This window comes from Eutrigla gurnardus, assembly GCF_963514095.1.
Source record: "Eutrigla gurnardus genome assembly, chromosome: 16".
NCBI lineage: Eukaryota > Metazoa > Chordata > Actinopteri > Perciformes > Triglidae > Eutrigla > Eutrigla gurnardus.
The window spans coordinates 6,912,258-6,982,699 of NC_139927.1; the positions used below are offsets into that span (position 1 = coordinate 6,912,258).

Here is a 70,442-nt window from a genome sequence, read left to right on the forward strand (position 1 = left end):
TTAAAATGTACAATTAAATAGTATTAAAATTAATTATTAAAGGCATTTGTTTTTCTAGATTCTGCATTGGTGAGGGATGCTAATTGCTTGGAGTGATTGCATTATATGCACATCTGAAGTCAGGTCGGCTACAAGCAGAACTGTTTTTTTAAAGGTTCTTTCGTCCTTTTATAAAATAATATTACTTTTTTATAGATTCCAATCACCTGCAACAAGCAAGGATTTTTAGAGCAACCACTGCTTTTCAAACATTATTAGGTTTGAGTGTATTTCTTAACTGTTTTATTTACTGGGCCATTCGTTATTTGCTTTGTGGGGTTTTCATGTCGAGGAGGGGGAAGTAAAATAGAGTAGCCATCTTGCATGTGTGTTTTCGTAGTGTGGTTTAGTCCCATTAGCTTGCTGGGAATAGGTCAATTTGAGTGTTTTGGTGTGTAGTGGTGGGTTATTTTATACTTTACCTAACCTATGTTTGGTGACAACTTCCCTTATTAAGCACTAGCCTCCCTCACCGTGCAGTTTGGTTACTTTGGTTTACTTTCTTGATTTGTTTTCATTTTAACGGTTACTCAACCCATCCCATAGTCTTACTGTTTGCTGTGATCCCATAAATAAAATCTACATTTTTATATTCACAGTGTCTGCATCCAGTTTATCCTGGGTCTTATATTGAATAGCACCTGGTCACATAACACTGTAGCAAATTGCTGTAAAAATACAGAACCTTCTGTATGGTAATCAACCGACACTGAAGCTGTAGCTGCCTGTACTCTACTGTTAATTAACAGGGGCAACCTGAGCTTGCAGCTCCGCCCCACTGTGACCACAACCAATAAGAGCCTTCATTCAGAGTTCACATTGCACCATGTTTGCATATGTAAGTCTAAAGTTCACATTCAAACCACGATATAGACTGTAGAGGAATCCAAACCCAGCTGACATTGGGCGAAGGCAGCGTTAGTTACACATACAACCATCCACGTAATTAAACAAATGAGCTACATATCCTAATCCTGCATGTCTTTGGACTGTGAGCCAGAGTTAAGGACCCACGCTAAGGGAGAACACTGGGAGTCTGAATCCGGACTCACACCTGGGTCCTCTTGCTGTGAGGCGAGAGTAACCATGACACTGCGGTGTAGTCCGTTTCTAAGAATAATAATTTTTGCGAAAAAGTTTGAGTCTCACTGCGCTTCCTTTACTTTATTCCAACAATCTCATGTGTCACTTTCTCAAATAGAGCTCCAATTTATGGTAAAACCCCAAATCTGCTAATGACCAACAGGGGGCGCAAATAACTACCCCCCCTCCCCTCCCCACCACCAGCAGGCTGAGATCTCATTTGTTTGCGACCCTGTGTATACGAGCCCGTTCTGATACAGAAGAACAGGTGTAGTCCACGTAATGGATAAAAACACCAGGTGGCAGAAGAGCTTGACTAGAACTGGGAAAGACCCTCCGCTGAAGCTCTCCACCATGTGTGAACACCATTCAGAGAATTTGGCTACCACTGCAAAAAATACACATCGTAAGAAAGGATTTTTATTTCATTTATTTATTCTTGAAAGATGTTTTTTTTACTTTCTAAAACAAGCTTCAGTAGTATGATGGTCATGTCATTTTACAATTATGAAGCTACTCTTATGAAACCCATGATTTCATGACACCCTGTGATTTTCTTTTATTTTAATAGTTTTACCAAGAGACAAGTGCCTCCGATGCTCATTTCTTGCAGCGGACGCTCCGCCTTCTCGGCTGTCTCCGGCGCTGCGCTTTAAATAGCAGCTGTTTAAAAGCGCCTCACCATTCTCCTTTCTGCTGTGCAGCTCGCAGTCTCAGCACAGCACAGCGGCCCCCCCTCATCCATCCACACGCTTTTTCTTATACCAATATATACCCCCCGAAACACACCGCAATGTCGGCCGCCAGCACCGAGACAAGTGCCCCGCTGCCCACCGCCGGCAGCCGCGTCTTCTTCCAAGGTGCGCCCGGAGTCGGCTGCGTGGGGTCCGGCCCCATCACCGGCGGGGACGACCCGGTCCAGAAGAGACAGGGCAAAGTGACGGTCAAGTACGACAGGAAGGAGCTGCGGAAGAGACTGGTCCTGGAGGAGTGGATCATCGAGCAGCTCAGCGAGTTGTATGACTGCGAGGTGAGCGGAGCATACATCTTCAAAATCACCATATTTTAGGGAGACATGCGGACAGAATGACACACAAGGGGGGGAAAGGTCCCTGAATACCCGCTTCAACGTGATTTACCTTATATCAAATTAAGTCTCACCCAATCAATGTGAATCTGGATCATCTGTGATTTTATGTTCTAATCCGATCCTCTGCCTTTACCAAAGGCGTCGGGAAAATGCCCCCCCATGTTAACAGCGAACCCCAACACCCCCCCATCAATCAGTCGGTGTCTGTGGCTCTACCGGCGCCTCTTTGTCCTCTGCAACGTTGATACCTGCCGCTTTACGGCAGAGGCGACGACAGCAGAGTCCTGATTGATAATTGTTCTTGAACACAATGTATTGTCTCCCCTCTGTCGTCGAGAGAGAGAGAGAGAAAGAGAATGATTGTGAGAGAAACCGCACGGTTGCGCCTTTTACGCACCAGACGCATCGCTCTTTTCAGATTGTGTCCGTTTCCCCATCACGTTCAAATTGTAGATGGAGAACCAGCATTCTGAAATCGTTTTTTCTACCCAGTCGCATGGCATTCATTTCTAAATCGGGGTTGTCCTCGAGAGCAAAAGGCACGCTAAGAAGCCATGGTGTCTCAGTTTCCCTAAAGCGACGCTCTATGTGTTGGAATTAAATCCTTAGGCCGATTTCTGACCTTTTCAACCCAATTCGTTTCATTTCTGAGGGATGATCTGCCTCCAGACGATATCGATGGCTCCATTCTGTCCCTATTAAGTTCACAAGTCGCATTCTTTAACATTTCAAGAGGGGAGGGAGGGGGGGGGGGGGGGGGTTCTCTCAGTGCTAAGTGCAGGTGGGGGGTTGGGGAGGGTGAACTAGAGGAGAGGAAAGAAGGGCAGTGGGTTAAGGATATGCTGATGCCGTGACTCTCCCCCCGTCAGCCAATCACCTCCTCTGCCTCTGACCCCCTTCCATCGCAACAGAGGGGTCTGCACGGGCGCACGCATATGCACACATACACACTGCAGGCATACAGCGAGTCTGTCGCCTCAAGAGTCAGCCAATCAGGGATGAAACAGGCGGTGTGAGCGTGCGTCTTCACGTGCATGCAGGCACGAACCTGTCAGACTGCACTGTGGGGGATGTGTGGTTATTCATTTATGTGATACGATGCATCTGTGACTATTACTAAGATTGATTGCAGCGTGTGCGCATGTGCAAAAGGGAAATCACAGACGGGGAGTATTGCAATGCAAATATTTACTCCCCATACTGAAGGCAAATGTCTGCGTGTGTGCAAAGCCATTACGTCTCCCGCAGCTCCAAACGGCTTTCATCCATTTAAACATCACCACAAGTTTGTCTTTTTGGAGCCATCTATAACTCTGAGCTGCTGGGGTGTCTTTTTTTTTAATTTTATCTCTTTATAGTCCTGCTGTGGTTCTCACTCGAGTTAGAAACGAGCTGCATAGCCCGTCGGAGTGTGGACTGGTTTACATTTCAAAGCTGGATGAGCTCACGGCTGCATGTCAGTCTGCCGTCAGCAGGTGTGCTTGATCTGCAAGTCGTACGACGACGCTGCTCCACGCACATCGACTGATCTATTTGATGCTTCCATGAGGGCTGGAGTGCACCGGCTCGGGCGTGCATCTCCAACGGATGCCAGCCTACGATATGTTTAATGCAAAAGCAATGTAGAGCTCAATATAAAAAAAAAAGAAATTCCAGTGTTAGTGTGTTTGCTGTGATGTCTGGATGGAAATCTTTTAATCCACTGTTACTGGTGAAAAAGACTCTCTTTTCTGCACATCCGTTTCCTCCCTCTGACTTCAATCCTGATTTCAGTGTAGATAGTCTCGTCTCCTTATATGATGTCTTCCACACAGCAAATGGGATAATATCAAATGATAATCCCCTGGCTCTCGGGCATTGTTGCCAGTCCGATATCACGCTGGCCGCTGCGAGAAGTGCGCCGGTAGTAGAAAGGCATAGAAGCTGGCTGCATTTCAGAGGACAGATGGTAATGAAATCAGTACATCATTATTTTGACACGCTGTCACTGTGCGCGCATTGTTCAGGCTTACTTTCAAATGTTCGACCACGAATAGACGCATGACAGCATGGGTTCGAGCAGGTGGGCTGATGGCGTTTGGTCACACGACTGTAAACAGGAAGTAACACTCCTCTCACGCCTGTTAACACCTCCGGGCCCAGACCTAAGATAGACGGAGGTGTATTTGTTTTGTTTCGTGTTGTGTGTGTGTGAGATAGAGAGAAGGAGAGACTGCTGATTTGGCGCTGCTGGTCTGGCTTAAAGGTCAGCCTCTGTATCAGTATCATGAGAAAACCTGATAGGAGAGCATCTCAGAGTGCGTTTGCGTGGGGGAGGCGGCGGCGTGCCGACACTGAAGGTGATGGAGTGCAGAAAGGGTTAACTCGGACGGAATTGGAAGAGGATTTTCTGTTACCAGCTTGTCCTGTTCAAAATGTTTTCATGTCTTAAAAAGGAATATTATATATTCTCCTTGCGTGCCAAATATGAAGCCACAGTCCGTAGCCGTTAGCTTAGCTTAGCATAAAGACCAACAAAGGGACAGGCAGTGTGGCTTTTTCCAAAGGTAACATAATCTGCTTGACAATCGAACTCAACAAAAGTACATTTCTTTGCGATGCTTCATCAGGCAAATGCTTTCGTAACAATGAGAAGTCATTAAATAGGGAGTGGCTGCAAGTATGCAATTAATCACACATTTCATACCTCAGATGTCACAGGAAGGCATACATACCAAACATCCATTTACTCTTTGGCAATCAGCGTTATTATAGATCGAGCTAGAAAACACGGGAAGGGAAAATCACAAACGTGCCCCAAAAAAGCTCAGATTAAAGGGGTAGATTCCTCTAACAATTTTAAATCTGTATCAATAAATAAATAAATAGAAATCTCCATAATAAATTATATAAAACTTGATTTAACATATAGAAAAAGTAAATAATAACAAATGTATGCCTACTTGCATCTCATAATTTCACTAGCCCCCTGCTGCTTCGGAGCTAGCATGTTGCCCACACATTCACGAACCCCACTCGCTGAATAAATCTTTTTGTAAAAGACAAAAAAAGAGCGATTCCAGAGAGAATCAGCAGACAGACGGGTTTGAAGGATATCTCCAGGAAGTCAAACAGTGAAAACATTTTAAAAAGACAAAGATAAAAGCCGACGCCTACAGATCACAGGCTGAAAGTGAACCACCACATCCCCTTTTGATCGTTATGCTACGCTAAGCTAACCCTCTTCTAGATGTATGACAGGCATGAGAGTGATATCGATCTTCTCATCAAAATCTCGAATCTCCCAAAATGTCAAACTTCTTCTCCAACCTTGAAACAAAGAAGACATTTACTGAAACAAATAACCCAATTTGATAACAACAGATTTTTTTTTGCGCCAACTCTGGTTTTAATTTGCCTGGAGCCTCCGTCTCTTTCCTCCTCTCCGTTTCTCTGGGCGATCGGATAACAGAAGGTGAGTTCTGTCAGAGATGGATTCCCTCTGCTCTCCTGGGACTCCCTGCTTCTGTTCATTTTGCCGTTCAAAAGGACGGAGAGGAGAGAGTACTCCGAGTACAGCCCTTAATACAGTGGAGCCCTGAACCATAGCATCGTATTCTCTCCGTTTTTCACAGTCGGGGTCTGATGAAGCCATTGCTCACAATTGCAGTACCCTTAAATAAGGTGCTGCAGTGTTTTCTTGCTCCAAGTCCTATACGGCCAGTACTTCACCTCACTTGTTTTCCCACGATTTAGAATTTAGAGAAATAATCAGCAATACTTTTGCATAAATAAAAATAAAACCATCCACTATTTATTTAAAACAACAGTCAATCAATCATTATCTTGATTAGGGCAGATTGTTTTCAGGTTTGTAAGGAAAACACATACACACACTTAAATTCTTCTTAAGGGGATGTTATAATTGCCCATTGTCCAACAAACAGTCAAAAATTATCACCACAGAAAGAAAAGCAGCAAATCTTCTTATGTAACAAGCTAGAATTGAAGAATTGGCATTTTTGTTTAAAGTTAGAAATCACTTTAAACCAATTGTTTCAGCTTTTATCTGGATTTCATATTGAAGTTAAAATGTATATTATAAACGCTTCATATCCTAAAGGGTCATTTATCAAGAGATATGCCCTGTAAAAATTCTAGTAAAAAGATACACTTGTTAATAGGACAAATCCAAAATATTAGGTCTCTACTGTCAACAGTTTTCTCAAGAAACATCATTGAATGAAGGTTAGTTTAGACGATGTTTTGGCATCATGCTCTGAAAAGCCATTTTTAAACTGCATTATCTGGAAAACTATCTCACCTGTGGCCTTCAAAATTTCTACAGTGTATATGTGTTACGAACAGCCTCCAGACATGGAATATCAGGGGTGTAGCTCAAGTATAACCTAGTATGGTAGGTACTTACTAAACTGATGAAGGATGTGTCACTTCCATGGGTTACTCCACATTTCTTCATCCGTCTACACAACCTCTGGAAAAGACACATACTAGCCCACTCAGTCATTCAGTCGCCCACCGTGTGAGACTAGAACGGACTGCATTGGAGTGCAGATGAACGCTGAGGTGAAGTCGAGGTGATTAGAAGACAGGTGGGTCAGCTTGAGAGCACCTTGACACCGTTGATGGAGGTTGTCGTGAAAAAGACTCAACTCTGAGTGCGTTTCAGAATAACTGAGCGACAGAGATTGATAGAGCGGCACAGCTGACCCTGCAGTTTCCTGTGTGTGTGTTGTTGGGGTTCATGCTGCAGAAGAAGGGGAGAGGGACTCTGTAATGCCCTACTTTCTCATGGCTCTGCTTCAACAGAGCCCCACTCGATGAAGCTTACTCATGTGTAGGAGCACAGACATCGCTGACGTGCAGCGCACTGCCCCTCGGGCCTCCGTGTGTGTGTGTGTGTGTGTGTTTGTCAATGTGCGTAATAGAAGCCTTACATGATGTTTTTTGGTTGATGATATTCTGCTGCTCTTTGGGGTGGCAAGCGGTCAGGGGTACTTTGGATGAGCATTAGCCAACTCAATTGTAACACACACACACACACACACACACACACACACAAGGTCAATGTGCATATTTGGACCAAATGGAGCAAGAGGAACTAAGAGACGGAGCATCTTCTCTTGGACAATAACTCTTATGTCTGCTCCTCTATTTCTCTCTGGATCATCGCCACAATAAGGTGGGTCGGTTAATTGTGTAGGAGGACTGTCTCAAGGCGGTGTGTGTGCGTGTGTGTGTGTGTGTGTGTGCACTGTGGACAAAGGAATGTGTGTTTGTTTTGTTGCCGACATCAACACTGACTTCTAGGTTGAAAACCCCCTCAAACCTCTTCATCTCTGTCTGTCTGTATCATTACCCCCTCCCCCTCCTCCTCCCCCTCCTGCCTTTCCTGTGACCTTGTCAATAACGCCCTTTGATCGCCCTCATGTTTTCCTCGCTGGGAAGGAGAGCGGCCGTGTATCATGTGAACCTCATTGGCAGCAGAGGAGGAGTAAATAATGCAATTCAAGCCAAGTCATTAGCAATATTCAATAGGTTTAGGAATACCAAGCCGGGGATAAACACACACATATTGACAGACACGGCGGCGTTGTGTTACCATGAAGGTTACCGGGTAAACAATATGTATTGCGGTGCATTTGCAAGCAGATCATATTTTATGATCTCGGCTACAGTTGTGCTCCAGGTATATATTCTTTCCCCCTTTAGTGGCCCATTGAATTGTGCATCCATCACTTCTGACAGTTGATGGATGCGGTTCCATTCAGTGATCAATTGATTATATCTCACTCTGATGACAGGAACTACCTTGATTACCTCATCATTTAAAAAAAAAATGAATCCCTGTTACAGTCAATCTGCCGAAATTGTAAAAAAAAAAAAAGAAGAAGAGAAAGGGAAAAAGAGGAAAACAACTAATGGATACACTCGTAATTTGGATCCAGAATGGCAGCCATTAATTTAATCACAGCCAGGTTGACAGATGTCAACTGGATGCTTGCTTTAATGGGTGACCCCCGCTGTGTTTATGGATCTGGCGGAGGAAGGTCATTGTCGTGGTTGTTATCTGCGCTTGGGAGGGCCGACATTAATCTCCCCCCAGCCATTAAAATTGCACGGACAAAAATAGACGCTCGCCCGGCGTCCGAGCACGTGTCGACACATTTCACATCGCACCTGCAGACACGTCGCGTCGGCTGCTAAACAAATCAGCGGTGTTGACAAGAAGGCCTTTTAGTGAGCCGATAGCCACCAGCTGTTGAAGCGGTTATAAACAGCAGTAAAGGTGTCAAATATCCATTACAAAGGTTACAATGTGTTTGTTCCCCCTTTCTTCATACGTGCTTCATCCTGCCGTCATTCTCTTCACTTTTTTCCTCCTCTCTCTCGTCTCAACTTCCGACCCACCGGGACGCCCGCCCACCTAGCTTTTTTTTCTTCTCTTTTATCCTCCCCCGCCTTCTCCTCTCAGCGATTCTCCCTGGAGGTTTTTACTCTGCTGTCAACCCTGTGGCTTTCACATACATGTAGATGTGCCATTCAAGCCTGTAGTTGACACTGTTAATCACATTTGCCTTCCGAGGGAACAAAAAGGTTAAATCGCTACTCCGATGTTATACCATTTGCCAAGAATGATTCAGAGCTGAACATCACCCCAGAAATGTAGGAAACTTATGGTAAAATGTTGGAATGAGCAAGTTTTCATCGTGTCCTGGTATCCCACTCTCTTGACCCTGTATGTTTATGTTTCTGGGCTTAGCTGTGACGTTAAAGTGAGTCAAAGTAAACCCATGTTTGTCTGCCTGCTGCATAGAAGTGAAAATAAAGATGGATAGGGTGAAATAAAAAGGATCCGGAAGGAACAAAATGTCTTCAGGTTATTATTAACTTGGAATTGTAGGTCTTGCAAGACATAGTGGTATGTAGGAGGGAAAAAAGATGGCAATGAGTGACATGCCACGTGCAATATGTGCATCCGTGGAAAAATGGTAAAGCCTCTGGGACTAAGAAAAGGTAAGAGATGTGGAATTTTCACACTCGCACACAGACTTTCTTGTCCTGCCATGACATCCCCTCCCATCCCAAGTTGATCCAGTTAATCACTGGTTTCATTGTCAGCAGGCCGACACATTTTATAAACTGGCTGTGTTCAAACACTGACTCACTCTCTGTGGTTGGCACCGCGAGAGAAAAAAAAGATGCAAACAACGTCGTCATTCACACACGTGTCTGCGAGAGGGAGACTGAGGGAAAGACGGAAAGAAGGAAGATTATTGTTTTGACTTTCAAAGTCGGTGGGATGTTTTCATATGGGTGTGTGGTTTTTACTTGTACGTCTGTCTTTGCCTGGGCTGAATGACTGTGCATATTTGGCATCGATGGATCCGAGCAATAAGGCAGCACCATTATATGTTAAATGTGCACAAACTAAATTATTCTTATCCTTTTCTATATCCGCTGAATTTGAATAAATCCAATAATTTGACTGGCCGACAGTGTATGACCCTGCTGCTATTGACCTCTTGAGTCCAGTTTGGCTGGAAGCTTTTCTTTTCACCGAGAGAGGGAAAAAATGGGCCCCAGTTGTCAATACATCTGCCTCAGGGAGGAACTGTACGTCTGGTAAACAATGTAAAACCAATCATTAGTGCCGCTAAATCACAAAACTGTGAAATAGAGTCACAAGACAGATGCTTGGCAGCGTCATGGTTGAAGCCACAATAATACTTTGTCTTGGCTATGAATCAGGATTTTGACTAAAAGGGGGGTGGGGGGTGATTTAAGCCATTATGACCTACAGCAGTAGCTTAACACAGCATGCTGTTTGTCAAACCTGAAAGAAATGTGTTAATAACCACCAGAATGATTAAAAGGTGTATAAAATAAGGTTTCAAAAGCAAGTTTTCAAAGACGAAGTAATAAGCTGTATTCCCTGCTCTGATATATGTATAATAATGAATAATACGCATTATTTAAGGGCGCCTTTCTGAGCACTCAAGGTCACCTGACAGTTTAAAACAAGCAAGTACAGTTAAGACAGGAAATGCAGTTAAAACAAGCAAAAAAAAGGTATATCTGTGAGTTTGAAAAAGAAAGTGGAGTTTGGGATACGCCAGTCTGAAGTTGTGAAGGAAAATTACATCATACAACACACTGCAACCCTAGAAGCACCCACCACAACGAGCAGCAACAAGAAAAGATATTTACATCATGATTAGCTTCCAAAATTCCGCATGCAGATGCATTGTTATTGGTATTTTTGGCTGGGATTCTCCTCTCAGGATTAATTTCTCCCTTCTGACCCTCTTTTTTCCCTACCGGTTCCCCTCTCTGATACACAATGTCCTCTAGAGTTCAGCTGAATCAGCGTGGGAAAGAGCTTTTGCTGCAGCAGCTAACTTTACCCGGTGAAGTCACCATCATCCCTGCTGTATGGTTTCAGCAAAGTGGACGGGTCGAGGGGGAGGAAGGAGGGGAAATAGCTGCACAGGAGAAAACTCTTCTTTCCACCATTATTACGCATTCGGTCGTTCCTGTTCGAAGTCTCTCCGTGATTTTAACTCGTCCTCGCCCTCCGTTCTCCGGCGTGCAGAAGTTTCTCCCTCCCTCAGCTCACACGCTCTCCGAAGATGAATTCTTCCCTTTGATGTGACGCAGCATGGCAGCGTAGAGAGGAAGAGAGCTGAGCTGTGAGGTTTTACAGTGTTGCACAATCCTTCCCTGCCTCATCATCAACCCTCCATCTACCCGCACCTTAATGTATCCTCTCATGTATTCTGATTACCGCTCTCAAACATAGCCGCCTTCCTTTGTTTTCACTTCCGTCGCTATTAAGGCTACTCTCATCTCTGCGTCATCTCCTAAATTTAACACACATCCCTTGATATTTCACTTATGAAATCACTCTTTTTTTTCTTTTGGGCCAGCTTCTTTTTAACGACTGCCTTATTTACATTATTATCTGAATATTTTAGCATCTCCTTACTATTAAAATTCACCTTAGCCTACTTTCCATCCCACCCCACCATTTTTCCAGCTCTTTTTGTTCTCTATTACTTTTATACAGAGCTGTGATTAACAAAGGGGTGAGCGTTGTTGTTGTTATTTAAAAGATTTTTTTCAGACTGTGTGTTTATTATGATCTAAGTGATGTATGGGATCTGTCGGCCACTTCTGTGGTTTAAATATACCATTACAGAGACTGAACGTTCCTGTGCTCTGTGCAACCCTGGAACAAAACTACACTGTCCGTCTGTCTGCTGCTCAGACACACACTAAAAAAAGACAACTGATAGACAGTGATGTAGACTTCTAAGCCTCCATTTCGAGCATCTGTACCTGACAGCTGCCATGATTGTCCTGACAAAGTCTTGTAGCTCCAGTAACGTCCCACACTGCAGCTGCCTGGGCTGATATGTGTTACTGCAGCTCTGTTTTTACCTCCGGTTTGGTTGTTCTTGCTAATTTTACACTTATTTTTCTTCCAAAATTGCACTTTTCTGTTAGGTCAAAAGGTCAAAAGTTGGTACATTTGCTTCCGCCAACCAGCGTTGAGGTGTGTATACTGAATTTATGAGGGAGGTTTCAGCATACTTTATCAGGAACAGTTGAGTTATGTGCTTTTTCTTTTGAACTTCTTGCAGTACAACTACACAGGCTAGCAAGGCCATCAAACAGACTTGATTTCTGAGGTGAAATACAGTTCTACTGTGGTATGTCAAACATAAGCTAGCTGTCCAGTCAGTCATCTATTAGATCTGTAGATTCAGCGCATAGCATACTTAAAATAAATAAATATATATATATATTGCACCCACTTAACATAATGTTTTTATATAACTGGCCTCAGCAATTATGTTTTCGGAAAGTCTTAGCCACCGTTCAATACAACCGGTCGTTCGAGTTCACGTAAGCGGGCTATGAATAGGAATAATCATGAATCACTTGGCCGAGTGAAGTGATTCCCTGTCGCAAGAAGTTTGGCTCTTTGTTCGCAGAGAGTGTTTGGATAGAGACTGAATAGAGTTTGTGGTGAGTCACGGGGTCGGGCCGCTTGCATTAGCTTTGATTCACCTCGTCACATACCAACCAGACTGAAAATGCTGCCGGCTGCTTCTGTTGGTGAAAACAAGACTGACACACATGCATACGCTTTCTCTGCAGAACAGAAACACACACATACTGGCTAGCCTGTCTCCCTCTCTCCCTTTCGCTTGCTGGCTCTCACTCAAAGTTGCCTTCAATACAACAAACACTCGCTCCTTGTTAACTCTCTTGCACACACTATCGTCTACACACAGGATACAGTCTTTTCCTGGTTTCATCACTATGTCTTCTGTATGCAAACACACACATTCGCCCTCATTGACAACAAACGGTGCCTCTCTTCTGTTATAGTTCACACTATCACACAGTTAACTTTACAATATTTTTACCAGTGCTCTTTATTGGTACTTAATACACAAGCGATCGCACATTTCTACTGACATAATGCAAAAAAAAGATTGTTTTTTTTATTCTCCATATTTTTTATTTTGTTTTCTACCAGTGAATATCCTCCTCATTAATGCCAGTTGTGTCTATCAACGCAAAACTCAAAAACAAATAAATTCTTCGCCATTATTTTCAAAAGGTATTATTCTCTTATGTGTTGTGTTTGTGTGTGGATGTCCAACATTCTCAAAACACAGGAAGATTTTGTACATAGTTTGTAAATGATTCTATATAGTTTATATGTTTGTGCTGCTTGGAATAATATCAAAGAAACAACAAAAACATAATGTGGGAATACCAAGCTATATCTCCTGTTAAATCTCTTTTTAGAATGAGGTGCTGTATGAGCTGTGTGAATGCTTATATGAAATATTTCCTCTGCACTATTTTTAATCTATTGCTCTGAGTGTGTGTGTGTGTGTGTGTGTGTGTGTGTCTTGCCCATCCCTTTATGTCTCCCGGCATTGTGGGCTGTCATTTTATCACCCTTCCACTGCTGGCGAGATGGAAAATCGTTTTCCCCGGAGGTACTGGGTGTGACCTTAAATATTTCCCACTCTCAATCACCAGCAGGACGGCCACAAGTTCGGAGTCACTCTGCATGTTAAGAGTGCGAGTTTTTCCCCCTGTTCTTGTCATTGCAAGCCGTGTATTTAAAACACTTAGGTTCTTATTCACAAGCTCCACAGTGTGCGTTACCATCATTGATGGTGTGTGTGTGTGTGTGTGTGTGTGTGCTTCCACGTCGTTGCGATTGCCTGCAGTCATGCTTCACACACACAGGCCATGCTTGCCCCCGTCATCACCAATCACATTGACAGAGGGCGACGGACTGCCTGCTGACAAGTGGAATAGTCAAGACACACACACACACACACACACACACACACACACACACACACACACACACACACACACACACACACACACACACACACACACACACACACCTACTATAGATAGACAGCTTCACTTACTCATCCCTACTATTAGGTTAGATCTGCTCTGTAGCTTATAGAAACTAGCTACTAACTAGTTTATTTTAAATATATCTCAAAATTGTTTTCTGGCCTGTTCACATTTCAGAACTGGCAGGTAGCTGCTGCCAGGTGTAAACTATAGCTGACCTTTGAAGAATGAGAGGACGGCCGCAATGATCCCATTCTTGACATTTTTGGGTCTCATCTTTCCTAAGGGAGTGAAACGTGCTTGACCATTTTGAGTTTTTCTAATAAAATCACCAAAATGAAAATCTGAGGCGCAAAACTCAAGCAGAATCTTCTGCTTTCTGATCCATTTTAAGGTCATGAGTTTGTGCAAGTGGTTAATCTTTATTTCAAGGTACCGATAGCTTAACCAAATCACATCACGTGTATCAGGTGTTACATTTCCTTTTCTCTATGATAATCCAAAGTTGGTACATTCTTATTTATGTGGTATAACAAACGCAGCTCGCTGCTCTAGCAAATTGTACGTTTCCTTCCAAAAATGTAACATTTGTATGGCATAATAATTATATATGGTCTCAATTTAGTTATCCCACTTTGGGTTCGTAGCAGAATATAGAGGACCACATCGGCATGAATATTAAAAACGCAAAACCTAGATCATTTTAAATGGCAACAGCGTCCATCAACGCATCTCTCTTCTCAGTTTGAAATAACTCCCCTGATGTTTTCACATTTGCATATAACCTCAGTCCTCTGAATCCACGCACCCACTTCTGTACTAATAGATGACAGGCTTTGATATGTTCCGCCACCTTCCCTCGTTTCTCCGCCTTCCCCTTTCTGCTTCCTTAACGAGGAGGGATTTCAGAGCGAGACCCCCTCGCTAAGACGCGGAGGGGGATTTCAGAAGAAGAGGTCGAAGGGGACTTTCAGCTGTGGAAAGACTGAGGTGCTTAAAATGCAGGTTGTGTAAATGCCTCAAACGGCTCAGGAGTGAGGATGAAGGTGGGGTAGCCTACTGTGCAAGTGTCTGTATGAGTGTGAGTGTGTGTGTGTGTGTGTACAAATGCAAATGAGATATGTGCAAACAAGGTGTGTGTGTGTGTGTGTGTGTGTGTCGCTGATGTCAAATTGAATTTTTCGAGATTAGGGAGCTGTGTTTATTGCTTCCCTGAGGCATGTATATATTTATTCCTGTTTCATTGTCTTCTATAAAATGGCATTCCCATACAACTAAACAGCACAATTTGAAACACATAGTTAACAAACAGACAAAAAAAGGCTACAAAGCTAGTGATTTTGTGATACATCAAGAGAAAACATGTTGAAATGTTATTCACGATGTAGTTTTGTGGAGTGGAAACATAATTTTTATGCGACAAGGCTGCCACAGTTAATGCTTTCTATACAAAACAACCCAGTAGCCAAAGGTAATTCATCTGCGGTCGTGCTTGGTTTCTTGTACCACACTTGCCACTTGTTTTGCCTTCGGTATATTAATTTCAAAAGGTATAATTGTGAGCTCATTCTATTCTGTGCACATCAACCCACCCACGCAGAACGTGAAATCACAGTGACTGAGCTTTAATGCTGAGAGCTAAAATCAAATCGTCCTTCCATCCTCCCCGTTCCTGAGTCTGAATACCAGTGCACGCTCCAGGCGAAAGCATAAAGAAGTCCTCTGAGAGCGCACACACACACACACACACACACACTCACACACACACATCATGATTTAAAACTGGAAGCAGTTTTAGTGCTGTAGCATCCTGGGCAAAGGGAACCAGGGATCATCCACCATGCATCAAAAAAGCTATTAAAGTCTTGTTCGCTGTCCAACAACCTTCAATCTAAAACATTTTTTGGTGTAGATTATAGCCAACCATTCTAGAGAACCACTGAACCGATTTTTGATCATCAAGGGCGTGAAAAACTTCCAAACACACTAACAGCAACAGGACCTTTTTATATACGATCGGCTTATCAACCCTGTTATTTACTTTGGCTCTTCGGTCCGTCAGCTGGTGTGAATTATTTCTGGAAACAGCCGACTGTGGTTTTATATGGGGGGGTTCATGGATCGGTGAGAACCATAATGATTCAAGCAAATTACCAAAATCGGTGAGCTGAAAGTGACAAATGCCCCAAATAGCTGGAGAGTGGGATAATCAAAAGTGCAAAAAAATGATACTAAATAGAGCTTGGACATGACTCCCTGTCGGAACGCGACTGCACTGATGGAAGATGATAGAAGGTTGTCATATTGTACTGGGATGCCTGATTCTTAATACAAAAAAACCCAGTATGTTCAGTATCAAAGCCCAATGCCAACATTATTGAAATGCTTGCTTGCTCTTGCAAGATACATTACTTAGGTAGGATTAAGGTCCGCCCACTAAAGCACTTAGTTAAGGTTCGGGAAAGATCGTGGTTAGGGGTAATAAGAAGACACGTGAACATAATTGCAGGTCTGACGCAAACAGCGGTCTAGGGCATGAAAGTCCCATTTGCTACATGCCCATTCATCCTAACTAACAAAGTATACTACTTCCTGCATTGACAATGAATAACAGCATTGGGCGTAAATTACGAGGTGAGGAATCATCTATGGATGTATTTCCTAGTGATATCGGGGTAGCAGAGTCCATTTTGGTGCAATAGTGCAGTATGTGACTACCGAGCAGTCGGTAAAGGGCCACCACTTGGACAAAGATGCTGCACTTTCAAATGGTTTCTTTGAATTTAAATCCCAGAAGGGAGCGTTTGGAAGATGCATCATGTGGTAGCTGGGAGGGGAAAAGGGTTGATCCTCCCCGCTTGCCTCTTTTGCACAAGGCTTCTGGTGAAATAAAACGAACCAGAGGAACACAGAGCCTTTTGAAGTGGTGTTGAGCAGAATACAGCCTCTAACCACAGAGCCACTAAACGGCCCAGCCCTGGCAGCGCCACACAGCACAATGGCATTTCCATATGATGTCTGCTGCTAATAGATGCATATATGTTTGAGCTGTTTGGAGCCTGGAGTGTAGAAACAGGGGGTTTGAATACAGAAGAAACAGGAAGGGAGAGTTAATGTAATCGGGGTCAGTTTTGGTGAGGGGTGTCTGTGTTTTTTGATCATCAATCCAACACAAAGATTCTTTAATGTGTTGACTCCTCTGCCCTTGTTGGTTTTCATGACATTGTCTTGTTTCAATAGCTCACTAAACCAAGAGTGTTTTTGTGTTTCAGGAAGAAGAGATGCCCGAGGTGGAGATAGACATAGACGACCTGTTGGAGGTCAACAGTGATGATGAGAGAGCCAGCAAACTACAGGTATGAGACTGTGTGTGTGTCTAACTTTGGATTTTTCGACCTGGACCCAATTTCCCCAAGTTGCTGTGTCTAAAGATCAATGACAACAGCTTTTGAAATTGGTCCAGCATCGAGGCAGCCACTTAACAGGCAATGCTATCACTCGGGGCAACTCTTGAACGTCAACTAAAAGCTTGTTTTTGCCACATTATTACTTACTTACATTACATCCCAGCCCATTTTGTGGCTTTTAACGTTCTCCCTGAATGCTGAACCAATTCAAAAAACGATTGACCCCATCAGCCACTTAGACACAGATGAGATAATAAATGGGGTGAAGCAAAATCTTCGCTTTACAGTCAAATTCGCCACATGACTGCTTTGCATGCTTTCAGGACAGAAATCGACACTGCTGCCTTTTCTACTGCATGGTTTGGATTTTTCCACCCTGTATGACCGAATGTGACTGCATTAACAAAGAATAGACTTAGAACTGTGAAGATAATGTCTGAAAACATCGATCTTATCCTTAAAACTCACCCTTTTCACTTGTTTACACAGGAATCATTAATAGACTGCTACAAACCAACAGAGGTGAGTATGTTTAGTGTGTCTCTCATGCACAATAACACTTTGTTATTTGTCCCCACGGGGCACACAGAGTAGTACAGAGATAGATTATTGATGCTCACATGTCGATCCGCTGTGTATAGAGTGTATTGAGTACTGTATGTCGAAGCATCGTGTCCCACATGTGTGTCATTAATTCATGTCTTGTGACTCACACAAACTAATTCCCTATTTCCGCTGTCATCCTGACCTTAATATGACAGGGTTAAAAGGACGTGTGACACACACACACAAAAGACACAATTACGCTGTTAAAATGACAATGTTGTTGTGGGTTTGTAGGTGTGTTAAGGTGTGTTAAGTGTTTGGACTGGAGTGAGGTGGGGTTAAGCTATTTTGGCGATTACAGGTAGCACAGACCAATCACATTAGCTCTCGTGGACTCCCCATCTGTCATCTGTGTGTGTGTGTGTATGGGTGTGTGTGTGGGTGTGTGTGTGACATGAGGTCAGACTGTGACAAGGTCGACAAGGTCACTGGTATCCAAAGCTACAGAAGTGTCCGACCCGGTTGAAAGCCACTGATACATGTCACACCCACACACACAAACACACAGAAACACACACACACACACCTAAATGCACTGTAATCCTTTGAGAATGTTGCACAGATGCCATTTTGAACACAAGCCCACAGAGGAGGCATCAGCTGGGGATGAACAGTGAAAGAAGTGAAGCAACGGAGAGAAATGCTACAAAGTTAGAGAGTGATAGGGAGGATGAAAGAAAGAACAAGAGAGCACTGTTAGTCAAAAAAAAAAAAAAAAAAGGTGCGCTGGGAAAATAACAGGAGATGAAGTGAGGGATATGAGCTATTACAAAGAGATGGGAGGAGAGGGATTCAGAGGGATATGTGAAAAGACGGCTAGAGGCAGAAACAGACAGGAGTGAAGGGGGGAGAGGAGGAGGAGATGTTCAGAGGGAGGAAGAAGAGGGGGAGGCATCAGTAATTAGGTCATCAGCAGAGTCACCCCTGATATAATGAGGGGGGATTATAATTTAACATATTCTCCGCCACTCTCACACCGTCGTGGACCTCAATGCAACCTCCTGCTTAAATTTACTTCACCATTCTTATGCTAGGCTAAGCTAACTGTTAGTTGAAGCTCTATATTTAGCGTAATGTGGAAAATTAACAAAATGAATCCTTTGCCAATTACTACATTCTTTACAGTTATATAGGACCTGTCTTCTGTCCATCACCTCCAAATCAAGCCCTCACACATTTAAAAAGCAGGACAATTTTGCCTGAAACATAACAAATTACCTGATTTAAATTATAGTTTTCTTCTATGCGGTGTTTAATAACTTAAGGAAAAAAAATGTTTCTATCATGTGAACTTTCTTCCTAACTCATTTTCTCTCTCTCCCTCGCAGATCTTTGTCCGTGATTTGCTGGGCAGGATAAGGGGAATGAGAAAACTCAGTGCGCCAACTAAGAAGGGCCTATAATGGCTGTGATCTCAACCATCGACCATAAACTATGTCATCTCAGCTCCACCTACTTAACCCACTCAACATGGACTGTCATCACACCGAATAACTTATGTAAACACGACGGCATTAGTAACTATTCTGCAACCTGCAAACAGGCACCATAAACTCCATGCATATAGCACTAGTCATTCATTTCACAAATCACGTAGAATAACAAGGTGTATTATTATATTTGACTGTTGAAAAGGTACGGAAGCAAAACAGAGCCATCATGGTTTAATAGAATACAGCCACAATAAAAAATATCAAACCCCGGAAACGTGCGAGAACTACAACTGTGCGTTGACATGCATACCGCCTAATTCCACATTTCAGAGCCATGTTACAAGCGGATGCTGTAATCCCAACAGCCATACAGACTAAAACAACAACTAAAAAATAAAAAGGAGGTGGTGAAAAATGCATAAAAAAAAAAAAAATTTGTACTGCAGTAGGTGTGAAATTAGCTGTAGCACTATGTAAACACAGTGCTTCATGATTTGGTCATTTTTTTACTGAGGTGTTTTTTGCGGTTACTTCTTTTTAGAAAAAAATGTACTGTATGTTGCCATTTATTGTTCATGTGATTGAAATGTGGTCTTCAACAGTTTTCATTTTTGTCCTACTTTGAAGCCATCCTGCTTATCCTTACTTCATCCGTGCTTGCAAAAAGTAAGGGAGCTCCTGTAGTTTTATTTCTAAGCACAAGGCGTTATTAATACAACAATTGTTCTTTTTGTGATGTAAAAACTCTGGAAGGAGTGTGGGACATTTTAGCAAGCAAGGCTAAAAAAGTGTGAAGATTTTTTTGTTTTTTTTGTTTTCCCACCCACGGTATACTTTTCATCACAGCAAGGCATGATGGGTGTTGCAGTTCTCCGCGTGAGACTCCAAAAACCTGTATGATTAGCAGCCTTTCGTTTATCAAGTTAGGGGCGTTGTCCGTTGTTCTCCCACATCAGAGTATATATCAGCTGGTCATTTAGGTTTAAGCACAAAGCCCATATATGTAGTTGTTTCTCACACTCTGGTTCACTAAACTCTGCTAACTTGCCTCTCTATATAGTGGTTAGTGTTGCCTTTAAAGGACATCCAGGATCAGCTCACTTTTTTTCTCAGCACTGAACCTTAAATACTTAAATACAACCTTAAAAAAGGCAGATATGGTTGAGTCAGAACCCGAAAAAGGTTTGACAATTAAAACCTGTCAGGTCCTGTGAGGGAAGGTGTGCCAAAACTGGGAGTATTGCATCTTAAAGGTCGTATTTCACGGCAGCATTAGTGTGACACAACATTTCCACAGAGATTGTTTGTCAAGTTTCTGAAACATCTTACCGAGCGGGCGCAGAATTTTTAAGATGTTTTTCCAGGTTGCAGAAGCGATGTTGTAATTGCGTAATCCCAGGTTTAAGAGGTGGATTTAGTTATTTATTGTTGTCAGTGTGCACCAACACACTCAAAAAAAATCTGTAAGCTCTGGTACAATCATGACTTCGCTATGGGGTTGGGCCCAGTTTCACTTCCAAGCAGTCGAACATGTACTGACCGGAATGGAGCAGACCTTAATCTGCCATATTCAATATATACCCTCAGTTGCCAAAGACAAAAGCAGGGCAATGTTTCATTTTAACATAACACTTGCAAAGCACCCGTCTTGCATGCTAACAACAGAGAGAAAAAAAAAACACAGATTAAGAGAATAGATATTATGAACTTATAATCAAGCAAAAAATACTTTTTTGACTTAGCTACCATGTCTGACTTTGTAGAACTTTTTGTGTTGAAACGACGTGACGGTCACGTTGGAGAGAATCCAGGAAAATTTTAAAAATGGTGCTGTTTTTTGATGTTCTTCCCAGGTTTTTTGTTTTTGTTGTTGTTGTATAAAAACACATTTTCACTGTTGGTTGATGACAGAGAAATGTGTCTGGAAGAGGCGTGTATGTCTTTATTGATGGGGCGCATACAGTCTAAAGTGGCATCCTCTTTGCATTTCCTTTCCTCAATCTGCACTGAGCTGAATGAGTATCGCCAAACTCAGCTGGCAACGGTCGATTTGTTTGTGTCTTTTCTGGATCAGTGAATTGGAAGGAAAAGTTGAAGAGGACGCCATTATAGGCAACTGAGATGCATCCAGGACTCATGTTGAGGCACTCCATAGGGTTTTTTCTCTCTCAAGAAACAGTTCAGGGGTAATAGGCGGATATTTTATAATTTATGGGATTTCATGTAGAGAGTATTTTGAAAGCGTCCATACTAGAAAGCTTTACGTTTGCATGTATTTTTAAAGTTGCATGTTGAGGGGAACATTTTGTTGGCCCAAAGGTTTTTATTTCACAAATTAAAAACACTTTCCTTTTTATACCTTTTATTATTATTATTATTATTAAGACTTAAATATTCAGTTTTGCAGCTGCAGTTTTGATTTTCTGTACATCCACAATAAGCGTTCTTGTTTTTAAAATGTAATGTGATGTGTGGTTTGTTTTTGCTGATAATAAAAATGCAGAAGGACTCTGTACTGTTTAAACAGATGCCTTCCCTGTGTGTATCATTTATTTTATTTTTTTATGGGAAAGCAGTGTATGCCGTTGTGGTTTATTTAAAGAAATACTTTGACACGGCAAAATATCCTTATTTTCCTTCTTATAGAGCGTTAGCTTAGCCTAGCATAAAGCCTGTAAAAAGGTAGCTAACCGCTAGCCTGGCTCTGTCCAAAAACAAAAGTTCAGTAACTAACACACTATATTAAGTTTGTTTAATTGGCACAAAAACAAAGTCTGAATGCCAAGTTTCTGTTTCCAGTCTTTAAGCTAAGCTAAGCTAACCAGCTGCTGTGCATGTGTGGTTCTTCTGCATATTAGAGCGTCGTGGTTGCCAATGTGTTCCTTATCAGTGCCAGACAACGCTGCAGTAGTTTAGTAGGACAACCCTGTCTGATTCTGTAAAGGGCTCATCAGGGTATGAAATTATTGCTCAATATGCGCATGAGTAGCCTTTCTCTGCAGCATGTCTAGCCCCGTATGGACTAGCGTACTGTACATTGTTGCTAGGTAGATCTCAGATTAAAGAGGGCACTAAGAAAGAATAATCCCAATCAAACTTTTAAGTTGCATGATCACCGATGTGTGAGGCAACGAGTCACCTCGAATCAAAGCTCATATATTTTTTACCGACAGACAGAGAGAGAGACACGCTTGGTGAATGTGCCTCAGCTTTTATTCCCGCAGAGAACGTGACAATGAATGTCTTTTCTGTTTCACTGACACCCATTCCCAAAAACAGCCTCGTGGATTTCACTGCAGGAAACAGAATGTCGGCGAGCAGGCGAGGGGGGGTGAAACAGAAAGCTAATGCGGTGCCGGCCGCAACGAGGCTGCTTGTGCCTTTAAATTCCGTGACCCACTTTTCACAGCTGGGGCTGGCTGGCAGGGAGCGCTCGTGCACGCTGCCTTGAATAATTGGGACTGCAAGGTGAATGTGAGGAGAATAGTTAAGGACGGGAGCATCCCCCCTCGGCAGCCGGCATGCTCGGTCCAGTCAGCTGGCTGCACACCAGCAAACCTCACACCAGCGCGGTGCTCCAAGCCGCCGTCGGTCACGCCGTTTCAGACTGTTAAAACTGATGTGAAGGGAGACAGTTGCTTGACAGAAGAAAAAAAAAAAACGTGTACGGGTGTGTGAAATGAGATTGCAGTGAAGTGAAATTATCAGTTTACACAATAGAAATCCAGCACATCTTCTAATGTGAAATAGCTCTGCAGACCATACTGTACATTTGATGTCTTCCCATCCCCCTCCTCATTTTGTCATTCCCTCTCTTGATCCGATACGTTCCCCTCCACCCCCCCACTCGACTCTCCTCTTGACTATATTTTCCCCCTTTCCCTTGTGGACGCAATGATCCATCATGCCGATACTTCAGAGAGACAGAAAGCGAGGCACGGGGGAGGGAAAGCAGATTGAGAACAGAAAAAAGACAAACTGTACATGACCAGGGTGGTACAGCGAGAGATGAGAGATAGGTTTGACACCGGCAGCATCCCCCCCCCCCTGTTCTGCTGGAAGATAGATCCCATCTTGTCTCCACTGCTGTGGAACCCGACTGCAGCATCAGACAAATGCTGGGCCGACATGTCACGCTGTTACAGTCTGCTCATTCATTCACATGACAGGCAATTCAGCCACACAGCATCACGCAGACAGAGAGGGGAAAAAAGAAGAAGAAGTGGGGGTGAATTCTTCCGTTTAGCCTGCACACTGGGCCTGCTGCATTGTGGGTAAGGAGGACTCTCTCTCCTTACAATCCAGACAGTAACCTGAAGAGATCTAGAGCAACTGGAACATTACTAGAAACAAATAAAGTGCCTAAAGTGGGCCAGACGAAGTTGCGCCAAATTGAGTCATTTCCAGCAAGATTGTGTGTTTGACACCTACTGAATATTTCATTCTACTTCAACTTTAAGTACAACCGAATCCCTGTGAGCAACCTCCTTTTCCTCAACTCTATAAATACTATATAACACACATGCACGTGCTCCACTTACACAGCTTGCATGTGTGTGTGTGGCAAAACCCGCACTGCACCTTGTGGGAAATCCATTTAATTTCACTACGCTGAGCTCATTCAATTTCCCTGCACTCCAGACATGAATGTTACAACTCTTGTTCTTCAAGTAGAAAAAAGGGGTCAATTTGCACGAGATCACACAGACTTTTGTCGCCAACATTGACCACTTTACCCATTACTACTACTACTAATACAGCTGGAGATTAACGGGCAGAGAATGAATGAGTAGAAACTGCTGCTGTCTGAAGCAGTTTTAGTGAGAAGTTCAAAGCCTTTACCTCAGTTATTACTGGCATCAGCAGTTGTAGATGATGGGTTGGACGAAATAAATTAAAACTCTAGTATGAAAGTTAAAGTACTTGATCTGCAGAAATATTATCCCTATGAAAGATAAATTACTTTATATTACAGTATTTAATTGCCAATACTGAGACATCAATGCATGAGTAGCGTCTTACTGCTGTAGCAGGTCTAACTGGAACTAGTTTGATATTTTAGTCCATTAGTCTCCCTCTAAAGAGTCACATGAGGATTATTAGAGTAAAAAAAAGTACAATAATTCACTCTGAAATGGAGTAGAAGTATACAGTAGCACAGTAAAAGTCATCCAAAATCATTGGAATGGACAGGTTGTAATCGATAGCAAGGATGCACACAGAGCGTTGTGTAAGCCCACCCAACAATATAAATGCCTGGATGTCAGTAAACACTGCTGTTATAAACACTGCAGCGCAGACGATACCACCCGAGGGATTACTGGCCAGGATTTAGAATTAATAGCACTATTTACTCGGGTCACGTAGCCATATGTCTGCTGGCCTGTTTGTGTGTGTGAACTGCTTGTTTTTGAGGTTTGTTTTCCTTCTTGTGATTGGTGCCTTCTACGCATATGCAGAAGGACGAGATTGGTCGGCTCTAAAAGGTCCCATACCTCGATACAGCGTGTGTGCATGTGTGTGTGTGTGTGTGCGTGTGTGTGTGTGTGTGTGTGCTCAAGGCAGGGCAAGTCTATTTAAACAACATGGGGGGGGACTCCTGGCGGGGGATCTGTCTATCTGCAGGGGGTGAGTTCAGATCATTCTCTATTATGCCATCTGTTTCAAGTGAATTATGTAGAGACAGATCATTAAAGAGGCTATTGTGCCACCAAAACAACACTACATGCTCAGTACCATACATGGTCTTATTTCATCCATACATAAATGATTATTTCATCAAAAGAAGAAAAAAAGAGAGAGAAAGATTTGTTCTTTAAAAAAAAACACAAAGATCGATAGGAAACCACAGAATGGTACGTACAGAATGCAAAGTATTGTAGACAAATTAAAGCATCCTAAATCCTCTGATTTGATGGTTTCTTTTGTTCTACAAATCTTTTCCCAAAAATATAATAGTGAGGTTTAACAAACTGTTCTCATTTGCCAAAAAGAATGAGACCGGTGGGGTGTTGCTATGGAGAGATGGTCCTGTCTGTCTCCTGCCTGAAAGGTAATATGAGGATAAAGAGACGGGGCAACCGAGGCAGACGGAGCTTCAGACACAAAGGAGTCGGTGCTGGAGTCGGTCTTAACGGAAAAGTGATAAGACAGAAAGTGAAAAAGTACTGTGTGGTACAAAAATGGCAATAACAGTTAATAGTTAATCGTCTGCTTTTGTCTCTGCGATGAAAAGGCAGCACCGTAACAGCATGTGGGTTACTCGGGGACAGCAGTTGAACCTACATAGCAGCACTGTGCTTTATTATTCATTTCCAGAGTTTGGGTGATTGCACCATCATGAGAACATCTGCAAAACAGAATAAATGAAAAATCAAGCACACTCATTGTGTGAGGTACTATACATGCAAGAGAAAGATGATGGGAGCCGGGAAAATGTATCCATCATCCAATATCCATGAATGCTATATCACCACTACATCTGCTTTTTTGTTTGTTTTAATTGACGAGATGTGGCGTTGCGTTACCATCGCCAGCGCAGTGTGTGCGTTGTTTACCTCATTATCTCCTAGATGTTCTACATGTGTTTAGCACCACATAATTAGCTGTAATGATGCCTTGCATTGCTGTGGGAAATATTGCAGTGACAGGTATATCGTGATTTAATGACCTAATACAGTTTTTAAATGCAAACAGGAAGCTTGTTTTTTTTTAATGGCACTCAAAGTTCAGAGATGCATTCTCCCTTTTAGGAAACATATTTTTATCAAGGTTCATAATGGTTGTAAAAAAATGATTTCTCCTCTGGTTTAAAGCAGTTATTTCAATATGTCATTGATATTTAATGTTACAGGGAGAGTTTTAAGGGGCTTTAATGCTGCATCCCTCAGGGTTGTTGATCCTGCTTTTTTCAACCATCCGGCTTAATCTAGAAACTTAACTGAACTCTTGTTCCGATGTCTGCTGGCCCATGCTGCGTGTCTTGCACACAAGCAGCACACAAATTAATCCAAATGAATAAGCGAGGAGCAAAGAGGCTGCTTGTCCTCAAAACCAATCACTTCCTCGATCTGCCGACTCCCCGGCACAGCGGCCCACTGCCGCCCTTGGTTGATCTTCCACGAGCATTAATCAACAGATCAGCATTCGGTGGAAACGTCTGACATCCATCGCTTTCGAATCTTGCACACATTTAGGTCAAGCAAACACGCTAAATCTCCCCGTGGCTTCCCTCACGTCAGTTCAGCAAGTAAATACACGATGTAAGGAGTGTGTATGTTTCCTTTCACTGTGAGGATCGATTCATATGCTGGGGGAATCTTAAGATCCCTCCCTTGGGAACCAATTACTCACAGTTTTGGGGAGGCTTTCATCTTGCACATGTGACCCCTGAACATCACTCCGGGCATAACCACCACCTCCTGTAGCGACTGAACCCTGTGCACCATGACTAACCTTCTCGGCTTATGACACAGGCAGCTAATAAAAACTGATCACTAAAGAAGAGGGGCTCGGGGTGGGTTTGTCTAAAGGGGTTTTGTCTCAAAACATAAGGAGGCAAATGGGGCTTGGGTTAACCCTAAGTTCATAAGTAAATATGTCTACAACAGAGTGAAGTGAAGGCATCACGGAGATGTCTGTCTGTCGGTGTGTGCGAGTCTGCGGGTATATTACCTTCCAGGCCAAAATCTCCTCCCTCCACCTCCTCCATCAGAGGAATTGCCAAACAGCTGGTTGCCATGGTTTCAGTTGTCCTTGCACCAATCAGTAGCCATTTTACTGTGAGTCCAGGGGGGGTAAGCCTTCCACAGTCTGGCAAATAGCAGCGATATGAGCAGAGATTAGCATACATCCAGCCCGGAACAGCAAATCCTTGCTCAAATATCTCTGGGTTAGTGGAAATAACAGTGGTCTGGTCTATTTTAGTCTCGTGCCTCATTTTGTCTATTTGAAATGCTTCTTTGTTAAAGAGCAGCTGTGAGGCGAGACAGCCTTTTATACATGTCTTATGCACTGTGCTGTTCATTGACAGTTTTTGGCAAACGCAAACAGATTTAGATGTTTGATGAATTGCTAAAGTCTGTGGCGATGTGACGTCATGGATAAATCAAAGCTATTGTTGTTCACGCATAAATATTCCAGGAATTATACAATACCTCATTATTTTTTAATAACTCCGCAATTAGCAGAATCTTGTGACCTAAACATCTTATTGATGTATCAATGAACCCTAATGAGAAAGACATTGAATCTCTATAACAGGACTGAGTCAGGTTTTGATGAGTCAAACATTGTTAATGTAAGAAGAGGGCTCCCCCTGCTGGCCATGTCGGACATAGGCGATACATTGAATGGTTTTTGCCAGTTCAAAACCTTTGGCTATATAAAATGTTTCTATAACCGCCATCTAATGAAAACCCTGTATCTCCACATTTGGGGATTTGGAATTTTTCATCCAAACTGAAAGATAAAGTGTTCTTTTTTTTTGGGTTGAAAACAATTATCCTACTTGTCAAGTCAGATAACACAAAAAACCCATGGTTACAAAGCCTTAATCAAAAATACCAAAATAAAAACAAGATGGTGATGACTTTCATGAGACAGCTACAACTTCAAATGTCCTCATTTTTCAGAAAAAAGTAGCTGAGCCCCCTTTATCTTTAGGACAAAAAGATAAGATAATGTGCTATACACCCACAATCAGCCCACAGGTATCATATATTGGCCGTATGATTGACAGTTTCCTCACCCTCATGTTCACTGTGTTGCATCTGATGGGACAAGACTATTAATGTCATAATCATAAGCCTATTTCATGGAAGATGTTCAGTTTCAGGGTCCCGGTATTGTGCATGCGAGCTCACTGCCACACTGTCGTGACTTATTTGGACATTTCAGATTGAGCAGAACCTTCGTAGGTGTTATCAGTGACACCTGTGCTCCACCCAACTTCAACCTGACTTGAAGTCTAATTAGCTAGATATAAAGGGCCTCTTCACAGGAGACGTTTTGACACGTCATAGCAGGGTAAACCCAAGTGGAATTATTAAAAATGAATTATGGGTCCATTCCATTTAGCGGCACCGAGTTAATGTAATTAATTACACCTGTGCTTACCCTGCAATTGCTTGTCAAATGGCTGCTGTGAAATTAGCCTATTGGAAACACCTGTGAAAGTGTGCAGGGCCTTTAAGTAGTACTCCCATTTAAACTTCTGCCAAACTTTTAATACCTGTTCTGACATCCAGAAGAGCTACTATGACTCGTGATGAGTCAAACATGAAACTGCAAAAATATATATTTTCTTTGCTTATATGAAGTGACACTGAAATCATTTGTACCTTGTATCCATTTAAGATGTACACGTATTTAAAACATATGAGCTGAAAAGAAAGTTTGGTTTTAAACTCTTTTTACACTCATGCAGAGGGATATTTCAACAAAATTCCTGATTTTAAAGACTGTGACCTTTTTTATTTATTATTATTCTTTTGATGAATAGACAGCAATGCTATTGATGTGACATGCATATACAGACATTCCCCACCAGATGTCAGCATAAAACTTATTTGACTTGAACGCCTCACCTTGCCCCATCCAGTTTATGAAGCAATTCTTTCATCCAAGCAGCACACAAATTATTTCACATATAGATAAACCCTCTTTATAGTCAGTGAGCTAAGGCATATTTGCTTTAACAAGGGTGCATTCACGGCCCCGAATTAATGTGGGAATGATTGAGACTAACAGTGCGTGAAAAGTAAATTTCGTCCAGCATGTGTGCTGTTTACACACTAGTAAAAAAAAAAAAAAAGAAGTGTGTTTGACTACAAGGTGTTTGCGTGTGTCGTCCCCCACCTGGCCGTTGGAGGGTGCCCTCCCTCCGGTCCTCCGGTCCGGCCCAGCCTCGGGATCATTGCAGCAGGTCCCTCGGGTTCCAGCCGCTGATCCCTCTGCGCTGACGTCAGGAGAAATGGCGGACCAGGATGGCAGCGACGCATCTCCTCCCGAGTCCCAAGGTGAGTTCCTACAGACAGAAAAGTTAACTTGAACGACATTTTGTTTCCTTAAATAGGACGAGGCGTTGTTTTAAGCACTTTCTCGGCTCCGAGTGGCTCCGGTTGTTTCCGTCTGGGGGCGGTTTGAACGCTGAATTACAGAGCGAGCCGGTCGGTCATGGGAGTGGGATTAACTATCAAAACCGACTCAACTCAGGCGCTGTTGCTTAACGTTTATTAAACCTGCTCTATAAAAAGCCCACCAATGTTTCTAGTCGTACCTTTTCTGTTGTTGTCGTTGTTGAAAGACATTTTTAGCTCCTCCGGTGCTCGCGGACACCTGTTGCTGACATTTTGAAAAGCCCCTTCAGTGGACGTGACAGGTGATTTTTTTTTTTTTTAATGGAAATTAACAGAGCTGTAGAAGTTAGCTAGTTTATCTTCTAGGCTAACGTTAAAACTTTTGTTCCTGGCTCTGTTTGTTATTCCGTCCAAAGTTTGGAGCGGCTTCTTCATACCTCAAACTTTTACTACAGCACCGGTTAACAGGTGCGACCCTAACTGTTGCTTTACGGCGTCGTCTCATGTATCGTATTAACGTCAAAGCTGCGCCATAGCAACGTTGCGTATTTAGCTACTGCTCTTGTTCTGAGTGGTGGTTTGTAATTTAAATCTCAATTTTGTCTCAGTTTAAAACATAAATAAATAAATACAAATATTAGGCATAAAGCAAAAATATAATGGTGGTGCGTGCAAACTCCTGTCAGTCTGGTAATTTCTCTTGTTTGGGGCAAAGCATCCATGCAATAGCCGTTTGTCTCCAGTGATGTCGCCAAAGTCAAAGAGAGAATAAAATCATGTATAATCCACCTTTTATTTAAAATTATAAAGCTGAATCACAAACAGCCGAACATTTCTGTGTGGTATATTTACAAGTGTATTTGCACCTTTGGGCCACACCACTATGATAAATCAAAACAGGTCTTTTCCATTAGCTATTAATGGCAAAATACCTGCAGTGACATCACATTGGAATCTTGTTAACGCAGTGTTTTAGTCCCTGAATTACCCATCCATCTTTAGGGTGGGGGGGCTGATTAAACATTGTTGTAGGCGTGTCAAAGTTGTCTTAACTGTAAGTCAATAACCTCACCACCTTTGCACGCTCCGTAATATTTGCTTGGGGGGTTTGAGCATGCAGAATCTTACAAATTGCAAATTTGACTGGGAATTTTGAACTGTTTCGTAAGATTTTTCACCTTTTGACCATCTTGGTCATATCTCTATGTTGTGGGTCAGAATAGCAAGAAAAGCATGCTGGCTTGTATACTGCAAAATGAGCTGATGCAGTTGCACGTCCAGGTATCTTTTGGCATACTCTATTTGATATACTTTGTATTGGGACATACATAAATCGTATGGTTTATGTATTTTTCTCCTTTAATCGTTCTATCTTCACCATTATCACCCTCTTTCAATTTTTGCATGAATGTCTGCTTATGTTAGCCTAATATAAACCTGCTCCTATCTCTCAGCATCCATTTTAAACAACTTCCTTCCATATATGCATTATTTATCTGATATTCCCATGCTGCTGTGAACTGTGGAGACACACAGTCGACTGCACCACTGCGTCTTTGACCACAACAGTGAAGCTGGCTCTAATGTTATGACTGCCCTACGGGATTATCAGATGTTTTCTCAAATCTGCCATTCTCTAATCTGTGCCATCCAATAGTTGCCTCATAATATGCCTGCACAAAAATGCTTTGTATAGCTTTTATACTACTTTAAGGCATCTGATAGCTATGGGGTCATGTTACCAGGTGTGAATGTGTTGCAGTTCACCTACCTATTCATCCCTTCATGCAGGGTCTTTTAATTTTGTTGTGCATCTTATTTTTGTTGTATTTTATACAATTCCAAACCTCATGTCACAAAGGGCTTCGACAGAATGAGCTTTTAGCTTTATCTCGCTATAAAAAAAATCTGATTGGCACATCTAAATACTAAAAATATGCATGTGACATATGCTTTAAAATAACATTTCTTTGCTGACAAATCAACAACGACAGGAAACATCATCCTTTTACTTTTAAATTGTTGTTCATCTTTTGAATTAAACATGACAATAAGCTTAAATGCTTGCATTGCTCACTGTATCTGTTTATATATCGGCATCTGTCTGAGTTTCTCACACACATGGAATATGTGTGAGAAGGGTGTGTAGCCTCGCCTCTCCGGTTTATGTCTGAGGGTAGGATTTCAGAATTACTCTAACCTGCAGGGACAACGATCAGATTGCTCTTTCATGAATGTGCGTTTGTACAGCATGTTGCCTCAGGAGATGAGGCTGCAATTCTTGTCCTCCTGAATGTCTTTTATATCCTACAGTAGTTACTTGAAGGCATTGTGAATATTTGATATGTTACTGTACATAATACTCTGCTCTGAAAGAGTCTTTATGAGGCTAGTTGCTGAGCAAACGTTTACTTTATATGTAGGCCAACTATGGGAAGAAATGCATCTATTGTAGAGACATAGGATTACTTTAGCACCGGGGTGCATAACTTAAATGATAATGATGCGATCCTCATTCCTCTATGACACAAGTTGCATTGTGTCAAACTTACAGAAATATAGTTTGCCTAAAACTGACAAAATGCGATAAACATACTGAGTTTCAGGATCCCCCAGTTTCCCCATTTCTTATCTTGCTTCTTTTCTAATTATTTTGTAGCATTGATGTTTTTAACGACAGCATCCCGGAGAAAGATTTCAAGCTGTCATGCTGGTTGTTTAATCTCCGTGTGTCGGCCTATTTGCTTTGGTAGACGTGAGCTTAGCCTGAACAAGCACATGAAATGGCTGTTCAGGCTGGTGTTTGCACTGCAATTGGACGGGGCTCTTTTAATGTGGCCTGTGATAACTTTATTGCCCTGTTATTTCTCCCTTCTGTCCGTGGCACCCGACAAACTGTGTCCCTAATAGCTTCAACTGCTCCACACTTCTCTCTTCAGTGTGAAATGAAAGTGAAGCACCACTTAGAATCCGGTAATACTGTTCAGATATGACTAGTGATCTGCAGATTCTTACTTCTTTATCTTTCTGTTCCCGTAAAGAGCCAGCAGGACATGAATGTAAAGATATCATATTAATTGTACTACTCCCAATATGTCAAATAGATGATGGGCTCTTTAAATGCAGAATGGGGCGGGGACATAATAAACCATGTGCTCTATGAACACACCCCTTCCACAGAGGCAACTCCAGCACTGCACTGTTTGCTTTGGTGTGTGCATAGACGTGCATCCCGACTTGTGTGTGTGTGTGTGTGTGTGTGTGTGTGTGGGCATTATATTAAAGTGTGCCTGTCCTCTGCTCTCTCGCCTCCACCCTGCCACTGCATCACTGTTCCATGCGCTGCCGTTGTCACGGAAACCCTTTACCGGTACCGGCTTACTTTCCACCGCTGGATTTGCACTGAATATTTCAACGGTCGTGCTGACCTCTGTCACTCGTGTATCTGTGGGCCATCGGAGTGTGTGCTGTACAGTCAGTGTGATGCTTCTGACAAGTTTGCCTTGACAGAATAGGCCCAGCAAGAGAGGAGCGAGGAGGGAGAAGGGTTGCTGCAGTAACAGTAGTGACAGCAGCAGCAGCAGCAGCATCCTCTTGATTCACTCAGCTCTTGAGTGAGGAAGTCAAGGGAGGTGCCATCTTTCCAGCTTTCGACTGAGCCAGTCTCGTGGATTAAGTCTTCTTTTCTAAGCCAGACGACAAGAGCTCATCCTCAGACTCTGTTGCACTCTCTATCTCTGTCTCTACACCGGGCGCCGCCATCGTAAGCTGTGTTTCCATGGCACAGTGGGCAGCTCCGTTTCCCTCTCTTCATGCTCCCAATCATCATCATCACTCTGACCATTAACCTCCTTTAACCGTCTCCTTTTTATCGATCACGTCATAATTTAATTTCCTCCATCTCTACTGCCCATTCTGTTGTCCCCTCCTCCTCCTCTCTTTTTTCTGCTTGCTCAGAAATGGATCAGCAATGTACAGCCAGTGGAATTGGCTGTTAGCATTAACTTTTAACTCCCTACATCGTCACTGAGGAGAAGGCTTTCAGTTGCTTGCTGTCCATCACAATCGTCTGGCATCCTCCACTGACCTGCCCCCCCCCCTCCCACCCACCACTGCAGGGTGGGATGGGTAGGGGTTGGGTGAGTTAGCCAGGGGCTCGAGGGTTAGCAACAGGGCAGGTCATGCCAGATAGTAAAGGACAAGGAGGAGGTGGAGGTGGGCTCTCGCGGGGCAAGTGGAAGCTGAGGAAGGGAGGCAGCCGTTCAGCCATCCCGGCACTCTTCACCATCACTGAGGAGGAGGAAGGGCAGAGACGGAGAGATGCTCGCAGGAGGAAGACAAGAGGTATGGAGGAAAAGGATGGAGGGGAAACTGACAGGGATGTTGAAGTGGAGAGCACCATGTGCACGCTCTAGTACTTTCACTGTTTGAGCTTCATTTAAACTCTTACATTGTGTGCTAATGTGTGTGTGAAGGCTTTCATATCTGGGACAGAGAGGCTACCAGGGCAGAGAAATCTGAGACCAGTCTCCAGGGAGCCACAGGAGTAGACGATATAAAAAAAGATCTGAAGTTGTGGATCATTAATTACATGCATACGTGTGTATTTGTTACCGTAGTAGGACGTGAATGATGTATACGTGTGCCAAGAGCTTGGGCTGGGGTTCAGAAGAAAAGTCCTCTTAACCCATCATGCTCAGCCATCTGAAGACAGGTGGCTGACAGGTCTGATGAGAGAGCGGTGTGCGTGTGGAAACCAGCTGACAGGGCGAGATTGGGTCAACACAAGGGCAGCAGATCAGAGCGAAGGTGCAGACTTCTTCACGTGTACCTGGTTATGAATGCATCAGTGAGCAGAGCGGTCGGTCGGTCGACAGCACTGCAGTCACAGCAGGCATAAATATGCTAACTTTTAACTGATATTCTCTTCTTATGAACGTCTCCATTCATTCATTTCATTTTAGAGTGGACGTTATCTGCTGTTGGGTTGCATTTTCAGCGACAGTTGGTTTCAGTAACCTGTTTCTGTCTAAGTATTACTAAGAATTAGCATGGGAAGGCTATGGGCCATGTGTCATGGCTGTTGTAGTATTACAGACTGATAGTCACTGGATGTGTGGTTGTGCAAATGTAGGTCAGGAGACAAGAATATAGAGCAAATTGAGATTTTCAGGGTCCTTCTGGATCTGGAAAATGCTGCTGCCCCTAAAACAGAAATATACTCTGTGGTGTAAATGTTAAGTCAGCAGTGCTGGGAGAGGTTTGCAGTGGAATTGTGATGCAGTGCGCACCATGTATATGCATTTTATTATCCATTATACCTTTTATTTTGAAAGGTGAAAAGAGAACTTGTATATAACTGATTGACGAAGGGTTTCTTCTTTGACTTGGGGAGACAGAAGGGTGATCAAATATTAAAGATTCAGATTTTCACCTTATTCACCTAGCTTCCATCAGTCTTACACAGCTCTAAGCTAATCTGACTCAATGTAACTATAGTTGTCTGCAGCTTAATGGTATAAAAAGGACAATACAACACAAAATAACTATCTGACTATTGCTAATTACATTTCCTGTAAGTGTAAGGCATGATTCTCATACTCGTAAGGATTCTGTGGTTTTCTCATGGGGCAAGTATGTACAGCTCACTTAAAGCATGAATAATAGAGGAGAACAGACCGAGACAGAGAGGGGAAATGAAGAGATGATTGTTTGTGTGATTCAAGCCTGCAATATCGGATACCTACTCAGTTGTTAGACACTATTTTAAAATGACAGTCATGCTGGGATACTGTCTGTATTTCAAAGATGACAAGTGTAAGTATGATGTATGGCTCAATAGATTTAATAGTCAACAAACATTTATATACGCCCTCATTCAAGACTGTTTGTCATGTTGAACCTTAGCCAACCTTTTTTATTCATCAGGAATAGAGCTGGAGATGAGGTTTGGCTCAGCATAGGCTGTTTGTTTTGGTTGGATAATTGCATTTTACTGATTCTTAATGATTGACCTGCCCATCTCATCAATTTGGATGCCAACTCCAAACTAATCAATCACCACTGTCTAATTACATTACAACAAACAAGAATAATAGAGAATAATATAATATTTGACAGCAGCTGTTTCAATTATTTGTGGTCCTTTTTGTCAAACCTGCTTTCAAAAGCCATAATGAGTGACCAGACGAACCTCCCATCATCTGAGCTCAAACCTGTACCTGCCGTGTGCAACACATGCTGAAGCATCGTCCCCTGAAGGCACCTCTTATCCAGGTCTGACTGCCTGTCCCGGGGCTACAAAGGAGGACTCCGGTCCCCTGCCCCCTTTGCCGCCCTGTTGGCTGGAGCTTAGCGTTTAGCTTAGCATTAGCAGCGGGCTAATCCTCTCAGGCTGCAGGAGAGGCAGGAACCACAGTGAATGCTTCCCTGCTACCCACTGGTCTGGACTGCACAGCATTAATCGCTAACTCTGACCATTTAATCTGACTGCCAATGAATACAGATAGATTGGGGGTGGGGAGGATCTGCACAAACACACACACACACACACACACGCAATCCAGCTCTAGGGGAGGGAGGGGCAGATTAAACAGTCACACTCTCACTATGTCTCACTCTCTGTCTCTTTTACACACACACACATAAACATGCACACACATGGACAAAAGGATGGGGGTTGGAGAGTCGCCACGACCTGTCTCACAGTCAGTTGGCTCTCGACAACAGTGACACCGACCAAAGCCGACCCCTCTCTCTTTCTCCATACCTGCTTTCCCCTTTGGAAAGAGGTCGAGTCCCTCTTTCGGTCGTTTTGGATTTTCTTTCGTCTTATCTTTTTCCTTCATCCCTACACCGTGGACTTTGGATCTGAGCTGATCTTCCCCGGTGTAAGATGTTTGCAAGAAGTAGGAACGTTGATTCTGGCCCTCCGATCTGACTAGTCGGACCGGGGCACTAGCCGGGCATTCAACAGGTCCCATCCTGGCATCGACATCCAGGGAATCATGCGCCAAACTCGAGGTAAAGACTTGCAATTTGATCTCAGGACGTCTACAAATTTCAATGATACATCGGCACAGGATGGGCAAGGTGAAGGGTACGGAACGAACAGATACAGTCCGTCAGTGAAAGAACTTTGTTTCGGTTTTTACTCCAGCACATTGGATTTTAAATTAAACATGACTTTGAGGTTAAAGTACAGGCATTCAGCTTTAAGTAAAGGGTGTTTGCATCCACTTCAGGTGATGGATGTATTTTTAAACTACTTAAACGCTATTGTACTTTGTGTTTTGTGATATCCTCTCTTCCTCTCGGTTGATGGAATATGAAGGAAGCAAAAGGTGGTCGGGGTCTTTGAAGGATTACTTGGAAGTAGCACGATGCTCCAGATGAATTGGTGTGTTTGCAAAAGCTGTTAAACGGCTTCCTGGTGCACACGGGCAAATATACTTTCTGCTTTGGAGCGTTGTTTGTTTAATGACCTCAACAACAGCTGGATGGTGAGATGTAACAGGAGATGGCGACTGCATGTGATGGTGTATTAGTAGACGATTGTAGAAAAGCTTTGGCTCAGTTCAGTTTGACAGCCCTAGCAACTCTCCTGCGACTCTGATCCACAGGATGCCCTTTGACCTCAGCTGACCTGGTATTTTTTTATTTATTTTTTTGGCTCTGTCTGGGATACAGTGCTGCATCCATAGACATTTTCTTTTGACAGTCAAAGTGAGACGGCTCCCTGCGGCATCAGGCCTTGTTTTCTTCAGTCTAGCTCAAGGGCTAGTGCTGTATCATGCAAACACACATGCAAATATTTTCATAAGTGGACATTGTCTGTTGTAAGAATTCCAGTAATGACAATATGGGCCACGTTGTGTCTGACAGACCTACTGTATTTAGACCCAGCTTCTTCTTTAATAAACACCTGTTTTCACTGCTATTCCTCTTTGTTTAGATTTATCATATTACTTCTTCCTGTATAGATCCTTATTTCCCACAAGAATAATTTGCATGTGTGGGAGTGGGTATTTCAATAATTATTTTATGCATTATTTTTGCTCAATCGTGAATCATTTCAATGCATGCAAGTATTCTACAGTTTTAATAATGATAGTATATATTATGAATGGATAATTGTCATTCATTGCATTCGTTGTTCCATTGTGTTTCTTTGCCATAATTTGCAAAAGGGGAATTGTTCCCTATTTGTGTGGTTCATAGCATTTCCAGCAATTTCCAGTGAAGTGCTTCAGTTCAAATTAAGGAAAGTGGTTCTGCTCTGAGCCCGTCATCACTGACTGTTTGTGTAGTGCCTCGTTCAGTTTGTCAGAAGGTCCACTTCATCAGTCACTAGAAGTTAACTTCCACCAATGGAAAGAGCTCCAAGTGTCTTTTTGATGCAGATTAATGGTCTTATGACCTCTTGATGGAGGTGCTTATGTCCCCTCCGAAAAGCCATTTACAAATTTCCATTGTAGTATTTGACTGCAGCACATTTTACTCCTCTCTCTCTCAATGAGCTAATCTTTTGATTCAAGAAAATTACTTGAGGGGAAGTAACACATTGACTAGACTGTTGATTGTAACCTGGCCCAGCCCAGCCTTCCCTGTCATAACAATAGCCATTATGAAACCAGTTCTAAGGCTGGTGCAGCGGAGCCGCGGTAGACCTGGTAATACTCGTGTACACACCTCTGTGGATGTCCCATAGACTGTGAAATGCAATACCTCTGCAGCTATAACAGCTTCGTCCATCTTCTCCTTTTGTGAAATACCGCAAAAAATCAGCAATGGCAGTTTAGTTTATAACATAACACAAGGCATGAAGTGAAATGAGTGAAAATCATCATGCTTTGGTTGCGTTTATTTTGCCTTTTGTTGGATGCAGAACAGATTGTACTGTATGGGAGTGGCATGTCATTTTAACATATATACGGTAGTATACAGTATAACACATGGGAGTCAGTGCAGTAGTTCTCAGTCCCTTTGTACCTGATTAATATCACACAGACTACTCTGGTCATATATCCATGGTAGCATTTAATTATGCAAAAAATAAGAGTCCACTTGCAGCCTACGAAACGTGCACTTTGCCCCTCTCTTCCACCGGCATGATTGTGCATAATTAATGGAGTAGTGTATTCAGCTTGTGCTATTTCAGGTTGAGTCGGTGTGTTTTTTCTTTTTTTTAGTTGAGTCTGGGTCAGGGCGACTGATTTAGTTCAATCTCCAAACTTTCTAGGACAGACTGGTCTCTGTGGAGACACAACTCTCTCCCTCTTTATCACACAAAAGGGATGTTGGAGCATCTGTTCTGCACAACCACAGTACCTCTGCATATAGTGTACAATTCCTTTAGTTAGTTAGTTGCCACCTTAATACTGTTTGTCTTTGGATCCTTGCCTAATCACACCAGCTTTTTACCCCAAATCACAAAGGTGTGCAATATTTGTGACAAGCCCATCTGTTTGGGCCCAAATGTTGAGTCCTGTGTCGGTGTCCAGGAGGCTGAAAATGCTGAGTCACCCTGAGCCCTGATAGTGTGTGCCATTAATCAATAGCCTAGCTCTGAGCTGAGTGGAAACACTGCAACACAGAGGGGGCATAGTATTGTTTTCCCCCAGTCTGTTTCCTGTTAGGCTACTCTGCAGAAGCCTGATTTTAAATGTTGCCAAACAGAGCTCAATGGTGCAATAGAGGGGCCGCACATGGAGACTGTCAGGTTGAAGGTGGACTACTTTACATTTGTTTTGGCGCCCCCCTTTCTTAATCAGTTTTGCATCTGTTTTTGCATTCCTCTTGCTGGTTTGCATACACATTATAGCTACACACACAGCTATTCTAGGTTTAGACCGTACATTACTATGTGTCAGACCACACTCAAATGATTAGTATAGGTTACTCTTGTATTCATGTGTGCTCCTGTAATGAAAACGTACATCTAAAACAAGTAGTAAAAGTGTATTTTTCAATTAAAATAATGAATTCCAGCAAGGTGAGAGGACATCAATAACGTGTCAGCGATGCCTGATTTACCTGAACTATTACTATATTCATAACCCAGATTATTCTACGAATCAGATACTAGCAAGAAAGAGTCAGTATGCAGAGGTGAACTGTATTGAATAAATACTAAATTATGCATGAACATAACTGCTGAAGTATTCAGTGTATTTTTGGTCTACCATGGTGTTGCATGCTTGACTTCAGTACACCATAGACTTTCATGGTGTGGCTCTTTCTCATTGATTTACCTACACACCTGTAGAACCTCTTCTGCGGTGGTTCCTCCTGCCGTTGATGACTTCAAGAACACATTTTGCGATGGTGACACATACACACTCAGCGGGTGACATTAATAACAGCCGCCTGCTTTCATGGCTGGTAATTAAATTGTTCCCACGTTTGGATCAGCCACAGAATAATTAAATCATTTTTAGCAGTGCACAAGGCCAAGGCTTTTATTCCATGTATTCCTGCTTAAGGCGCTTGTCGTGGTTGTAGATGGCTTTGGACAGAGACTGTTTTAATTAAGTGTGGGGTTAAGGTTAGCTTTGGGACGACAACACTGGCTTTGCAAAGGATAATTGATAGTAAAAGGCAGTCATGAGGATTGACACCTTGTGGATTATATTCGTTGAATATTTGCTGACCTTGGAGGACATTATTGGCTCCATAGTTGGTCTATTGCAAGGCCCTGGAAAGCGTCATGGTTACCACCAGTGGATGTACTGAATGTACTTGAAATAAATGCACTTTACTTTATGCCTCAGGGAGAGGTTGGTTTATTGAGCTGCATTTACTTACTTACATGCATACAATTTCAATCGTGGCCTTGATAGAAATACCTTGTGTTTGTTGTTTTCTCTCCATGGCCACTCCATATGTATTATATTTCATGTATGGTATGGACACACTGCAGTGCCTATATTTGATTGTTTTCCCCCCCATGGAGGGTAGCTCTCTGGAGATGCTGCTGAATATAACATGTTTATTGCAGCTGTGATGTAAAATTATGTTTGTCTATCCTTCGGTCTCTTTCTGTCTTTTGTTTCCTCTCTTGGTGTCTTTTTTTTGTCTTGACACTTGGCTTGTTTGTGTCTCTCTCCAGAGTCTTACTCCCAGTATAAATCGGAGGATGGCAGAGCGTCTTCAGCCGGCCGCCCCGGCTCCTCGGGCTCCGGGCAGACCTACACCCCCACCTTGACCCCCACCCCGACCCCGACCCGCACCACCACCAGCAACAGCCCCAGTAACAATGCTGCCACCAAGACCGGTAAGTCACAATAGCATACGGGGAAACATTTCTCTCACGCTCAGACAAATAAAATGAGACATAAAACACTGTGCAGTTTAACAGTCGTTTGTGTTGCAGACTCGTTGCTCTTCAACAAGATCGACGAGAGACAGAGGTTAGCCCGTGAGCGCCGGGAGGAGCGTGAGAAACAGACCGGTGTGTATTCTTTAACTGTGTGTGTGTGTGTGTGTGTGTGTGTGTGTGTGTGTGTGTGTGTGTGTGTGTGTGTGTGTGTGTGTGTGTGTGTGTGTGTGTGTGTGTGTGTGTGTGTGTGTGTGTGTGTGTGTGTGTGTGTGTGTGTGTGTGTGTGTGTGTGTGTGTGTGTGTGTGTGTGTGTGTGTCTGGGCTGTATATTAGTGTGCAGGAGGCTTTCAATCCATCCCTCACTTTCTTTTGGGTCTTTCCCTGACTTAACTTGCTTGGTACCGTGGTGAAGTGCCCATTTCTCTGGTCGTTACATAAAGTCCAGGCTGGAGCCAGGCCACCCCTGTTGCCATGGGCACCAATGTTACATAATGGATCAGGCAATGGGACAGGGTTTAGTGTGTGAGTGACATACCACAACAGATGGGTTTTAGGAAGGTCGCCGTCTGAGTATGTTATTTTTATGACTGAAGTATGTTTGTCTTCATAGTGTTGTGCAGTGGTCATACCTCTGGCTCCGGCTGAGGGGTAGAAGGATTTTCTTTGTGTAGAGAGCTAAATCCTAGTCACATGACCCATCACACTGCTGCTGTAAGCCTGTGTGTGCATGTGTGTTTGTACACATGTCTGATTTTTTGTGTGTGTGTGTGTTTGTTTTAGCACACACTTATGCATGGGCATCAAATCATTACTATCATTATATATGCACTGTGCCTCAGCTCTCAAGGAGGCCCAGTGGCAGGCACGTGAGGAGCGAGCCAGGCAGCACTATGAGAAGCAGCTGGAGGAGAGGAGGAGAAGGCTGGAGGAGCAGAGGGTAAAGGAGGACAAGCGACGGGCTGCCGTGGAGGAGAAACGACGGCAGAAACTGGAAGAAGACCAGGTCTGACACGCATGGATGGTCACCAGGATTTATGAGATATTCACTATTCACCTTCACACACACACACACGCGTGCTCCCATAGTGCAACAAATCTACTCCTCATGAACAGGCTAATAAATATCAGTTTTTAGTGAACCATTTACACGCCCTATGCCCTTTCTGTCCTAAGTGAGTTGGAGTTTGAACTTTACTGCCATCTCCTATCTCCCAACCCTTATTACCCTAACGTATTTCCATGTACTCACACGCCACATCACTGACTGTAGGGAGCACCGTGTTGCTATGCCACCCATGGATTTTATGACAGGATGTTGATTTGGGTTTTGAATTGATAAATTATTGATGATTGTGAGGCTGCAGAAGAGGAGGAAGATTTTGACGTACTTTTACACACGTAGCTCAGGACTTGTTTGCGCTTCCTGTAAACCACAAAGCCCGAGGACAAATTTAAGCAGAGTGAGATAACCGAGTGGTTTGCTTTCATTTTGAGTCTGTTGCATAACGTCAGGTGTTATCTGCCAGGTACCTGTACAACCGGTGTGTGCACAAAACACACTTCATGGTCTTTGATGGTGCATCTTTGGGCGTTTTTTTTGTTTGTTTTGTTCATTGTCTTATTAATCCTGGTTATGTTTTGTTGTTTTCCTGACTGAAGGTTCGTCACGAGGCAGTGATGCGTCGGACGTTGGAGAGGAGCCAGAAAACCAGGCAGAAGACCAACCGGTGGTCTTGGGGAGGGGCACTGTACACAAACACTCCCAGCACGCCAGCAGGTACTTTTACACATCACACAACTACACACTGAGAGCTGCAGAAACTCACAACACCGAGAGTATCAGTGCCTTCGGCTTCATTCAATACTTTAGCAGTATCATCTCGCTGATGTCCGACAGTGTTTCTCTTGTGTAAATATGTCTGGCTGCCTCTGCGTGTCAGTATTGTTCTGCCATGTTTATATTTGATCTTTGCCGATCCCCTGCCCTCTGTTGTTACTGCTGATTCACACCCTGCTCTGCTCCTCCCTCTCTCCCTTATTCTCTAACTCTACCTCTCTCTGACTCACATTCTCTCTCTCTCTCTTACCCTCGCTCTCGGATCTCCCTCTATCTCCTCTCTGCTCTTTGTTTCTCTGCCATTGTCCTTCCCCCCCCCCCCCCCCCCTCCTGGTCCAGGTTTTGTCGAGTCGGCTTTCCTCTATCCACTCGACCTTGCTGGACTGGAGCACATGCAGAGTGCTTTCAGTCTCTACCGCAGATACGGCGTGACCTCCCAATGTGAATATTAAAGCACGGTGTCGGTTAGCCAGCCAGTGTTAGACCGCTGGCTCTAGCACTGTAACTGTACAGCACCATCATAGCACTGGCATTAGTGTCAACGTACGTCGATGTGAATGGCATGAATAGTGTTTGTAGCAATCCAGTTTTTCACTTGATTATATCCCGAGAGAAAGGATCATCCAAACCATTTTAGCTCCACTTTTTAGGTTACATAAGACCCATTTAGCACTAATTAATTTGCTCGTAGTATTTTCCCCTTTTAGCGACATGTTAGTAGTGTTTTCCATATCTAACCCGATTTAACAGAATAGACTAGAGTAACCCTTCAAAGAGAGATTGCTGGCTCCAGCTCTCTCTCTTCCACCTGTTTAATATATCACAAGTTTGCTTTCATCATGTTTCTTCTTTGTTTCTAGATGCTGACAGGCGGTCAGTGTCCACAATGAATTTATCCAAACACACAGATCCTGTGATTACCAAGCGCCTCTCCTACTCGTCTGCCACACTCCTACACTCACCAGACCGAGGTAACACACCTGAACTTCAACACGCCAATGTTGTTCATGACAGTATCCACTGCTTGTGGCTGTGTCTTGTGTCATTTGTGTTTTGTTGTGACTCTTGTGACATTCTTACCAATCGTTAGTGTTTTATTTTGTTTTATTTATTAGATAAGATTTTGGTGATATTCATACAGACAAAAATCTTAATTATGTATAAAGAATAGTCCAACATTTTGATAGACGTGCTTTCACTTTCACTTTTTTCCTCAGAATTTGATGAAAAGTTTAAATTGATATATTTAAAAGTGCATATCAACAGACGGATATGGGTCTAATATTGATCCATCTCCTTGTCTAACCATTTATTATTAATTCTTAATAAATTATGTAGATAAACATGAATTGAACCGTTAGATCATGTATTCTTTGATGTGTATATGTTGCTGACAGGCTTACAGATGAGAACAGCCTCCTCCCCTGTCATTAGCAAAGCTCAGTCCAAACCTCGCCTACACCAGGGAAAGACCATTCGGCACAAAAACACAGGTGTTTTCTGGGAACTTTTTTTGCAGCTTGATCCCTTTTATATCATATGTGACGCACTTTGTTGCAAAGCGAAACAATCATGGGCTGGAAACTGTTGAGGATTTCCAAACAGAAGCTTATGTATATTTTGATTATCCTGCGTTTTGTCTCATTGATATTTTTTTTTAATAGATGTAATGTGTAGCTATACAATCCTTCTTCTCCCACATGCATTTTTTTTCATCAGTGCACCATTGTAGCTTTAAACGGGGGTGCCATCTATTTGACAACTGAGTTAAGAATTTAAAGTCCTACATTACAGAATATGATGTGAAATATTAACAATAACATGTACTACATACTGTATATGTGATTGTGTTGGTACCTCTCTGTGTTTCATCAGAGGGATCAAGATTCCCCCCTTTTTAGCATGACCCCTTTCTCTAATCCTCTGTAGGATAATCTTTTTGTTTTTGCGGGAACACTCGTTGCTGTTTTGATCCCAGCAAAAAAAAAAAAAAAAAAATCAACACCCAACATTTCAACCATCAGACATGCACACAAATTAGAAATTAAATGAAATCCATACCATCGACCTTTGCAGTTTCCAGCCCAGTAGTATCTTCGCCGCTCACCTGCAACCTTGTACTCTGCTTCATTATCAGAGCGAGCAGTGCTGCATGTTTCGCCTGATAAACTCTCCTTTGTCTATTTTTAAGTTGGCAAATCAGGTTATCGTGGAGATAAATTACTTGTTGCATTGTTGCCTTCTACTTAATAAACTACATGTTATATACAATATGACTGCATGACCAAATACTTAAATGTACTTGCATAAAAGCTACTTTCACTTGCTTAAACACTTCTTGAACTATTTTCCAGATGAATTCATATATTTCTTGAATCTTAATGACCATTTTCTTAAAATGAAGATGTGTATGTCCTTTGATCTACTGTTTATTTGAATGCTCTCCTCCCCGTGTTTGCTTTTGGTTTGCACTTCACTCCAGGCTGTTTGCTTCCCGTCGTAATGAACAAACCGGTGCATGCAGGTGTATGTGTAACACAGCAGCCTGTGCATGGTCCCGACTTAAGCTCTCGCCTACACTGTCACGTATACAGTAATTACACGTACCGTATAATATGCATTGACCGGTTGCTTCGGCTAATCAGCGGGGTGGTTAAGAGTTTAAGTTGTTATCAAACCTCGAATGTTACGTGTGTGTCTGCTCAGGCCTGCGCCGCCTTCCGTTGACGCCATGGGAGAGCAACGTGGTGAACCGCCTGCAGCAGCCAACGCACTCCTACCTGGCACGTAGCCGCAGTGCCATGAGTCTGTCTGGAGACCAAACAGGTAATATGCACATACATCCTCCTGGCGCTCGTGGTCAGGAGTTTTTAGGGAGCGGAGGATGTCTAGGAGTGCGCTGAAACACTGAAAACAGAATCACAGTTCATTGTATTTCAAGTATTTATGCTGTTCATGTGTTGGCCTCTTGACCAGAACGGTTTCGGATGTTAATCAGATTTGGCCAGACTTAAAGCATTACACCGTCTGAAACTTCCTTCACCAGCCTGTATCAGGCACTCAAAGCTCACACACACACACACACACACACACACACACACACACACGTGGGTCTAAACAAGTGTTCTCTATTAATATCATGTCTCCCACTGTCGTTACCACAGCAACTATGGCTTTAGATGGTTTTGTTTCTTTGTCTTTCTGCTGGTTTTGTGAACCCCTCTGGTGAACCATGACTTCATTAATGTAAATGATCACAAGTATAAAATATGAATGAAGATGATTGGTGACAGAGAGCCCATACAGTCTATAAGAGGACCCCAAATGATGCTTTGTTTGTTTGTTTGTTTGTTGAAGTGCACTCGTTTCCCTAACATTTTACAGCATCTTGTTGTTGCCCAGAATCTCTCGTGTATTTCTTCCATTGTTCTGTGTGTTTTTTTTGAATGATCACACTATTTTAACACTTTATCGACCAACAAACAACACGTCGTGTCTTCTTTTCCTCTACTGTGTACGTTTTTATACGCTGAGCGTTGTCTACACTGTGTGGAGGTTTACTCGTATTTTTCTGCACGCTCACTTCCTCTGTCATGTCAGGTCTAACGCTTCTATAATAAGTAGTTTATTCTGACTGAATAGTTTTTAGCCTAACAATGTATTAGCAGTTGTGCTTCCAAATAGTAGCACTAAAGTCTTCTTTCTCTTCTTCTCCGTTTCTGCCAAACATCTTCTTTTGATTCCTCTCCTGGCCTTCCCAAACTCACGCCTTATCACTCTTGTTCTTGTTGATTCATCTGACATCCTTCCCTTCCTCTCCTTCCCGACCTCCCCCTGCTTTATCAAACCTACGCTCACCTCACACCGCCTCGCTCCATACCTTCCTGGTAACACTCCGAACTCCCGCCTCGTACATCACCGTAGCCATGCCTGTTTGTCCTCGCTCAGTGTCCTGCCACCCCATGGGCTCCATGTCCTTCAAAGCCCTGCAGGCCCAGCCGCTTCCTCATTGCCGCAGCCAGGACAGGTGCCTCAGCAGGGGGACGGTCTCGGCTTCCACCACGACGGCTCGCAGGAGGACCACCGGCACCACACAGGTGGGTCATGCCATCAACCTGCATGTGCTTGTCTGTGTATCCACAACATCGGTTCTCCATACATGAAGACCGTTCCAATATTGTCAGGAATGTAAGTTGTGACAAATGCCAGGTGCTTGTGTGTTTATGTGATGAATTCATATAATAATCAACTTGAATCTATTAACTGTAATATATCTGAACTTGAGGTTGAGTTAGTGAACAGTGGAGAATTTTTCAAATCATTTTTAATTGTCTTACTTTGCTCAGAATAATAAGCGATTGTTTATTGCTGCTCTTCTTCTAATTCAACTATTTCACAGTCAGGCACAATATGAGAGTATATGTGTGTCTCTTCTCCACACACACACACACACACACACACACACACACACACACACACACAGACACACATTACTGTCGTCCATCTGTCTGCTGCTTTGTCACAGCTGATACCATTAAGGTCTTAGAAGGAGGATATCTTCTGTACTTTATATTCCACACAGGGACCCAGAGACGCATACATAAACCATACCTTTACACAAACACATTCATAATTCACTCTCATTCCAGCATACCACTTATATAGCAGTTATATCATGTATGTGCCATGATGTCTAGATATTGTATACTGTAGTTCAGGTTTTTATTTTACCGTCTCTACAGACAGGACATGATGTATGCCCTGTGAGTTGGTCTGTGTGAGAAAAGGTTGATTTTAATCTCGGGAACAGCTCCTTTTTGTTTGTTTTTAAGTTATTGCCATGGCTTGGTGCCAGAGGAAGGCCGTCTGAGTCTAATCCTGTTACTGATCATCTTCTGCTGCTGTCAGTACGGTACAAACTCTCTCTGTACCACCGGATTACTTAATGGGTTGCTCAGGACGTTTTTGTGAAGAGCTATTTCAGTGACATTATGCTGCCGGCTCACCTGACTTCTGCCCATTTTGAATAATCTTTTCTCTTTTTTTTTTTGTTGGTTTATGTCATTGTTTCCCTCCACCTCCTGCACCAATAGCAGAAGGACCGTGACCATGTCAGGAAGTCGTGGAGCAACCTGTCACTCCCATTGGCTCCCATTCTGACTTTGCCCCCCAACAAGCGCTCCTCTTATCAAGTCAAGAAGAGCGGCAAAGTGACAGCACCCTCTTCTGGCAGGTAGGAGAACACACCCACGAGGTACATCAGCAGAATTGAGTTTTGAGTTATGGATTATTGGGACCAGGGTGGGTGAGGATGTAACAAGATTTTGGGCGAATAAGTAAACCATGTTGCATGAAAACTGTTCAAATTCTTAAATAACACTATTAACTAGCAGAATCACATCTGCTCTTATGTTTTGCCAATACTTTGTCGCTATCTTTTCTTCCGCCACACAGGCCTCCACTTAAGCCGACAGGTCGCCCCCCAACCCCGAGGCAGCTCAAGTCTCCGGGGGCAGAGGACCCTGGAAATCTTCGTCCTTTCAGGGTCACACCTGAGAGCCCCCAACCCATCAGAGCCCCCGGAGAGGAGGAAGAAGAGCAGGTCCCCAGTCTTCCTCAGCCTCGACCTCAGCCAGTGGGTCACAACAAGACCAGTAGTGAGCAGACACCACCAGCAGCCAGCGGTCAGTTACAATCCCACATTGTTTTTGTTTTTTTTAATTCATCAGTTAAGAAGATAAACTGGCTGAAATGTAATTTATGATGCCTTCCAGAGGTTGTAAGCAGTCCTCCAGCCCACAAGCCTTCAGCAGGCACCACGGATCCAGAAGAGGCGAGTCGCATCCTGGCCGAGAATCGACGACTGGCCCGGGAGCAGAGGGAGAGGGAGGAAGAGGAGCGCAAGCAACAGGAGGAGCAGCGGAGGTGAGCTTGGCTGGCTGTTTGTGAACATGCGTGTGATCCAGAGTCGTGTGCAAAGAGTCTAAAGCGACCCGCGTCTCAAACAGGTTAGCGCAGGAGGAGATGTCTCGCCGTAAGGCCGAGGAGCGAGCGAAGAGGGAGGAGGAGGCTCAGCGTCAGGCGGAGGAGATGAAAATTAAGAAGGAGGAGGAGGAGAGAAAGATGGAGGGAGAGAGACTTCAGAAAGAGAGGGAGGAGGCAGAGAGACTCCAGAAACAGGTCAGAGAACATGCGAATAAAAGACTAAACTTAGAAGACGTCTGTTGATCTCACAATAAAGTGTGTGTGTGTGTGTGTGTGTGTGTTAGAAAGAGGAGGATGAATCTAGACAGAGAGAGGAGGCCGAGCGACTGAAGCAGGAGAGAGAGAAACACTTCCAGAAAGAGGAGGCTGAACGCCTGGAGAGAAAAAAGGTGACGAATGCTAACACACACGCACACTTATATTATTATTATTATTATTATTATATTATATTATAATTTTCCTCATGAGCAGTGCATATAAAGGCTTTGTTTTTTCCCCACCAGCGTCTGGAGGAGATCATGAAGAGAACCAGGCGTTCAGACCCGGCAGAGAAGGTAACAAAGTAACAGAAATGTGATATCTGACGAACCATCAACAATCTGAGTGTTCATTCTCTCTTTATTCTTTCCCATCCGTAGAAAGTTGCTCCTAACAGGAATGGAGACAATGCAGGTAACTGAATGTAACTGTTTCTATAATCTTATAATGATTCTATCATCATATATTATTAGAAAAATGAATCATCACTTTAGCAGGAATATGGAACCTTTTAAAATATATCATATGGTTGTGTTATGAGTTGTTCCCATGATGGTGCTCCTGACTGCTGTGTTGGTTTCCTCTCATCACCAGTGAGCCCTGCAGCTCCTAGTCCTCCTGCAGGGATACCGACACACAACAGCAATGGCAACGGTCGCCAACCTGACCCCAGCACCACAGCACTAAGCCATCCCGACCAGAGGTGGAGTTGCACTTTGGGCTGTAGATTGGCACATTGATGATGTCCATGACTGTAATGAGCGTGACACTTTCCTTTCTATCCTTTTTTTTCCCCAGCGAGAACGGGGAGTTTGAAGAGGTGATTGTACTGCCTTCACATTCCAGGTTGTCTCCTACTGAGGGAGAGGAGGAGCAGCAGCAAGAGGAGGAGAGAGTTCCTGTCTTAGCCTTCAGGGAGAACGGTCTCCTAAAGCCTCTCAGTGGAATAGAGGATATCTCAGCCCAGCAGGGACCAGGTCAGGCTTTCATTTGTCATTAGCTACAACATCACTTGTTCTCTTGGTATAGTTGCAGAGGATGTCGCTAACGGTGACAACTTTTGGTGTGATCATCCTTTAGTTTATAGTATAGTTTATCTCCGTAGCAGCTGACAATTCTCCTTGTTGCCCTTGGTTGTTTAGATGTTGCCTGATGCCCCGCGACACCGAGATGATTCCACACCCAGAGACAGGAAGTGAGACGGCCAGAGAGAGGCAACGCAGAGCTGTTGAACTGAATCAAAGCAAGGACTCGCAGCAATCACAGCCGGACCCTTCCGGAGGGTTCACTTTCTCACCCTCCCAGGACAGAAGAGCACCGCAGCCGTTTTCCAAAGATGGTGATCTCCCTAAAGATCTCCAGAGAGAAGTCCCCCCCCTCCCCCCCCCCTGAAGAAACTCTCTGGGGAACAGTCTGTCTCTGAACACGATTACACTTGGTCACAATGTTTTGTGTATAGCCCCCAAACGACCTCTATTCTGAAGTGAATGTCCTGAAGTCGCAGGAAGATTGAATGCCTATTCCATTGAGTGTGTGTGTTTGAGTGTGTGTGAGTGAGTGTGTGTGTGTGTGAGAGATTAATCATGTAAACTGAGATCAGCTGAAAAGACTTCAGCCATGATACTTGAAGAGATTTTTTTTTGTTTGTTGCTGTAGAACAGACTGTAATGGGTTTGATAAAATCAGCAATGTGACGTTTTAACTGGAACTCACACTCTGAATTACAAGGTTTCATTGATTTGCTCTCTTTAACTGGAACCTCATAATTCAACGTTTCCATTGGAATGTTACAGCGGAGACGGGATATAGGAATAATGTCGGTGCATGAAGTTGTATAAAGACTACAGGAAGGTGTCATGTAATGTAATATATATGTTGCTGTGTCTACAGAGTTTAAGAATAGAGGTTATTATTGGGGTAAGACGGGGGCGTTGGAGTATTATGGAGTTTAAGTTAAATAATGACTAAATGAAGATACTGTTCTCAACTGAGAATTAGGGTGTAAATTACTGATTTTTTTTTGTTTTTAGTTTTATTTAATTGCTGTACAGATGAAATGTGATTCTTTGTTTTGTCCTCCATTCTGTCTTTCTGTTTAAATAGAGGGGGGAAACCCATCTGCTTTGACGTTGTCCTTCTCTTACATTTGTTTCCTTTACATTTACCCCATCAGTGCTGCTTCCTGCCACGCTGTCAAACTCAGCGGCGGTTTTCGAGGACTCCGCTGTAATTTCGCCACCTTTTGTTGGAGGTTGACTTTTGTTTTTTTCGCCAAGCAAATGCAAAAATGGATTATAATAATTTGCTGGCGATGTTAATTCTGAAATAATCTGATTTGTTTGATCTTTGTGATTTAAGGATTTAAAGAAGAAAATGCTGCTAATTTTGACGTTCCTTTGCCTTACCGCATTGTAGAAAGAATGAGGTGACTTGTCTTTCTCACTGAAGTTAAATATGCATTCCCAGCGTGAGCTTTGACATTCTGGCGACATGCCGTAACTCTTCGGTGGCTTCTGTTGCTTGATTTATGTTTGTGAAGTATGAAAACTCATGATGAAATGTTATGTCACCATGTAAGAGCAATACTGTCAAACAACTGGTCCTTTATACAGCTTTTCACTAATGAAAGACACACCAGGGGGATTAAAATAAAACACTGGAACCAAACCGTTACACTTATGTGATATTCACTTCCGGTAATGCTACTCTCTTAGCATTTGGTTCTGAAACCTTTGCACTTCATTTCTTGTTTGTTCATATCTTGCAGTATCACCAAACATTGAAGGAAACCTAAGAAAGATGACCCTTTCTTGGTTATGTAGTGCTGGTTTCTTCCAGTATTACACATATTATACAACTTAGTCTGAAAATACATTGCATAATACATGCATATCCTATAAATGATGTTTAAAAGTCTATATATTTTATTAAGACTGACCATGAGGCTTGGAAAACTAACAAGCCCTTTACATTACAGGAGGGGCAGTGAGCGCTCTGAACCGCTGTAAAGCTGAAATCACTGTACAACTGTTGCAGCTGTACTGTTTGGCAAGAAAATAAAACATTTTGAATTGATTACCTATTCGATGATGTGGTATTGCAATGATTTCTGATCCAAAATACAGAATAGGGGGGGAAATAATCAAAATAATTTACAGCGCACGTTGAAATCCTGCAATACTTTGTGGATTTATTTTAGCATAAACCAAAACAAATAACAAATAGCAGGATATACAGAAAATGCTTTTCCAAAAAACATTTTTTTTTTTTTTTTTACATGCGAGAGAAACGAGAATAGTTTGACAGAAGAAGAAAATATGTACATTGAATGAGAACAAAATGGATAGAAAACAGCATTATGTAAAGCCACAGACAAAAGCTGTGTTTCCATTCAACTAAGTAACCAGCTTTCACACATGTTGACAACTTGTAGTTTTCCACAAGCCGTGGTGCTGTTTTTCCCAAGTGCTGTTTGTCCTGCGGTGTTCTAACATCCAGTAATGTCCACTCCAGTAACATACACAGCAGTTGTAGTCTTTGCATCACCGGATCTCAGGGAATCAAACTGCTCCAGTTTCACCAGTAGAATGTTTTGGTGAGGAAACCGGCAGCAGCGTTTAGCCAACTTCCACTTGAATCTTCCTTGGCTGTGGTGCGGGAAATGGCTCGGTCGACCTCCCTCTCTGGGCTCTCCTCTTCTTCTGGGAGGTAGTCTGGTAGAGCTGAGTTTTGCTGCACCTTCACTCCAGATGAGTTCAGAGGGATAAAAACCTATAGAAAAACATTTTAGAGGAGGTTGAGACTTCCAATGTGAACTCACAATACCATGGGCATTCGAATATATTGTTTCCACTCACCTCTTCTCCCGCCTCATTCTTCACCACCTGCTGAGCTGACAACACTTTGGTGGCAGCAATGGCTGATGCCAGACTCTGGAAATTAAGAGAAAGAGGTGACATAGTATGGTTAATGATGCCAAATTCATTGGCTTTGATAATGCAATAATACAAATGTTGGATATAACTAATTTATTCATTTTTTTATTTAACCAGAAAGTCCCTTGAGATTGAAATCTCTTTTTCGAGGGAGACCTGGTCAAAAACGGTTGCCAGTTACAGATTAAATACATGGAAACGTATAATAATAACAGCAGAGAAGAAAAACAGGGAATACACACATCATACATACAATAAGTTACTGAATCCAAATGGTAAAACAAGTGCAATTTTCCTTTACATGGGCCATTGAATTGTTTTAAATTTCCCCAGGGATACTAGGTTTTTTAAATGTCAAGAGGTTACATAAGTAAGACGGGAGAACTAGACGGATATGAATATTTAATTAAGTCGACACTTAATAGAAAATGTTATTACCTCAGTGGGCAGGTCAGAACGGATTCGGACGGTGCATCTCTTGGAAGCCATCTGGAAGGTGAAGCTGATCACTCCTTTGACCGTCAGAAGAGCTGCCTCACACAAGCCTCGCTGGTCCTTCATAAGAGAGGGAGACCGTGTTAGTCAACTTGCTGGCAATAATAATAATAAGACATAATAATGCATGGGATTGCATGTTTGTCAGTCAGCCTACTCACAGTGCTGTCCAGCCCCTGGATGTGCAGAGTCACGGACTTGGCCTTCTTCTGGGCAGAGTTGATAAAGAACTGGGATTTCTTTCTCCTCTCCATTTCGGGGATGCGTAGCACAGGATTAGCAGTTGCATTGAGAATGTTGAACACCTCCTGGGCCAAGGCTGTGATGTCAACAGACAGGCCATCCCTATATGGAGAAATAATATATTTAATGTAGCCTGGTTCCACATTTCTAAATTGCTCTGGATCTAGATCTAGGTTGGCTGAACACCTTCTACATAAAACAAGTATATAATTATTAGGCTTTTCCATTCTCTGCTTACATAAAGTACTATTCTATATGTGTATAAGCATGTGTATAACGTGAAATACTAAATGCCTGTAAGAAACAAAAATGCAGTTATGGAATAAATGCAGCAAATGGTTCAAGAAAAAAAAATACAATCCCATTCATATATTAAGACAACAAACTATACACTGGAGTAAAAACATGAGTGCACATTGGAGCCATCCTCTCACCTCCCAGTTAGATTCTCCAAGCTCACCATCATACCCAGTTCATTCTTCATGGTCGGGATGTTGGGGGGCAACTCGGCCAAGTAGCGCAGGGTCTGGGGGGTCAGAAGGAAGACACGAGGGTTATACACATGTTCAAACGTGCCTATAGTAAACATGCACTCGTTAAGGTGCTTACAATGTGTATTTAGTAGCGGTATAGTACAACCACACGAGTCACCAGCCTCTATCACCCACCTGAAGAGTTGCAAACAGCACATCTGGGTTCTGGTGGTCCAGGAAGAGAACCAGCCCGGGAAGACAGCCCTGATCCTGGACTATCACCTCTCGGTTCTGCGGCTCGGAGGCCAGGTCCCGCAGCTGACTCACTACCGACAGCGCATCCATCATCTTTGTCGACTTCACCAGACCTGCAACTGAGCATGACACCGCCATTTAAATGTGTATTTAGCCCGATTAAACGGTCAACACCGAAGCCCCGGTTTGGACAAAATCACGTGAGAAGCACATTCATGTTATATATATAACTCAATAGTTAGTCGAGCTTAGCAACTCCAGGTATGAAGCTAGTTCATAAAAATAAAGTTGTGCTGTCAAGTCACAGCGCTAGCGCTAACGTCGTGGCTAGCTAACGGAGCTAACGTTAGCTACTTTTCGAAGCGTGAAGAAGCTGGCCAACTGACAACTGAAAACTGAAAAAATACATTTCCGTTTGTTTCGTTAAAAAAGGGAAATGGCTACCACAACTAATAACGCTATAAACGCACCGGAAGTTGGATAAAAAGGTGATGAAATGTAGTTTGTTGCAATGTTTTCTTACCTAGGAGAGGAAGTAACTCGTGTAACCAAAATACAAATTCGGTGCCAGTGACACGCGATAGGTCGACGAGGCTCCAACGGTCGCCCACTCCTATTGGCTGTTCTCGGACGTTCTGACTCCACAGCCAATCAGAGGACGTGTTGCTGCTGCGGCTTTATTTGACTTCACACACACACACAGAACGAATCGCTTCCTGAACGCGTGAACGCTCGAAGGAAGCTGCGAGTTTTTCTTGCGTGTTTACCTGCAAGTTACGGTTTATATCGTTGGTTGAAATGAATTTGTCGAACAAATGTAGCTGCGGACGCACGTTTTGACGGGAGAAGTCCACGGTGAGTACGCGCATATTGCAGCTTATCCAGCACGTTTCCCGGTGTCGCGGTGTACTTTTGCTGCGTCGTGCGGCTTCACGCAGCGGAGGGACACACTGCGGTACCTGTGCGGGCTCCCATCATATATTTGTTTTTACGTTGGATTTCCCCCCGAAGGCAACTAACTGCCATTTGAAGATAGTTTTAGCTTATTTCATTTTACAAATGGGTTCATCTGTACATAACGTTTTAACACTAGGGGAATTCAAGGACACAAAGGATATCAGAGAAACACAAGGCAATATTATAATAAATACATATCAATATTATTTTTAAAAATAATATAAAAATACTTGACAGAGCTGAAGTGTTCACAATGTAAATATTTGTTTCTTTATAATGCAACAAAGCTATTTTAAAATCAATTGTTTGACACCCAGGAAGCCAGAGCTCATTTAGAACTGGACCAATGTGGTCTGCTTTCTTATCCAAGTCTCTTTGAGGACTTTATCCTCAATTTTTTTTACTACAGTCGTGGAAGTAGACTAAAGATAAAAGCATGTCTTTTCTGAGATAAATACAAGTACTTATATTATTGCATTTGAAAGCTTGATTTGTTGTCTTTAGTCCAGTACTGACTTTAAATTGTTCTGCTGTGTTGTGTGTTTTGTTTCAGGTGTAAACTATGTGACTTACTGCCATCCATACTGTGTTTGCCACTTGCTGAGTTTTGTCAGCAGAAAGAGGAGCTTTGCTGTCATCAGCTGGTGCACGGGAAAAAGTCCTTCCGATGTCTTTAGTAGAGGATATTCTGGATGTGCTGCGTGTTGTCCTGGAGTATTTTGGAGTACCTCCAGACATGGTGAGTGCACTGTACTCACTGTTATATTTATGATGTCAGGGGCTTGCTATTGTGTTTTTAAGGCTACCAAGTATCATCACCAGTTAGTGTCATTTTGGCCGTTTTCAACCAAGATGTTGTTGTCGTGTGTGTCGTCTTGCATGCAGCTGGTTCCTGTGTGGGACAGTCAGCTGTGTGGCCAGTATCGCAGCATTGTGCGGATGATTGGGACCAACATCCCTCTGATGCCTGCACCACGTTTACATTTTCAGGTACTGTACCACTCGTGTATTGTAAAGGGCATGAGACATGTTTGTTTTTTTTGTTATACTCCTGCAGAATCGCATCCAAATTTTAGCGCAATATGTATTATTTTAGTCCTATCATCAAGGTTACTGTGTGTAATGCTTCCATTGTCCATGTTTGGTCCTTAGGTTCCTCTGCTCAGCCACAGACCCCTCGGTTATGATGAGATCGCTGCGGAGACGCCAACCATCCCCTCGTTCGCTGACGTCCTGTGGGTGTTTGAGGATGAGGGGGAGAGCTATGCCAAGACCAGGTAAGGACACGGTACCATCACAACCACAGTAATTGTTTCCAGTGCAAATCTACAGAGAATAAAACTGCATTGGCTGTTATATTTGACAACACGGTGATTCCATGTATGGTCTCCATAGGAACCATTTACAACCGAAGAAGCGAAATACTGTAAATCGGGATGTGGTGAGATACCCGGGACCGGCCCAGAACAAAGCCCAGAGAGGAGGCGGACCTGTAAGGCAGGCGACTGATCCAGAAGCCCTGAAGAAGATCACGGCGCTGGAGAGCGAGCTGCTCAAACTACAAGCTCAGATAGCGCTGATCGTTACGGCCTCTAATGTCTCAGGTACACACTCTTTGTGTCTTCACTTCTTTTCACCAAACACACAAATGTGTCAAGTTCAGCAAATGCAGTAGCCTTTCTGTGCTCTTTCAACATTTTGTTGGGTCTGACAGAGTTCCAGAATACCCCTGGCACACCTTTGATGTCATCTTCACCAGCGCTCACCTCCACGCCTCGCAGTGCACCTCCTCCACCTCCTCCTCCTCCACCACCTCCTCCACCCCCTCCCTGTCTCGGCTCCTCTGCTGAGACGTCGTCTGTAGTAGAGCTGATCCACCGGCGCAGGAAGAACGATGGTCAGCCCAAGTCCCAGAGCTCCGATGCTAAAGGGATCCCATCCATGCTGGATGTTCTCAAGGACTTAAATCAAGTGAAACTGCGTTCAGTGGAGAGGTAGGCATCAGAATTTCTGATGTTTAACCAACATTAACATCCTAGAATATTATGTTTTATTCAAAAGGAGAACGTTTTCCCTTCTCGTCGTAGATCTCCAGGGGGCACACCGGTCGGAAGGAGACGCAGCAAGGGAGGCGCAGCGTTGCTTAGTGACCCGGCGGCTCTGATCGCCGAAGCGCTAAAGAGAAAGTTCGCCCAGCATCGCCATAACAAGTCCTCTGACAAAGAGAACTCGCTAGAACTCTCACCATTCGGCAGCCCAGAAACGCCCAAGGTTTGTTCCCCGTAGGCGCACATCTCACATTCACACACCTCTTGTTAGCAGGTTAACCAATCGGATGTCTCCGTTACAGATTCCTCTCCACATCAGACGCAGTCGGGGGCGTCTCCATGTCTGATCCTGTTGATCGGTTCCCCAAAATACAAGTCAGACACCCCATCAGCTCCCAGAGATGTGCCTCACAGAAATTACTACTGCAGCTAATGACTTACATTTCATTTTTATTTGTGTCTTTGCTTTTGTTCTTGTAAGAGTGTTTGTCTCGCTATGAACAAATAGCTTGTTTCTGTTACTTTGTTGGGAGGCTTGAATGTATAATTGTGTTACAGCAATTACTGTGAACGATGTTTGGTACAATTGTTTTGTTTTTAAATAATGTCTTATGTTTCCAGTGTTATTCATGTATTGATTTTTTTAAATAATTCCTTTTAAATCTAAATGCTTATTCTTACTTCAACCAAGTGGAATAATTAACAGAGGTTATTGCGAATCACACAGCTCTATTCTATGCAACTGCTGTTTCAGGTCGTTTTATTATATTAAAGTTTTAAAGTGCACTGATCAGTTTTTTGTTCTTGTTTTCATGTTCAATTTATTCTCAAATTATTCTTGAATTTCTATTTTTAATATATTTTAACATTGACATGATGCATAACATTCCATCATTTTAAAGGGTTGTCAAAGGGTTTTATGCCTCCGGCCACATATGATCTTCTGCGTACATTCACTTTTATTCCAGCAGGTGTCAGTATTGCCTACTAAGACCAGGCTTTGGCTGTTTCAAGTGATGGGATTTAAAAATATATATATATCGTTAGCCTAATAGCATAATTGCCTAAGTCATATTTGAACGTTTTCGGAAAAAGAGAAAAAACACAATTTCTAGCAAGCAGATTGGTATTTTTTATTGATAATGTAACAGCAAGTTCAACCAGACCTGTGAACAAGTTTGAAAAAAAAAAAAAGACACAACATCAACTCCATAACAAATAAAAGTGACTTAGGCAGAATATGTCATGACTTAGGCATTTTTTTCTCTTACAGTATATGTATATAATGATAACATAACCAAGTCTAACCTTATCTAAGGTGTTTTAAAGTATAATCTTAACAAAGTTGTTTTAAAGTTTAACCTTGCCTAAGTTGTTTTAACCTTACCTAAGTTGTTTTCACCTTAACTAAGTTGTTTTAACCTTACCTAAGTTGTTTTCACCTTAACTAAGTTCTTTTAACCTTAACTAAGTTCTTTTAACCTTACCTCAGTTCTTTTAACCTTAACTAAGTTGTTTTAACCTTAACTAAGTTGTTTTAACCTCAACTAGGTTTTTTTTACACTCACCTAAGTTGTTTTAACCTTGCCTTGAACTCCTTTTCAGCTGTCTAATGATGAGGGAGGTCATCATAGTACTGGTGGGCCACTCTTGGTAGTACTGGTTTCATTGCCTGCAAGTCATTGAATTTCCTGAGAGTAATTGGCAGTTGGGCAGGAAAGAGTGGGACCCACTGGAATGATTCATCGGGGAGGCTGAGTCGCTGGAGGCTTTTACTGTCTAGAAAGTTGAAGGAATAAACCAGCTTACCAAATGAATTGAAGAGAAGATCTAATGCTTCACTTCTGTTAAACTTTCTTATGCGATCAGCCATGTTTGTTTATACCGGCAAACATGCCTAAGTCAAAAAGATGACTTGGGCAGATAGTGATTTTGGACTCTAAAAAGTGTTCTGATAGGTTGAGGACATAGCCAATAAGGCAAGGTGATGCAGCAGTGGTAGGAGAGGAAGGTTAGGCAGATATCTCAATTTGGCCAAAAAATGACTTAGGCAATTATGCTATTAGGCTAACGATATATATATTTTTACAAATGTTTGTGCTAATTTCAGTGAAGGTGTTTTTTTCTTAGTGTCTGAACTTTTAGTGTTCAAATTGTGAATGTGAGCAGTTTTTCCATCCCTTGTTGATGCCACCTTTCAGGGTTTTAATGAACTAGGCATGTGGTGGCTAAGTATTTATTCCAGTCAATAATAACAAAATAACAAGTAATTCTTAATTAATTACACTAGAAGTAATGATAGATTGTTTTCTATCCAAAATGACCAATAAAACTGCAGCATTAGAGTCAATGTGTTCCAATATTGTTTAAACCAACCCGTAGTTTGTTAAAGATCGCTGTGGAGTTGCAGTCAGGTCTCCTTGTGATATATTATCACCTTATTCCACAAAGGTACAAGCATGTAAACTATACCGAAATATATTTTTTCACCTAGAGTTGAGTTGGATTCAAACACACACATGGTTAGTGATAAATGGGTTTATTTTGTTGTGGGCAGCATGACACACTAATCTGACAGCACTAATCAGGGATTACACTGCACGCTGAGGTTAAAAGGTCTCGGGAAAACACACAGTTATAGTGATAAATCCATTTTGTGACACAAATTACGAATAATCATTGCATTAGTGGAAATGCAACATCTGTGAGCGATCTTCACAGTAAAACAGGAAGACGAAAAGATGCACCAACGTCCTTTTTTCTAACCTGAAAATGAGTTTCCAACATATTGCTGAGACAGTAAATGCTCTGTAATGCAAAACTGTATTTGGCGTCCTTCCATTTAATAATAGGATATATTTTTCCTGTTTCCACGGTTCTGAATAATTCTTGTCTGGGTAATGCAGTTGGAAAAACTTTCAAATTAATGATGATTAATTGGTTTTCAAAATATGTGTGTTTGCTTTCACTGTGAGACAAATTAAATGTTTTTATTTCTGTCCAGAACAAATATTTAAACAGTTCTTAACTTCATTATTAGTTCCATGTCATTAAGATTCTTAACAAGAGCCTTGGAATATATGACGATAATGACATTTTACTGTTTTTGGGGGGGTAAGGGATGCCAAATTAAAGCAATACCGGTATTTAATTAAGGATTTGTATCCAGCACTGATTGGTCCACTCCCCCGCAGAGGTCCCGCCCCCCCAAGTGATGCTTACAAGCAAGCCCCTCCCTCCTGCGCTCTCTGCGGCTCACAACCAAGTCCACAGTATAAACACTGCACGCGGACGGAAACGGCAACTTCACCTTGTCTGTCAAAAAAAAAAGCAAACACTGTCCCTTACAGTGCGCGCGTGACAAGTCAGACAGAGCCGCGCGAGGAGGATGAAACGGCCGGCTTTTTAAAACAAAACAAAAAACAGGTGTCCGCGCGGGGGGGTGGGCACGGTCACCTTTCGTCCACTGCTGCATGCGGTCCGCTCGTGTGCTCCTGCTTCTCCCGTGACATTTAAAACACTGCCGCGCGCGCGCGCGCCCCGATTCCTTCCGTCGCATTCACTCGCTGTCCACGAGCGCCCACGATGGTTAAATGTCCTGTTTAACGGTCGAGGTACGTAAGACTGTGACTTTACGGCTGAGTTTGGAGAGTATAGGCCTCCGAGAAAACAACGGTGTTACCTTCCTGTTGTGTTCATGTGAGGAACTATGAAGTGTTTGGCTCTCTAAAGAGAGTTTGTCTACTCTACAGCTTTATTATGCTTATGTATTAGCATAGGGTCTGAAATGTTTTGATTCTGGGTAGTGACGTTATTGTGACCTTGTTTTTTTTTTCTTTACATACTAGTGTATAACCTTTTCTATGCAGTGGGCTACAATAGGCCTTGTGTTTTATTTCAATGTGTCACGTCAGTGTATTGACAGCTTTATAGCACTTTGGCAGAACCAGTAAATACAAGGGGCTGCTATAAGGGAGGTTTTGTGTTTGTGTATGTGCTGCAGTGTATAGTGTTTAAAAAAAACAAAGAAAAGATATACACTCATCTGCATGAGCCGTACAGGAAATACAGGTGCGGTGGCTGTGCAGTGACTTGAATGAGTGGCTATAGTTGATGTAGAATGATTGTGCTGTTGTTTAACACAATATTTACAATGAGTGTGAAAGTTTATGCTCGACCCTTTTAAATTCAAATCATTTCAATCAAGAGAGCCACTTATTGGCATTTCTTCCTGGCTTTCTAGCACATCTCATGGTTTTCCAGTAGAAGATGTGAGTGTGATCACTTCAATATTTATAAGTACTATATTTACATTTACATTTAGGGCATTTAGCAGATGCTTTTGTCCAAAGCGACTGACAATAAGTACATTTGTGGAAAGAAAGAAACCACAACATATCATTGCTGATAAGAGCGAAAATAGAAACAAGTGTTAGCTTCTCGTCTAGTAGCTGTTCAGCAAGGATACCTTAAGTACAAAAGTGCTATGATCAAAGTGCTATAGGTAGGAACATAGAAGAACATTTTTAAAAAAAAGTTTAAAAAAATAAATAATAATAATTAAAAATCTGTTTTTTTGCCAGTGCTTGTGAACATACAGCAGACAGTGAACAGACCTGCCCTTAATGTAAACAGTTTGACAGCAGCTAGCCCATAAGCAAAGAGAGAGAGAGAGAGTCCGTCAGTTCAGGTGAATAATGTTGTGAGCCAGAGATGATGGAAAAAAGATTTGACAGAGGGCGTAACGCAAACATGCAATAACCACGTGGGCTGGATGAGCGAGCCGCCGTTGCCTCTGGTTTGTCTCCATCACCACAGATCTAAATCCTGCTGCTCAACATACAGGTTTCTCTGCCTTCCTGTAGACGCCGGGTGACATCGAATATACAGAAATAACCAATGACTCGGATGTGGGTCCATCGGGTTGGAGTACCTGGTTTCCATCCGATGTGTTTGTGCTTCTCTGAACCAACACTGCTCAGTGCACACAGATGTTTAGCCTTTATATCTATTATAGCCATTACCGGCTATTATAAATAGATGGCCTAAATTGGGAAATGCACAGGGCTGAGCTTGTCTGAACTGCATTGCTGGACTTGGGACGGGGGGGGTGTATGCTAAGGAACTGACCTCGGATCAGGATACAATGGCAGATCAGGACAGTGCTCATGCATTTATATTTGTATATTTGTTTTAACTCATCAGAACGAGAGAGGTGGAGCAAGGTAATGTTTGTGGTAAATTTAAAAACAGGGAAGGGCTGTCAATGGAAAATATGTGTCTGTCAACACTCAGATTGCTTTGCAGAAGTCTTGACACAACAAAAAAAATCAATTTATTTTAGATTTTGTTGAGATTTTGTCTCTAAATTACATATTTCACTATTAGAAAAAAATAGTTGTAACATTTATCGACCAAATACTTATTTTTAGTGACATCCGTGAAGGTTATTTTGGTCCTTGACTGCTTTTTCCACCAACTTTCAGTGATGACGGGGGAATGTGTCACTATTAGCAGAACGTGGCGATAATGGAAACACGATATTGACTCAATAACCAGGAGGAACCGACCGCGTGGACGGCGATGTGATTAACTCGCAAGCGGTCGTGCAGTCTGTGCCAGTGTGAGGCCTGACCCACTTTATCGGCGTATGCATTGCAGACAGATGGGAAGGTGGCAAATTGCTAAACATCGACGTCGTCGTAGCTGTGGAGTGGGGCAATAAAACTGTCGACCAATTTAAAAAAAGGAATTACACTGAGTTTAACGTTTAAAATTCAGTTATTTCATACGATCAAAACATGATTTGTGACTGAGGGCTTGTGTGAAAACCGGAAGTGTGAAAGGGGGGTTTTTCTGAAGAGGGTCATCGTGACTTCTCACACAGTTCCTATTTATTAGCAAGGGTTCATTGATGCTCTTAGATAGCAGTGTGTATTTTGGGGTGTTGTAACATTAATCTCAAGGGTTCTCTCCCTCTCTCTCCCTCTCTCTCTCTCTCTTGCCACAGAGGTGTGGAGCAGTCGCGTTTAAAAGGTCGGAGCAGAATGCCGTCCAAGTCCGCATGCTGGGTAAGAAGAACGCTAACTGACCTGAAAACTGTGCTGCATGTAGCCGGCTGCAAATTGATGGCGCAAAAAAAAAATGTGTCCAAATATTTGGTAGCATTGCTTCAGGCTGTGTCTAACCTTTGGTCTGGTATTATCTCTGTCAAACAACTGAGCTATGTTTCTGCTGTCTCTCTCTCTCTACTGTATATATGCTCCAGAATGTGTTTATATCTCACATATAAAAAATGGATAAAAATGGATTCAAACAACAGCTCTTTTTTAAAATCAACTCCCTTTTGGTAAAAACTGTAACAAATGCATTTGATTTTTCATATACGCTGGCGATCAATACAGAACGTTTTTACTCCGGGCACGTTTTTTGTAGCCGTTAATCATAACTACAGTGTCAGAGTCTTAAAGATTCAGACGTTGAAATGTAGATGAAGCTGCTTTTTTTCCCATATAGGTGTCAAGATTGTTTAAATGTTCGATGAAAAAGTGCTCTGCTGCGTGCGAGCGTGAGGCAACCTTAAACATGTGGTGAAAAATGTACGGGGCAGGGTGTAGATTAGCAGCGCCGGGGAAGAAAATGAAAAATCTGTGCACACGTGTTCACGTACTCGAATGTAGATGCAAATACTGGTTATTAATTTATTTTAAGACTTTTTAGTCACTGGCTGACCCACTTCTGTGCAACGACCTGCCAGAGAACGTGACCAGTAGCATCATCAAAGAGAATCAAAAATAAAGAGTTAGTAATGTATACTGTGTGTGTGTGTGCGTGTGTGCGTGTGTGTGTGTGAGTGAGAGAGGAATCTTTCGGAGCTAGCAGTCCTCTGGCTGACTCCCAAGTTTACTCTTCAAAAACCTCCCACTGACCTCGTCCGAATCTTTCTCTCATTCTGTTCTATTATTATGTGCTGGTTTCTTCATATTTTTTTTGTCACATGATTTCTGTTGACACACACGAGTCTCGGCTGTTTTTTTTTAATTGCAGCTTTGTTCACGTCCTCGTCTATTGACGTCACAGGCAGGCAGCGTGTTGTTTTTGTACCAACGGGAACACGATGAAGAATTGTTCTCTCTGATGTCGTCCGTGCTGTTACACTCTTTCGTGCTGGTGAAGGCTGCTTTATGATGGTAGAGCGGATTAGAGTCCAGGGATAAAAAAAAAAAATCAATGATTCTTATAATTTTGCCTCATGATCTAGTCAGCCATCATTCTCTGAAAACGTGTTAGATTTGGACAGGAAGAGGCACAGTGGTCCTAATAGTCTCACGCACACTGCATTATTAATTGGCCAAACAAACACTTTTCATGTGTGGCCTTTTATTTTGGTGTAGAAACGAGAGAATTTGGACGTTGCCTGGTGACGTGACTTAATCGCTATCGGAGACGCGCCATTTGTGATCTTCCTCGCCGAGTAATCCACTTGTTTACTCTGCTGTTGAATATGCCAGGGGAAAAAAACTGCGTACGTTGAAAATAGTTATTTCACTGGATGGATGGATAGATTTTATGTTAACACAAATATTACGTTAGCACTCAAGTATTTTGTTAACACAAATATTACGTTAACACAAATATGACGTTAGCACGCAAATATGACGTTAGCACACAAATATGACGTTAGCACAGAAATATTACGTTACACAGAAATATTACATTAGCACACAAATATGACGTTAGCACACAAATATGACGTTAGCACAGAAATATTACGTTACACAGAAATATTACATTAGCACACAAATATGACGTTAGCACACAAATATGACGTTAGCACACAAATATTACGTTAGCACACAAATATGATGTTAGCATACAGATGTGACGTTAGCACACAAATATGACGTTAGCACACAAATATGACGTTACCCGCAAATATTACGTTAGCACACAAATATGACGTTAGCACACAAATATGATGTTAGCATACAGATGTGACGTTAGCACACAAATATTACGTTAACACTCAAGTATTTTGTTAACACAAATATTACGCTAACACAAATATGACGTTAGCACGCAAATATGACGTTAGCACACAAATATTAAGTTACACAGAAATATTACATTAGCACACAAATATGACGTTAGCACACAAATATGACGTTAGCACGCAAATATTACGTTAGCACACAAATATGATGTTAGCATACAGATGTGACGTTAGCACACAAATATTACGTTAACACTCAAGTATTTTGCTAACACAAATATTACGTTAACCCAAATATGACGTTAGCATACAAATATGACGTTAGCATACAAATATGATGTTAGCACGCAAATACTGTATTATATTGGCACACACATATTTCGTTAACAGAGTCCTTAAGAGCATAAGAGCATAAAAAGGAAGAAAACTAGTCGTCCGTGTCCAACGAATCAAGATCTTGATGACATCATCATCATCTGCTGATCACAGCTACAACAAAGCAATAAAACATTGAGTACAAATGGTACTTTTCCACTGAATAACCGTGCCGTACACTGTGTCCCGCTACTCACAATTTCTCAAGGCCCGTGTGTTTTATCTAAACGCTCTTTGTCCCATGATTCCTTGCAATCGACATCTTGTGTCTCGATATGCGACCTTCAAGGCTATTTGTCTGTCTGCACCTGTGTGTGTGTGTGTGTGTGTGTGTGTGTGTCAGTACTTTTGTCTGCATGTGACCATTTCTCAAGGGAACATTTCCGTGGAAAAAATGTTCATAGCACCGCGTCCTTCATGATTACAGGCAGGCAAACACACACAGGTCTTATTTCTTCACATTGGCTTAATTGTACTCATTTTAATGGACAACTTTTTTTTCTTTTTTTTTTTTTAAAGCAGCTGCATGAAAGCCTGTGGGTGTCTGTGACATTCAAGCACAACATGAAGAGTGTTTTCAGTCAACAAAAGTTCAGTTCATTGGATAAAGTTAGTGTTCATACAGCGATTCTTTTCTTAGTCATCATCATTCAGGTTTTTCTTTTTTTTTTCCTGTTTTCATTCAACATTTCTTTAGACATCTTCGAAATACTTCCTATTTTTATCAAATCTTGTTCTTCTGCCTTTGTTAGAAATCGTAGTTGAGCATAAGCCGGTTAGTCACCTGGACGGCAGAATTCAGGACATTTAAATGAAAACAAACAGACGAAGCGTTTCTGTCCCGGAGAGGCTTTAATGAAAAGTATCTCACAGCAGGATCCTTGTTTTACCTTCAAGCAGAATTGATTAGAATGTTGTGTTGTATTGTATGTCCTGTGATATTATGTTACTAATTCAGTCTAAGAGCGTGTATGCTTGAATAATATATTCACACAATTGGTTCTGAAACAAATAGACAATTAAATGATTACTTTATCAACTAATAATATGGAATTCATCAAAAATGGCCCCAAAAAATCTCTCTTTCTTTTCATTATTATATATAATTAGAACTTGACCCTCTGGTTTTGGACAAAACGAGCACTGTGATGCTTGGACCAGATATACTGATGAAATCCTTTTTTTTTTTATTATTATTACTACAAGCTTGTAGCCTTTTAAATGCAAAATCTGTTCAGATAGACACATATGTGTGTGTGTTCCCACTGACCTGACTGAGAGACCCAAAGCGCCACATTAACACAAATCCCATTGGTCTGCCGTCAGTGTAGCGGCGTATGTAGCAGAGCGAGCTCCGAGCGGGGAGAGGAGGGGCTTTCAGACTCCACAACAACACCGGGGCGAGTGAGACAGTCGAGAGGAGAGAGAATGCGGCAGAAGGAGGGAGCAGACAGTCAGTGGCCGATCCTGGAAGAAGGGAGATAGAGACGGGATCCTCGCTTCTTCTTCTTCTTCTTTTCCCTGCATCTGTTCTGGCTTTTTTTTTTTTATCACTCCGCACCCATTTGCTCTCTATCTTCCTGTTCTGTCTCTCTCTGCATCCTTTATTCCTCTGTCCTATTCTGACTCCTCTTCCTCACCGATGGCTACCTGACAGCGAGCTTCTCCAACTCTTTTTCACCCCCATCCCTCTTTCTCTCCCCATCATCAGCCCTTAGGTTGATCTTTAATTTGCCTGCACCTATCCTTCATCTGTCCGTTGTCCTTTTGGTGTGAGGATGCCAGTGCTCGAGGGCCTCTGGGGCCCAGATCTCAGGATACGGGACCCCGGTCTCGGGGTTGAAGTCGGGGTCTGTCCGGAGGAGGCGCCCCACTCGCCCGTCTGGGGGCCTCTCGGGACGCCTCCCATCACCTGCGGGGGCCTGTCGCTGACCCTGGAGCTCCCCGCTCTCATACGGCAGCTCAGGGCGGCCTGGAGGGCTCGCAAGGGAGGCCCCCGGGGCCCCGAGAGAAGTCAGGCCAGCACTTGGGTGGATTCAGAGAAGGAAGAGGTAGAGGAGGTGAAGCATGACATAGAAGACCGGAGCGCTCATCCGGAAGGTAACTTGCACATAATCCATGTAGAGCAAAGCTTAGGGGAGTCATGTTTCCCATTAATGTTTAATGTTTAATGTATGTTTGTTGACCCAGTAATTATGTTGAACAGATGGTGTGTGAAGTTCCTTCACGATTGTTTATTCGTCTCTGAGAAATAGTTGTTTTTTTTGCATTTGAATGTTCGACTCTCGTTTTTGTTGTGTTTGCACACGGCACGCTTCCTGTTTAAATGCATGTTTGTAAGTGACGTGGGTCGAGACGAGGTTCAGACGGAGCAATGAGGGATTTAGGCTGTAAAGCCGGAGTGTTTTTGCCATCTGTGGAGCTATAGTGATGACACTGACGTGATGCAATCAGTCGAGCCGAGTCCACAAAGTAACATCAGTTCAACAGAGACGGGGTTTAACCTGAAAGCTCGGGTTCATTCTATACATTCTAACGCCGACTTTGTTATTCGCATTTAAACAAGATAAATGACTAACACTTTAAGCGGGAATCGGCTGATGACAAACATGGAACGGCATCTCGGATGTGATGTTGAAGAGCGCTGGTGAGGTGATGATTCACACGGTGGGGATTTACCTGCTCGCAAACCACTGACTCATGAGGTGGAAAACGCACAAATGTGCCTGTGACTTTCCCTTTTGCATCGTGATGACCTCAATGGCGTGATGACTCGTTGCAGCCGGCGAGAGGCTATGTGTGCGGTGTTTGACTTACACGCAGCATCGAGAGACTCTGAGATCACTTGTCAGAGGTGATAGTGAGTCATTCTGCCATTTCCAAGGATGTAGAAGGCTGAAAAAGACCAGTAATTATATGTTTAGCTAGAAATGCGTATGGATTTTCAGCCTACAGGCAAAACTGTTTACTCAACAGTCAATACGTTTATTAAAATGTAACAAAACGTTTTCCTTTAATGACATTAAGTCAGGTAGAAGGATTAAAAAAACATCTGCCCTTTGTGTTTCGATAGATCTCAATCAAAATACACATTAATTTATTCATCCTTTAATCATTATTTTAATCTATTTAAATCTATCTAATTTGAAATTGTCAAAAAGGGCTTTGGGACGACCCTTTTTTAAACTATTTTAATGGATCAAACATCTCGTTTGTCAAAAAGAAAAAAAAATGTTTCTGGTGTTCTTTTAAAAATGTAGGAATTATTTATAGTGTGGGATGAGCACATTGATCGAATCGTACACATCTGGCTGCTGCCACTGTCAAGTCATCATTTGAGTGTGATTCAACTGTATTCAGAGACTGCAGCTGTGTGGATGAATGTTGCTTTCCAGATGAAGAATCACCTGCCGCTGCGTGTCTGAGTGCATGCGTCCCCCTCGTCGCGTCTGAACTTTCACTTTCGGAGAAGGAAAACCGTAAACACCCACGGATTCCTTAACACACACTGTGCTGGCGTCCCGTACCGTGTGTTAGTGTGACGCGTGCCAAGTATGCGATCTTTGGTCTGTGCGTTTGGAGTGGGGGATTGAACCGAATGTGTGCGGTGAGTGGTTGTGCACGGGCACACGTCCGCGAAGAAAAAAAACCCACCCGTTCTGACTGATTCACGTTCGCATCCTGCATGACCCAGTTCTTCTGAGCCGCACAGAGACAATGACCTATTTACCACACAGAGAGTTTAAAGGAAGAGAGGAGGCGGGGGCGAGACGAAAGGATGGATCAGATGATGAGGGGGGGGGTGTTGTTGTTGTTGAACAGGAAGGAATAAAGGATGATGGGAAGGTTGAGGGGGTTGTAGCAGAGAGAGAGGATGTGGAGATGGGAGGAATAAAAGATGGAGTGTGGAGAGAGAAGGAAGAGAGCCAGAGGGTGGTGTATCAGCCTCTGAGTCTGTTTGTCTGTGTTGGACGATAGCAGTGAGGGAGGAGGGGAGGAGGGGGTTCCCAGATGATGCCCCCCTCCTTCTCCTTTTCTTCAAACTAGGCCAGCAGGACTCTTTAACAGGCTGAGTCACTTCCCCCACGCGGTTTATATTTGTTTGTTGGACTAGAAGATGCACAAACAGGGAGTGATGCCACTTTTTCCACCTTATGTTTTTGAATTTTTTTTCATGTTTAGCTTCTTAGCCTGCAAAGCAAAAACACACTGTCTGCAAACTATGCCGCTCTGGCAAAACCAACACAAGATCTGGCAACCGGAGGCAGTTACCACGGTGACTCCGACCCCATTAACAGGTAGTTTAGCTGCTCTCGGGCAGTCAGTCGGAGGCGATGTGAACCAGCAACCTCAGGGACATAAACGCGCTCCAGTTCCTCCCCCGCATCTGATCTGTAAATTATTCATTTTTTATTTTCTGTTCATAGTTTTTAGTTTATCCGAGTGGAAATCTCACGTGTGTGCACGTGCACTGCGGCATGAAACCTAGTTTTTGTCTCGTCGCTTGTGTGGATTGCGCTTTATAAACGGAAGCAGTTTTCAAGATCCCGATTTTCTTCTCCCAAAATCCGATTTTCGATTACGATTATTTTGTGAAATGACAAAATGCAAAGAAATTATTTCAAATATGCTGTTTTTTTTATTGAACATTTGGGATGAAGAGAAAAACCTCACTTTCACATGTATCTTAAGGTGTGTCCATTAAACAAAAATGAATGAATAAAGTGCAGAACTTCGATTTTACGATTTTCATCGTCCTAACTACATAATCGCGATTACGATTTAAAATCGATTAATCGAACAGGCCTAAGCCAATGTCTCATTGGTGCTCCAATGACAGGGATTTAAACTCAAAAGACAAAAAACTTCTAATATCCATTTAGGAGAAAACGTCCCATCAGCATGTTATAAATACAAAGCACTTCAAGCCTGAGTCACACACATTTCCTTCTTTATTATCGCGTTTTAGAATCAACTCTTCAGAAAGAAAAGTTCTGCAGCAGAAATGGACCTTCTGTTTGGTCCTCGGCTACGACACGCACAGCAGGTTACATGCGTGGAATCGGCGTCGCCGTGAAACTACAGTTACATCAAAGAATATTGTATGAACAGAGCGCATGCAGTG

General features: G+C 42.7%; 5 protein-coding genes across 18 annotated transcripts in view; 4 read left to right on the forward strand and 1 right to left on the reverse strand.

Moving 5' to 3' along the window:
* Nucleotides 1-1,817: 1,817 nt before the first annotated feature.
* ppp1r14c (protein phosphatase 1, regulatory (inhibitor) subunit 14C) lies at nucleotides 1,818-21,592 on the forward strand. The gene is made up of 4 exons (XM_084031319.1): nucleotides 1,818-2,152; nucleotides 16,891-16,974; nucleotides 17,515-17,547; nucleotides 18,960-21,592. The coding sequence occupies exons 1-4, from the start codon at nucleotides 1,916-1,918 to the stop codon at nucleotides 19,032-19,034; spliced, it is 429 nt and encodes a 142-aa protein (XP_083887445.1). The 5' UTR covers nucleotides 1,818-1,915; the 3' UTR covers nucleotides 19,035-21,592.
* Nucleotides 21,593-28,949: 7,357 nt separating this feature from the next.
* Nucleotides 28,950-51,585, forward strand: map7b (microtubule-associated protein 7b). Of its 12 annotated transcripts, none has more exons than XM_084031310.1 (20): nucleotides 28,950-29,083; nucleotides 40,254-40,418; nucleotides 40,518-40,595; nucleotides 41,303-41,466; nucleotides 42,123-42,240; nucleotides 42,640-42,741; nucleotides 43,161-43,271; nucleotides 43,698-43,793; nucleotides 45,007-45,126; nucleotides 46,225-46,397; nucleotides 47,394-47,533; nucleotides 47,755-47,984; nucleotides 48,075-48,225; nucleotides 48,309-48,480; nucleotides 48,570-48,674; nucleotides 48,789-48,839; nucleotides 48,924-48,957; nucleotides 49,138-49,246; nucleotides 49,342-49,520; nucleotides 49,686-51,585. In XM_084031310.1, exons 1-20 carry the CDS (start codon nucleotides 29,038-29,040, stop codon nucleotides 49,694-49,696), a joined length of 2,355 nt encoding a protein of 784 aa, XP_083887436.1. In that variant the 5' UTR covers nucleotides 28,950-29,037; the 3' UTR covers nucleotides 49,697-51,585. The 12 variants fall into 12 exon arrangements, with proteins under 12 accessions (XP_083887436.1, XP_083887429.1, XP_083887430.1 ...); XM_084031305.1 differs by lacking the exon at nucleotides 28,950-29,083 and adding an exon at nucleotides 33,262-33,487 and having other exon boundaries at nucleotides 47,397-47,533; XM_084031307.1 differs by lacking the exon at nucleotides 28,950-29,083 and adding an exon at nucleotides 33,265-33,487 and having other exon boundaries at nucleotides 46,249-46,397; nucleotides 47,397-47,533.
* A 128-nt stretch (nucleotides 51,586-51,713) lies between these two features.
* Nucleotides 51,714-54,568, reverse strand: armc1l (armadillo repeat containing 1, like). 2 transcript variants are annotated; one of them, XM_084031314.1, is made up of 7 exons: nucleotides 54,468-54,568; nucleotides 53,885-54,063; nucleotides 53,651-53,742; nucleotides 53,135-53,318; nucleotides 52,917-53,033; nucleotides 52,401-52,475; nucleotides 51,714-52,314 (listed from the first exon to the last, which is right to left on the reverse strand). In XM_084031314.1, exons 2-7 carry the CDS (start codon nucleotides 54,035-54,037, stop codon nucleotides 52,120-52,122), a joined length of 816 nt encoding a protein of 271 aa, XP_083887440.1. In that variant the 5' UTR covers nucleotides 54,038-54,063; nucleotides 54,468-54,568; the 3' UTR covers nucleotides 51,714-52,119. The 2 variants fall into 2 exon arrangements, with proteins under 2 accessions (XP_083887440.1, XP_083887441.1); XM_084031315.1 differs by having other exon boundaries at nucleotides 53,885-54,057; nucleotides 54,468-54,545.
* Nucleotides 54,569-54,659: 91 nt separating this feature from the next.
* Nucleotides 54,660-57,735, forward strand: mtfr2 (mitochondrial fission regulator 2). The gene is made up of 8 exons (XM_084030700.1): nucleotides 54,660-54,799; nucleotides 55,455-55,640; nucleotides 55,787-55,891; nucleotides 56,054-56,178; nucleotides 56,297-56,505; nucleotides 56,616-56,895; nucleotides 56,989-57,172; nucleotides 57,252-57,735. The coding sequence occupies exons 2-8, from the start codon at nucleotides 55,569-55,571 to the stop codon at nucleotides 57,294-57,296; spliced, it is 1,020 nt and encodes a 339-aa protein (XP_083886826.1). The 5' UTR covers nucleotides 54,660-54,799; nucleotides 55,455-55,568; the 3' UTR covers nucleotides 57,297-57,735.
* Nucleotides 57,736-60,272: 2,537 nt separating this feature from the next.
* Nucleotides 60,273-70,442, forward strand: part of LOC311026510 (3',5'-cyclic-AMP phosphodiesterase 7B-like) — an 18,209-nt gene continuing 8,039 nt past the window's right edge. The window contains exons 1-2 of one of the 2 annotated variants that reach the window (XM_084030111.1): nucleotides 60,273-60,563; nucleotides 62,960-63,020. In XM_084030111.1, coding sequence (XP_083886237.1) covers nucleotides 60,543-60,563; nucleotides 62,960-63,020 — 82 coding nt within the window. In that variant the 5' untranslated portion in view covers nucleotides 60,273-60,542. Of the gene's footprint in view, nucleotides 60,564-62,959; nucleotides 63,021-67,054; nucleotides 67,418-70,442 lie in introns of those variants that run through there. The other variant, XM_084030110.1, reaches the window with a different exon arrangement.

Coding starts and splice junctions, on each gene's coding strand:
- armc1l (XM_084031314.1), bottom strand. CDS start 54,037: ATGATGGATGCGCTGTCGGTAGTGAGTCAGCTGCGGGACCTGGCCTCC. Junction 53,034..53,134: donor TCCAGGGGCTGGACAGCACT/GTGAGTAGGCTG, acceptor TCTCTTATGAAG/GACCAGCGAGGCTTGTGTGA. Junction 52,476..52,916: donor GTTCTGACCTGCCCACTGAG/GTAATAACATTT, acceptor CTTAATTTCCAG/AGTCTGGCATCAGCCATTGC.
- map7b (XM_084031301.1), top strand. CDS start 33,325: ATGCCAGATAGTAAAGGACAAGGAGGAGGTGGAGGTGGGCTCTCGCGG. Junction 47,534..47,754: donor ACAGCACCCTCTTCTGGCAG/GTAGGAGAACAC, acceptor TCCGCCACACAG/GCCTCCACTTAAGCCGACAG. Junction 48,958..49,137: donor CAGGAATGGAGACAATGCAG/GTAACTGAATGT, acceptor TCTCATCACCAG/TGAGCCCTGCAGCTCCTAGT.
- ppp1r14c (XM_084031319.1), top strand. CDS start 1,916: ATGTCGGCCGCCAGCACCGAGACAAGTGCCCCGCTGCCCACCGCCGGC. Junction 2,153..16,890: donor GCGAGTTGTATGACTGCGAG/GTGAGCGGAGCA, acceptor TTTGTGTTTCAG/GAAGAAGAGATGCCCGAGGT. Junction 16,975..17,514: donor AGAGAGCCAGCAAACTACAG/GTATGAGACTGT, acceptor TTGTTTACACAG/GAATCATTAATAGACTGCTA.
- mtfr2 (XM_084030700.1), top strand. CDS start 55,569: ATGTCTTTAGTAGAGGATATTCTGGATGTGCTGCGTGTTGTCCTGGAG. Junction 55,892..56,053: donor CACCACGTTTACATTTTCAG/GTACTGTACCAC, acceptor TTTGGTCCTTAG/GTTCCTCTGCTCAGCCACAG. Junction 57,173..57,251: donor GCAGCCCAGAAACGCCCAAG/GTTTGTTCCCCG, acceptor TCTCCGTTACAG/ATTCCTCTCCACATCAGACG.